The sequence below is a fragment of the Vulpes lagopus genome, chromosome 4 (assembly GCF_018345385.1).
Source record: "Vulpes lagopus strain Blue_001 chromosome 4, ASM1834538v1, whole genome shotgun sequence".
Classification (NCBI taxonomy): domain Eukaryota; kingdom Metazoa; phylum Chordata; class Mammalia; order Carnivora; family Canidae; genus Vulpes; species Vulpes lagopus.
In genome coordinates, this window is record NC_054827.1 from 45,610,614 (window position 1) to 45,682,702 (window position 72,089).

Here is a 72,089-nt window from a genome sequence, read left to right on the forward strand (position 1 = left end):
CCACTCTGCTTTGTCTAAGCCACTCCTTACCCTGCAGCTGCTCCACGAGAGAAGACAGAGAGCCTCATGCTTCATCAGAACCTGGGAAGAGTTGAAAAACTGCATTTCAGCCTCTTTGGTAGATAGAGGAGTGATTGACAAGTGGTCTTATTCCTCACAAGCCTCTATGCACTAATGTTTTGGGAGGATCCAGGATGTTCATCCAAGACTCGGATCAGCTGTGGTTCAAGCTTTGTCTCTGTGGCTCATGTGGATCCACGCAAGGTCAATAGGTATCAGTATGGGGCTGTTCTTTTATATTACGTAAAAAATCTGTCTTCAGGGACTTATCCAGAGGGATATATGAAGTATTCCAAAGGGATCTTCTAACAGGTCCACATGCAGTTTCCTGTTAAAAATGCCTGGGAATAGGGGTGGAAATTGATGGTGCTAATAATAGTTGGATGCAGCTGTGTTACTTATGCATAAAGGCAGACCTTTTCATGCCACACACCTCTGAAGAATGCTCCTAGAATGCTGGATGTCAGGCAGCCCAGGTGGCTCAGCGGTTTAGCGCCATCTTCAGCCCAGGGCCAGATCCTGGAGTCTCGGGATCAAGTCCCACATCGGGCTCCCTGCATGGTGCCTGCTTCTCCCTCTGCCTGTGTCTCTGCCTCTCTCTCTGTCTGTGTCTCTCATGAGTAAATAAATAAAATTAAAAAAAAAAAAAAGAATTCTCGATGTCATCTGTGCATTTGGAGCCTCTATTCATTTGGTTCTACCTCCTAGACTCTTAACCACCCAAGGCCATTGTAGGCAAAACCCTGTTGCTGTCTTCCTTGCAGTTGGCTGGTATAATCTATGTTCTGTTCTTGTTTTTTTAGCCTTTTATAGTCAGTCCTGGTGTTTAAATTTCCTTTCGGAGGCTCCTTGCCCAGAAAGTTCAGAGTTGGCAAGAGATATGGTTTATGGTTTCGATGATGATATTCATGTATTTGCTTCTTTCCTTCTCCAGGGAGATGTTAGAGGATAATAGTAGTTTATACATGACATAGTCATGTATGGGAAGAAAAATCTCTTCCTCTACCCACCTTAGATTCTCTGGCCAGGGCATCCAAATTGGACTGGCGAAGGACAGAATAACAAGGAAAAAATGAACAAAAGTTGACTCATGTGTATTGTGCATGTAACACATGGGACTACGCAGAGATAAGTAACAAAAAGGCTTGGTTAGAATTTGGGCTTATATTGCTTCCTTGCAACAAAGGAAAAATAAATTTTGAGAGAAATGACAAGGACAAGAATCTTGAGTCTCTTGGGGCAGCAAGTTGTGGAATGGCAAATATATGGGAGACTAGTGGAAGGTAAAGGGTGGCTAGTAAGGTGAGTAAGGTGTTATGTGGATTCCTCTGGTGCCATCTCCAGGGTGACAATGATCTAAAGTTGTCTCCAGTGATTAATTTTGGTCTTCCTTGGTAGAAAGGGAGGACATCTTTGTAAGTTTATGTCACCCTTTAGGGAGAGGGAGGGCAGAGAGTTTTCCTTGTATCTGTTTCTTCTCAGTTGCCTTCAGCTCAAAATAATTATTAATCAAATTGTCATATTTTGGAGTAACGAATTCTGGTGTTCTTCAGGCATAATATCCTGGTCCTTATAAAACCATGGGACCCCTTTAATCTTGATATGTTCTCCTGTTTTCTCTTACTGTCTCTTCTCCCCTGCCTCACTCCATTGTTTTATCCTGGAAGTAAATGACAGAATAAGCTTTATGCTTTCTTTTCTTTTTTCTTTCTTTCTTTCTTTCTTTCTTTCTTTCTTTCTTTCTTTCTTTCTTTCTTTTCTTTTCTTTTCTTTTCTTTTATTTCTTTCTTTCTTTCTTTCTTCTTTCTTTCTCTTTCTTCTTCTTCTTCTTTTTTTTTTTTTAATCCCATCTGTTGTGTGGTTCCAGGCTGTGATCTGTATCTCTCTCCAGTCTCAATATTGTGTTTCTACCTGCCGTTTTCTGGAATAGTATTCACTTTGATTAGAAAGAAGTGGGTATCAGCTTGAAGAACAAACATAGCTATTGTCAGCCCCCTCAGAACCATGTGTATGGAAGGAAAGGCTGTGATGGAATGTGAGGTCATTGGAACCAATAAATATATATATAAACATATATTTATTGACTTTTTATGTTTGAAACATATCTGAAATTGCTGTTATTTTTTGGAGCAGTTGCTTTGTGCAAGTACTTTGGGCTACAGTTTTCTATTCTTATTTCTTTGTCAATTCAATTACTTTTGTTTTCTATCCTTAAGGATTTTTCATTCACTGATGGTACGCTGTCTTTAGAGATGCTGTGGATTTGGTCTGCCTAACTGGCTCTCTGCGTGGTTATTTCAAGAAATGTGGGGCAGGAAGGAAATTAGATTACTGGCTTAATCTAATCTTTCAGATTGCTTCTATTTCTTAATAGCAGTCTGTTATTTATCAGAGCAAATTTCTCTTGACTTATGCTGTGGAAATAATTTAAAATTTCTGTTTCCTGCATTAACTCATTTTCATTGGGACTCATTTCCCCATGTGTTTTAAAATCAAATACGTAAAGCACGAAAACTGTCATAGTTTAACAATCAGAGGAAAGGTAAAATGCAAAAGAAAAAAATATGGGTAAACTATAAAGGATAGGTGGTTTACTTTAAGTGCTGTAAAAACATGAGCCTAACTAGATTAGTTTTAATTTCTGTACAATGAGCTGAAATTATGGCTTTAGGAAGAAGCATATCTTAACGTCTAGCAAGAAAGACTCTTGTATTAGTGGGGTTCCTCAACTTTGGCGCTACTGACATTTTAGCCCAGGTAACTCTTTGTTGTGGGGGGGCTGTTCTATGCACTGTAGGATGCTTACTTAGCAGCATCCTTAGCTTCCACCTACTAAACAGTTATCACCTCTCCTCACCTCTTACTGGTTGTGACAACCATAAATGTCTCCAGATGTTTCCTTGGGGTAGGATGGGATGAAACTGCCTCCAGTTATGAACTGCTATGTTAAAAGAAAGAACCACTACTCGAAATAGCTTTTCTAATACTGGATGATAAAAATGTGTAACACAGGATTGTGTGTCAATTAAGTCCGACTCAGTACTTTAAAATAGAATGTATCTTGTCACAATTCCATGAAATATTTAAAACATTGATTGATATCTGAGTTCAGCATGATTAAACGTGAAATATAAAAGCTAGGGAAAAACCCCTCTAAAACTAGAAATTAAAATAAGATAGGAACTCTTATAAACAATGATAAATCAAAGAAGAAAGCAAAACCAAAATTCAGAATGTCTAGAAAAATAGCAAATTGATTTATGAAAGCTTAACTAAGGCAGTTGCTAAGAGTAAAATCTATTACATTTAATGTTTATATTACTAAAAGATGAACTAAAAAAAAATTAACAAAATCAGTGAAGTAGGTATTCAACCTAAGAAGTTAGAAGTCTATGTAAGAAGTAAGAAAAACAGACAAGAGCTCAGTAAAAGAAAGTAAGAGATTAATGAATTAGGAAGCAGAAAAACAGCAGAACTAATTACATTTCTTTTTTTCTTTTGGGGAATTTGCTTTAAGTGAAATCCAGAAGAAAGGAATAACTTGATAGACTACTAATTAGGTAGTGGGAAAAATCAAAGACACACAAAATAAGAATGGAAAGGGGGAAGTAAGCACAGGCTTCAGAAAATTAAAGGGATCAGAAGAGTTCAAGAGTGTAAGAGCAGAGTTCAGGGACTTTTGTTTTGTTTGCTGATGTATCCCAACTGCCTGGGAGAGAGCCCAGCAGAGTGGCACACAAAAACCTTTGTTAACTGAATGAACAAATATATTTACATTTACTAAATCATGTGACATTGATAAATTTTGACTGGATGAATTTGCAAAATGGATCCTAGAAGTAGAAAATGGACAGGATCCCTATAGACAGAGCTGAAATTCTTAGGTAAATTACATCAACACTTGAGGAACAAATAATTTTTGTATTTTTATTTTTTATTTATTAAAAAAAGTTTTATTTAAATTCTGGTTAGTTAACATAGTGTTATCTTAGTTGCAGTTGTACAATAGAGTGATTCAACACTTCCTTACAACACCCGGTGCTCATCACACCAAGTGCGCTCCTTCATCCTCATCATCTATTTCAGCCTTCCCCCCCCACCTCCCCTCTGGTAACCATCGGGTTGTTCTGTGTGGTTAAGTCTATTTCTTGGTTTCCCTCTCTCTCTCTCTCTCTCTCTATCCCTTTGCTCATTTGTTTTGCTTCTTAAATTCCACATGAGTCAAATCACATGATATTTGTCTTTCTCAGGCTGACTTATTTTTGCTTAGCATAATCCTCTATAGCTCCATCTATGTTTTTGCAAATGATAAGATTTCATTCTTTGTCATGGCCAAATAATAGTCCATCGTATTCATATACCAATTTGACCAATTCAGACCAATTTGTCTGCTCATCAATTGATGGACATTACAGCTGCTTCTATATCTTGGCTATTGTAAATAATTCTGCTATAAACATAGAGGTGCATGCATCCCATTGAATTAGTATTTTTGTGTTCTTTGGGTAAATACCCAGTAGTGCAATTGCTGGATTGTAGGATAGTTTTATTTCTAACTTTCTGGGGAATGTCCATACTGTTTTCCACAGTGGCTTCACCAATTTGCATTCCCACTAACTGTGTGCAAGTGTTCCTTTTTTTCCACATCCTTCCCAACACCTGTTATTTTTAAGTTTTTGAGTTTAGCCATTCTTATAGGTGTCAGGTGATACCTCAATGTATTCTTGATTTGCATTTCCCTCATGGAAAGTGATGCTGAGCATCTTTTTCTGTGTCCCTTGGCAATCTGTGTGTCTTCCCTTTTTTTTTTCCCAAGTTTTTATTTAAATTCCAATTAGTTAACATACTATGTAACATTATTTTAGGTGTTTGGTGATTCATCACTTACATAAAACACTCAGTGCTCATCACAACAAGTACCTTCCTTAATACCCATCACTGATTTAATCCATTCCCTCCCTCCATTAACCCTGTTTGTTCTCTATAGTTGAGTGTGTTTCCTGGTTTGCCTTTCTTTCTCCTAACCTGCCACATTCAGCTGTTTCGTTTCTTAAATTCCACAAATGAGTGAAATCATATATATTTTCCTTATTCTGACTGACTTATTTCACTTAGAATGCTTTCTAGCTCAATCTGTGTTTTTGAAAATGGCAAGATTTCATTCTTCTTTCATGGCTGTATACACACACACACACACACACACACACCACATCTTCTTTCATTCATCAGTTGATGGATGTTTGGGCTCTTTCCATAATTTGGTTATTGCTTTTTTGGGAGAGGGGGATTGGCTATTGATAATGCTGCAATAAATATGGCCTTTATGATATTGAGGTATGTTCCCTCAGTCCCTACTTTGTTGAGGGTTTTTTTTTTAATAATGTTACAATTCTTTTTTTTTTTTTTTTAAGATTTTATTTATTTATTCTTGAGAGACAGAGAGAGAGAGAAAGAAGCAGAGACACAGGCAGAGGGAGAAGCAGGCTCCATGCAGGGATCCCGATGTGGGACTCGATCCAGGTGTCCAGGATCCCACCCTGGGCCGAAGGCAGGTGCCAAACCACTGAGCCACCCGGGTTGCCCTTTGTTGAGGGTTTTTATCAAAAATGGATGCTGTACTTTGTCAAATGCTTTTTATGCATCTATTGGGAGAATCATATGGTTCTTATCCTTTCTCTTATTAATGAGGTGTGTCATGTAATTGATTTATGAATATTGAACTACCTTGCAGCCCAGGAATAAATCCCACTCAGTTATGGTGAATTATTCTTTTAATGTACTATTGGATTTGATTTGCTAATATATTTTTTAGTATTTTGTTTATTTGAGAGAGAGAATGAGCAAGAGTAAGCGAGAGCAGAAGCCTCCCTGCTGAGCAGGGAGTGTGACATGGCTCTGGATCCTGGGGCTCTGGGATTATGACCCAAGCCAAAAGCAGATGCTTAACTGACTGAGCCACCCAGGCACCCCATCAATTTGCTAATACTTCACTGAGAATTTTTGCATCCATGTTCATTAGAGATATTGGCCTGTAGTTCTTTTTTTTTTTTTTTTTAAGATTTTATTTATTTATTCTGGATAGTCACAGAGAGAGAGAGAGAGAGAGAGAGAGAGAGAGAGAGAGAGAGGCAGAGACACAGGCAGAGGGAGAAGCAGGCTCCATGCAGGGAGCCTGACGTGGGATTTGATCCTGGGTCTCCAGGATCGTGCCCCAGGCCAAAGGCAGGCGCTAAACCGCTGCATCACCCAGGGATCCCTGTAGTTCTCTTTTTTAGTGGAGTCTTTGTCTGGTTTTGGAATCAGGATAATGCTGGCCACATAGAATGAGTTTGGAAGTTTTCCTTACATTTCTATTTTTTTGGAATGGTTTGAAGAGAGAATAGGTATTAACTCTTTAAATGTTTAGTAGAATCCTCCTGTGAAGCCATCTGGTCCTGGACTTTTTTTTGGGAGATGTTTGATTACTGATTCAGTTTCTTTGCTGGTTATCAGTCTGTTCAAGTTTTCTATTTGCTCCTGTTTCAGTTTTGGTAGTTTATATGTTTCTAGGAATTTATCCATGTTTTTCCAGGTTGTCTAATTTGTTAGCATATAGTTTTCATAATATTTTCTTGTTATTGTTTGTACTTCTGTGGTGTTGGTTGTTACTTCTCCTTTCTCATTTGTGATTTTATTTATTTAGGTCCTTTCTCTTTTCTTATTGATTAGTCTGGCTAGGAGTTTACAAATTTTACTAATTTTTTCAAAGAACCAGCTCTTGATTTCATTGATCTGTTCTACTTTTGTTTTTTTCTATATCATTTATTTATGCTCAAAACTTTATTATTTCCCTTCTGCTGGTTGGTTGTTCTTTTTCCTAGATCCTTTAGGTGTAAAGTTAGGTTGTTTATCTGAGGTTTTTCTTGCTTCCTGAGGTAGGCCTGTATTGCTATGCACTTGCCTCTTAGGACATCTTTTGCTGCATTCCAAAGTTTTTGGACCATGATGTTCCTGTTTTTGTTTGCTTCCATGTATTTTTTTTTTAAAATTTCTTCTTTAATTTCCCAGTTGATGCATTCATTCTTTAGTAGGATGTTCTTTAACCTCCATATATTTGTGGTCTTTACAGATTTTTTCTGTGATTGACTTCAAGTTTGATAGTGTTGTGGTCAGAAAATATGCATGGTATGATCTCAATCTTTTTGTACTTGTTGAGACCTGATTTGTGACCTAGTATGTGATCTATTCTGGAGAATGTCCTATGTGCACTTTGAAAGTATGTGTATTTTGCTGCTTTAGGACGGAATGCTCTCAACATATCTGTTAAGTCCATCTGGTCCAGTATGTCATTCAAAGCCCTTGTTTCCTTGTTGATTGTCTGCTTAGATGATCTGTCCATTGATGTAGGTTGATTGTCTGCTTAGATGATCTGTTCAATAATGCCTGTGTAGATCTACTATCATTGTATTATTATCAAAGAGTTCCTTTCTGTTTGTTATTGTTTTATATAATGAACAAATTATATTTTTAAAAGATTTTATTTATTTATTCATCAGACACACATACATACACACATACAGAGGCAGAGACATAGGCAGAGAGAGAAGCAGGTTCCCTGCAGGGAGCCCAATGTGGGACTTGATCCCAGGACTTCGGGATCATGACCTGAGCCAAAGGCAGATGCTCAACTAGTAAGCCACCCAGGTACCCCAGGAACAAATAATTTAAAGCATCACTCTGATCTCTGTCTCGTTATGTACATGGTGTTCTCCCTGTATGTTATCTGTGTCCAAATTTCCCCTCTATAAGGTACCAGTCTTATTGCATCAGGGGTCACCCTTTTCCATTATGGCCTCATCTTAACGAATTACATATGCAATGACCATATTTCCAAATAAGGTCACATTCTGAGGTGCTAGGGGCTAGGACTCTAAGTTTTGAATTTGGGGAGGTGGGAAGACAATGTATCCCAAAATAGATGGGAAGCTTGCGAGGGGTGAGAGTGGAGGGAGAGGTGACATGCAGAAGCTCATATCAGATTGTCACTATTTCCTGACCTTCCCGTTTTCTGTCTTCAACCCTTTCTCCTCATCTCTGTGTAACTAAGGTAGAGTTCTCCTCCTCTAACCTTCGGAAATATTTTTCCCCCTGTGAAGTGGTAAAACTCTTTCCCAATACCTGTCTTTTAAATGTGGTTTCAACAATATGAACTCTCCTTCACACCAGCCTCCCCCCAAATATTTTGAAGACATTTGATAACAGGGAACAGGGCTTAAGTTTCTGTCCTTGCACTATGATACTCTTTTTTCCTGCCATTTCCCAGTGCTAAATGTAGAGTAAGAACTTCAAAGTCTTTCAACTGAATTGAATTCAGATGATTTCTCCCCTCCCTCTGTCATTAGCAACAAAGTGGAGATTTGTGTGGTTCAATAAATCATCACATTTTATTATTTGTTGTAAGGCAAAATATTTTCCAGAGAACAGCATTACATTAGAATCAGTAGATACAGAGAGTAGAGATCAAATTTTCTTCAAGTGCTGATTTCTCAGAAGTGTGTTTTCAGGTCACTGAAGATCATCTGTAAGCAATTGGTCTTGAAAAAACATAATTTTTGAAAAACTCTCTTACCCTATGAGAGTGACTTAATATGAATGAAAAAATACAATGCTCTAGTTGAATTGAAAATTGGTACAGCTCTATTACAGAATTCTAATAATCTTCATACTCAAAAATTAAAAATTTACATGCAGTAAAATTACCAATGTTTGGGCAGCCCCTGTGGCGCAGCGGTCTAGCGCCACCTGCAGCCTAGGGCGTGATCCTGGAGACCCTGGATCGAGTCCCACGTCGGGCTCCCTGCATGGAGCCTGCTTCTCCCTCTGCCTGTGTCTCTGCCTCTCTCTCTCTCTCTCTGTCTCTATGAATGAATAAATAAATAATCTTTAAAAAAATTACCAATGTTCTTTTGAGAACTTGCTACTTCTTGAAATTCACATAGTTATTCTAATAATACTTTCAAAGTCCTAAGTATAATAATTTTTTTTAAAGATTTATTTATTCATGAGAGACGCTGAGAGAGAGAGAGTTGTGGAGATATAGACAGAGGGAGAAGCAGGCTCTTCACAGGGAGCCCGATGTGGGACTTGATCCCAGGACTCCAGGATCACGCCCTGGGCCGAAGGCAGTGGCCCAACTGCTGAGCCACCCAGGCATCCCCTAAGTATAATATCTTATGAAGCCTCCTTTTTATTTTTATTTTATTTTTTTAAAAGATTTTATTTTTAAGTAATCTATGTACCCAGCATGGGGCTTGAACTCACAACCCTGAGATTAAAAGTCACATGTTCCACCAAGTGAGCCAGCCAGGCACCCCTAATGCCTCCTTTTAAAATTCCTTTAAAATAGTTATCTTTGGGGGCACCTGGGTGCCTCAGTCAGTTAAATGTCTGACTCTTGATGTCAGCTCAGGTCTTGACCTTAGAGTTGTGAGTTCAAGCCCTGTATTGGGCTCCACACTGACCATGGAGCCTACTTAAAAAAATAGTCATCTTTGGATTATTTTATGATTCAGAGTTTTATTTGTGTATGTTGATTGTCTCAAGCTACTTCATATAATAGTGGTTGTATGATGAGGAAGGCAAGAGTGATAGGCAGTGTAAGTATGGATCACCAGTTATGTTTATGCTCAGGCCCTTGAAAGCATGCAAGAGAGAGCCAGCCATTAACCTTCCCTTAGAACGGACAAAAGCTAAATGAACACACATGGGATGGAAACAAACAACAACCAAGTCATTATGTCCTTGCTGACCACTGTGATTGTTGAATTAGCTCTATTTTAAGACTTTTCTATGCTTAGCTCTTTCTCATTACACAAGGTGCAGGAAATCATGTCCTTGTTAATAATGCAAGTGTGGATCTTATCTTGGCTGTGTCTGTGTTACAGTCAGTGGTCCGAATCATCAAGGTCACTGCTAGCACAGGCGTGCACTACTTCACCACCCTCTTTGTTGCCCAGTTTACTGCTTAAAGTAAGGAACTCAGACTACCAATGGCAGTGCTCACATTCAAGAGTTATTTATCTTCACACATTGCCTCTAAAGTCTTTTCTAAAGCCTAATATTTTTCTATCTGGAACCCAGAAGGCCTTGATCCAAGCTTATAGTTTCCAAATAATTATTTCAACAGATTTAAACATATTTTTTTCTTCACATACATAAGCCAAAGTCATTTACGTGGCACAAAACTTAAGCATGTTAACGTCATCATTTTATCTAAAGAGAGTAAAACTTTTTAAATTTCTCCATCTGGAGGAACCACCCAACCCAAGGTTCTGGCATGCATGGGAGGGAAAAATCAATTCAGGAGCGTTCTGAAGTCAGTATTCCTCATGAAATGGGTACTCAGGATGATCACACCACCTGTCAAAACAAATTCCCGAAAGGGAAACAGTTCACTTGCAAACATGGCACAGCTGTGTGCGTGACCAGCCCCTTTGACAATTTCACTGGCCCTTCCCTTTCTCCCCTGGTCCTCCCTCTCTGTTTCTCACCCAGTCTCCTCTGTTTTCCCACAAGCCAACATGTTTTACTGAAGCTCTGGACAGTAGTGTGTGTGTACTTGAGTAAGTGTGTGTGTGTGATGGAAGGCGGGCTGCCTCCACATCAACATTTTGCTCAGAACAAAAGCACAGGAAGTGAGAAATGACTGCCCACAGGTTTTTTGTGCCCCTTCTCAATTCCTTCCTTTCCTCTGCTGTTTTGATACAGGCTGCCTTCCATGTCAATGATCCACATATGTGTTTCTCTTCAAAATTCTATTACCATCAGTATCACTTTCTTTCCAGAGTTTTTACCTGTCCTTCTCACTGGACCTCTTGAGAATAGAAAGTTTGAAATCTAGAAATGTGAATTTAAGTTTCCATGATAATGATGATGATCAAGAACCTATCAAATAACAGTGATGGAATAGTCAATAAAAAAGGAGTAGTGTGTGTTGTGCCTTCCATGGACCATGTTTAAAATTCAGTTCTCTGCAAGTACTATGAGCTTTAATGAAAATAGAAAACAAATTAAGGTTCTTCAGTGTTAGAGATCAACTGGATGAAAAACAGAGAAGAATCATAGCCTAACATCCCTAAGTGGTACATTTTCTTTGATCAATGAGGCCTAATGTTTGTTTCTCCTTGCTGGTTTATCTAGTTATTTCTTATGAGTTATTTTCCCATTGTTGTGGGAATTAGGTATTAAATATGTCAAATGTCAAACTAAATAATTCACCAATTAACCATAAAAAAAATCAGTACATTGGTAGCTTGTCTCTTACTATCTCTTTTGAATTTAATGATATTTATTCAATTGAAATAATTTATCTTCAAGAGCTATTAATTAACCATTAAGTGTTGGTGTGTTTGTGTTTGTGTTTACCTTTCAGTTCCCGAGGCTTAGTGGTACCTTTTAATGTTGAATAATGTTTTACTCTAGAAAATTAACATTAGGAGGCTGTTGTATTAATTCAGAAATTGATTCAGAAATTTGGTATTAGCACTGTCAGTGTGCTTTCTGACTCATGAGAAATAGTGGGACCAATAAGGTAAGTGTTCAAGCTGTATGAATTAACCTAATGAGCATTTTCCAAATGCTCACTTAAAGAGGAGATTACAAACAGATTACTGTCCAGGTGATTTCAAAAACTGGATATACTAATGAATAAAGAGAAAGAAAAGTGTATACACCAATATATGTATGTATGTATGTATCTATATATATCTATGAGAACCGTATTATTTTAAAGGCCCTATACTATTTAGAGAATAAAGGGCTAATTCAGTTGATTAGCTGAATTTACAACATTTTGAAGGAGCGTAAGGAATTTTGCTTGTGGGAAGTCAGCTAATAGGTGGAATTAGAAGCTCCACATCTTACAGGCAGGCATTTGCCTAAAACCCTAGGTTCTTCACTTCTAATGTGGCACTCTTTCTACTCTACTCCCATGTCTCTTTCATTTTTGTTGATAACTTTGCTCTAAATTGTGCATCACTTTGATTTTTAGGAAAAAATAAATAGGTTCGAGTATTCGTGTTGCTGTTATATTAAAATATATACACTATGACTTAATTCTCATCAAGGTACCTGCCATGCCTTAACCTAAGTCAAGGGATGTCATGAATACCAGAAATCTTTTTTTTTTTTAATACCAGAAATCTTTTAAATAAAACTGTGGCATGTAGGAAATTCCTAGAGTAAAAGTAATTTACCCAGACCTGTTTAATATTCAAAACATGCTGCCCACTGGCTTTACCCTTGTGATTTCTATGGGCCTATCCAGTACCACTGGGTAGTATTTGATGAATGGTCCCCTGAACTCACATGAGCATCTCCACAAAGCGAACATTTTTATTCAAGGCCTCAATGTCCTTCATTTCTTCTTCAGTGAGAGAAAAGTCAAAGATCTGAAATAACAGAAATAAGACATTTTTGAAGGTAGGAAATGGGTCAAGCTTGGGATCAGGGAATGAGGCCAGTAGTAAGATCCCCTCAAAAATTTATGAGCATCTTTTTTTTTCTTATGAACATGTTTAAAATAATTATTCACCATGACCAAGTGGGGATTTATTCTTAGGCTACAAGAGTAATTCAATATTCACAAGTCAATCGATGTGATACACCACATTGATAAAAGAAAGGATAAGAACCTTATGAACTTCTCAATAGATGCAGAAAAAGCATTTGACAAAGTACAGCATCCATTCAGGATAAAAACCCTCAACAAAGTAGAGATTGAGAGAACATACATCGATATCATAAAGGCCATAAACAAAAACCCACAGCTAATATCATCCTCAGTGGGAAAAACTGAGAGCTTTCCTTCTATAGTCAGGAACAAAACCTATGTCCACTCTCACTATTGTTATTTAACATAGTAGTGGAAGTTTTAGCTTCAGCCATCAGTCAATAAAAGAAATAGAAGGCATCGAAACTGGCAAGGAAGATGTTAAACTTTCACTGTTTGCAGACAACATTATACTCTGTAGAAAAACCAAAAGACTCCACTAAAAAATTGTTAGAATTGATACATGAAAAAAGTGGGAGGAGCAGAGGAAGAGAGACAAGCAAACTCTGCATTGGGCGAGGAGCCCAATGCAGGGCTCAGTCTCAGAACCCTCAGGTCACAACCTGAGCTAAAACCAAGAATTAGACACTTAACCAATTGAGCCATCCAGGTGCCCCAGAAATCTGTTGCATTTCTATACACCAATAATGAAGCAGTAGAAAGAGAAATAAAGGAACCGATCCCATTTACAATTGCACCAAAAACCGTCAGATACCTAGGAATAAACCTAACCAAAGTGAGGGACAATCTGTATTCTGAGAACCAGAGAACACTTAGGAAAGAAATTAAAGATGACACAAAGAAATGGGAAAACATTCCATGCTCATAGATTGGAAGAAAAGTATTGTCAAAATGTTTAATACACCCAAAGCAATCTATATATTCAATGTAATCCCTATCAGCAAAAGATTTTCCACAGAGCTAGAACAAATAATCCTTAAATTTGTATGGAAGCACAAAAGACCCCAAATTAAAAGAAAGACCCTGAGTAACCAAAGCAATCTTGAAAAAGCAAAGCAGAGCTGGGGGCATCATAATTCCAGACTTCAAGCTATATTACAAAGCTGTACTCATCAAGACAATATGGTACTGGCACAAAAACAAGCACATAGATCAATGGAACAGAAGAGAAAAACCCAGAAATAAACCCAAAACTATACGGTCAATTATTCTTCAACAAAGCAGGAAAGAATATCCAATGGAAAAAAAATTGTCTCTTCAACAAATGGTATTTTGTTGGACTACTTTCTTACACCATATATAAAAATAAATTCAAAATGGGGGAAAGACCTGGGGCACCTGGGTAGCTCAGTGGTTAAGCATCCACCTTTGGCTCAAGTTGTGATCCTGGGGTCCTGGGATCAAGTCCTGCATCAGGCTCCCTGTGCCTATGTCTCTGCCTCTTTCTATGTGTCTCTCATGAATAAATAAATAAAATCTTTATAAAAAATGGATGAAAGACCTAAGTGTGAGACAGGAAACCATCAAAACCATAGAACACAGGCAGTAACCTTTCTGATATTGGCCATAGCAACTTCTTACTAGACACATTGCCAGAGGCAAGGGAAACAAAAGCAAAAGATGAACTATTGTGACTTTATCAAGATAAAAAGCTTCTGCACATCAAAGGAAACAATCACTGAAACTAAAAGGCAGCCTATGAAATGGGAGAAGGTATTTTCAAATGACGTGTCTGGTAAAGGGTTAGTATCTAAAATATATAAAGAACTTGTAAGACCTGATACCTAAAAAAAAAAAAAAAAAAAAAAATCCAGTTAAAAAGTGGGCAGAAGACGTGAGTAGACATTTATCCAAAGAAGACACACAGATGGCCAACAGACACATGAAAAAATGCTCAACATCACTTATCATCAGGGAAATACAAATCAAAACCACGATGAGATACTACTTCATACCTGTCAGAATGGCTAAAATTAACGACACAGGAAACAACAGGTGTAGGTGAAAATGTGGAGAAGGAACCTTGTTACATTGTTGGTGGGATTGCAAACTGGTGCAGCCACTCAACCCAGCCACTGGAAGGCAGTATGGAGGTTCCTCACAAAGTTAAAAATAGAATTATCCTATGATCCAGCATTGCTGGATATTTACCCAAAGGATAAAAACATACTGACTTGAAGGGATACGTGCACTTTGATATTTACTGCAGCATTATCAACAATAGCCAAATTATGGAAAGTGCCCAAATGCTCCTAAGTGACGAATGGAAAAAGACGATGTGGTATCTGTATATTGGAATATTACCCAACCATAAAAAGAATAAAATCTCTCCATTTGCAATAATGTGGATAGAGCTAGAGTGCATTATGCTAAGTGAAACAAGTCAGTCAGAGAAATACAAATACCATACGACTTTACTCATATGTGGAATTTAAGAAACAAAATGAACAAGGGCATGGAAAAGAAAAAGAGGGAGACAGTGAACCATAAGAGACTCTTAACCAGGGCAGCCCGGGTGGCTCAGTGGTTTAGTGCCGCCTTCAGCCCAGGGCATGATCCTGGAGACACGGGATCGAGTCCCACGTTGGGCTCCCTGCCTGGAGGCTGCTTCTTTCTCTACCTGTCTCTGCCTCTCTCTCTGTGTGTCTCTCATGAATAAAATATAAATAAAATCTTAAAAAAAAAAGAGAGACTCTTAATGATAGAGGACAAACTGAGGGTTGCTGGAGGGGAGGTGGGTGGAAGATGGGCTAAATGGGTGATGGGCATTAAGGAGGGCACCTGTTGTAATGAACACTGGGTGTTATATGAATCGCTAAATTCTACTCTTGAAACCAAAATTATACTATGTGTTAACTAACTGGAATGTAAATAAAATTGATACAAAAATAATTGTTAATATCTTTGTTTCAGTTCTGTCAGGTATTTCCTTTTAGTCCTTCATATATGTTGAAGCTCTGTTATTAGTGACATACACATAAAAGATTACTTAAAAAATTTATGTCAAAAATTTACATCAAAAATTTATGACTATCTGCAAATGTGAAAGAAGTTGGGCTGGTGCTGGGGGGCCACATCCTCATGCAGAGCTGGGGATGGTCTTTGTCTTTGAGACGCTTCTGCTGGGGCCATCTTGCAGGACATTCCAAATACTCTGCAATAACATATATTCAGGACATCTAAAATTTCAAGAGTGAAGAACTTTTTATTGTTTCTGGATGAGATGCTGAACTTCTGATTCTGGACTATGGCTTTTGTGCACTTGTTTTTAAAAATATTCCCTAGTCTCTAAATTTACTTATGTATTTTTAACTTTTAATTTGCTTTATCTTCTTTTTTAATATTTTATTTATTTATTCATGATAGACATAGAAAGAGAGAGAGGGGGGCAGAGACACAGGCAGAAGGAGAAGCAGGCTCCATGCCGGGAGCCCAACACGGAACTCGATCCCGGGGCTCCAGGATCACACCCTGGGCCGAAGGCAGGCACTAAACTGCTGAGCCACCCAGGGATCCCCCTTGCTTTATCTTCTTAATCATTTTCCCTATCATTTTTAATAGGTCTTCTACTTTTTAAATCTATTACATTTTCATTGATTTATTTTTTCTTAGCTTGTAAATTTTATACTCTTGTTCTTTATTAACATTTTAATATTTTATTTTAGCTTATTTATGTTTTTAATATTTGCTTTGTTAATAATTATCTCCTCTTTATTGCCTTATCTTGTTATCCCTTCATTTTTATTTTAGTAATTTATATTGATAAATTTTAATTATATAAGTAATACATAAATATATGCCTTTTTAATGAGAAATTACTACAGAAGTATATTGGCATGCATGGAATAATAAATGAAATGTCCTCTTGTTACCCACCAACCCTAGTCCTATTCTTCCTAAAAATTCCTTCCAAACATTCAACATACAAGTAATATGCAATAATTTATTCCGCAACTTTTTTTCATGCATATAATGTGACCTTTTCTGTCAAAATAGATAGACTGATTTAATTTAATCACTGCATCCTAACACAATTTACCTAATCATTCCCCCATGGATTGCTTCCAAGTGCTCTTTTCAGGGAATGATTTTCTTTGATTATTATCCAAATATTGAGTTTATGAGATTATATAGGGAATCAAAAGTTTGCATTACATAGAAACAGTCATGAATGAACTAATCAATTATAAAATAAATCCTTACTCAAACCTTCTTTTTCAGTGTTGGTGAGTCATTTTCTGATTTCAATGAATATATAATGTAGAATGAAATTGAAAATCTTGCCAAAGATGCAGGATTTCATGAAGTCAATGAAAGTGATCTTGGTTTAGGGATGCCTGGGTGGCTCAGCGGTTGAGCATCTGTCTTTGGCTGAGGGTGTGATCCGAGGGTCCAGTATCAAGTCCCGCAACGGGCTCCCTGTGAAGAACCTGCTTCTCCCTCCGCCTATGTCTCTGCCTCTCTCTGTCTCTCATAAATAAATATAGAAAATCTTAAAAAAAAAAGATCTTGGTTTGCTTTAATTACAGGTAAAATATTTTCAAATAGGAATCTGATGCAGTTAAAATCTACTTTAGTAGATGTATCAGAAGAGTGTGATTTGAAAAAAAAAATCAAAGGATTTACAATATTCAGATGAAGCCCTGTGAAATTTTACCAGAATTATTCTTTTTATGATCACTTAGCAAAAACCTTTGTGAAATAGAGAACATCACATTGTTATTATGTAATTTCATCTAGCATGTTTTTAAGAATGAATACTGATTCATTCAGGTTCTTCTAAGATTTAGGACACATATACAATTGTAACCTAAATTTTGTTGAATCTAAAATAAAATGATTTCATGATTTTCAATTCTAATTTTTTTTAAGTAGGCTCTACACCCAGCATAGAGCCCAATGTGGGGCTTAAAATCCTTGCCCTGAGATCAAGACCTGAGCTGAGATCAAGAGTTGGACGCTCAAGTTACAAGCCAATCAGGCACCCTTTAGTTTTAATTTTAAGGTAAACTTCCAAATTCTTCCTCTCCATTCTTTCTATGCAATGTTTTTCTTTATTTTATATGAATTTTCTTTAAAAAAATATTTTATTTACTTATTCATGAGAGACACAGAGAGAGGCAGAGACACAGGTAGAAGGAGAAGCAGGCTCCATGCAGGGAGCCCGATGTGGGACTCGATCCCAGGATCCTGGGATCACACCCTGAGCCAAAAGCAGATGCTCAACTGCTGAGCCACCCAGGCGTCATTTTATTTTATATGAATTCATTTTATATGAATTTTCATTTTTTTAATGACACAAATTATCCTAAATTATTCACTTATTTAAGATTATATATAACTGAATACCTGATATTCTTTCACGACCCCAATCTACTTCTCTTATAGTAAAGATTTCTAGAAACAAAAAGTATTAACTATATTAAATGCTGTTGAAAAATCTACCAGGAGAAGGACAGAGAAGTGATTATTGGATCTAGCAAGGTGGAGGCCATTGGTGACCTCGACAAGAGCTGTGTCAGGTTTCAATGGGTTTAACAAAAAGTAGGGGAAAGGGACTTGGAGACAGTGAGAATAGAATTCTCTTTTTAAGGGGTTTGCCATAAACAGAAAGAAATGGATAATAGCTGGGGGGGGGGGCAGGAAAGAGTCTATATTGGATTCTACCTTTTAAGACTGGAGGTCACAACATGTTTGTATGTTGATAGGAGTTATGCAGTAGAGAGATAATGCAGGAGAGAGGGGGATTTTTGAGGGGTGTGGAGGAGTTATTAGGTAATAGTAAGGGAAGTTTCAAAGGAATAACAGTGGGAATTAGTGGCTGAAATATATAGGACAAGATCATTGTGGGGGAGGAGGTTAAAGAACTATTAGGCCAGGTTATTGGAAGGATCATCCATATTTATGTTGAATTTACTAAGAATTGTGACAGGAGTAGTTTTGGAGAGAAGGAAAGTGAGTCAAGAGATAAAACCTTCGGGGATCCCTGGGTGGCTCAGCAGTTTAACGCTGCCTTTGGCCCGGGATGTTATCCTGGAGTCCCGGGATCGAGTCCCGGGACTGAGTACCACATTGGGCTCCCTGCGTGGAGCCTGCTTCTCCCTCTGCCTGTCTCTGCCCTCTCTCTATCATGAATGGGTAAATAAAATCTTTTTTTTTTTTTTTTTTAAAGAGAGATTAAACCTTCAAGGAATGGGGGTCAGTGGATGATGGCAACAAGGCAGATAGTGGGTGTTAAAATTTGATTTTTTGTTATTTTAATGTTAACAATATACCATTTTTTAATTTTCTTCATTCTTTTAATTTAATATAGTTTTTTGTTTTTAACTTTTTATTATATAATTTTTATTTGTATGACTTTTTCTTCTCATTGTAAACATATTTAATTTTCTCTTTATCCTTTACATTTTCTGGTTATTTCCCATTATTTTATTTCATTTATTTTATTTTTAAATTTCTCATTATTTTAAAATATTTTTAAAGGTTTACCTCAGTTCTAAAAGAGAATAAATTTCTATTTTGTCAATTTTGGGTTTTAATAACCATCAAAATCTGTGGTTACAGGACAAGTATAAACCCTATAGAGTGGCATTGGCTGTCATTTCCACTGTCATTTTCCTTGTAGATTGGTATCTCCTTCATAGTTTTTTGTGGTATGTGAACCTCTGGACTCAATTTCCGTATTATCAGGGCTATGGAAATATATGGAATAGAACAAATAGTTGCAAAAAATTTTTAAGGAGAATGATAGTATCTCTAGTACAAAATTGTGATTCACTAAATGACATAAAGTGCAAAGGCTTTAGACTTCCATTGCACAGACCACTAGTAACCACTCTCATTTTATTGATTGATTGATTGATTATTTTATTTATTTATTCATGAGAGACACAGAGAAAGAGAGAGGCAGAGACACAGGCAGAGGGAGAAGCAGACTCCATGCAGGGAGCCTGATGTGGGACTCGATCCCGGTACTCCAGGATCATGCCCTGCGCCAAAAGCAGACGCTCAACCACTGAGCCACCCAGGCATCCCACCACTCTCAGTTTCTGAACAGTAAAATTTTGAGTCCATGAAAACATTTGTTGCAGGTGCATTAAACTTGTTTGTTTTAATTTTTGATGAACTAACACATTAGCCATCTAGATAGCTTATTTTTTTAAGATGACTGAAAACAGTGTCAACTACCTTTAGCAAGAAGGATTTTGTTAAGTGTTAAAATACTGTCAGTAGTGGCATAACTGTTTATCATTCTTTCCTCTTTTTGCTAATAACAGTATCCCCTTTTTCCTTTTATGAATTTCTCCTCCACCAGCTAGTAGGGCTATTTGTCATGAATTCATTTCCAGCACAGGAATAGAGGTGTAGCCCAGGGGGCCAATCAAAGTATCTTATTCACTGGATATAGTCATTAATATGGGAGTGGTGCATGACCCAGAAAAGGACAATCAGGGGTTGATAGAGATCCTCACAGAAGCCTTTATCTGGGATCCCTGGGTGGCGCAGCGGTTTGGCGCTTGCCTTTGGCCCAGGGCGCGATCCTGGAGACCCGGGATCGAATCCCACGTCGGGCTCCCGGTGCATGGAGCCTGCTTCTTCCTCTGCCTGTGTCTCTGCCCCTCTCTCTCTCTCTGTGACTGTCATAAATGAATAAAAATTAAAAAAAAAAAAAAAAGAAGCCTTTATCTGTGATCATCTTCACTGAGTATGAGTCATAGATTAGCCTGGAGCTGTCAGGGACTGTTGGTGCCATCATGTAGATACAGAGAAGGTTGGGAGAGGCGTGGGGAGTGTGGAGGGAGGAAAAGAGCTCAGTCCTTTTATAAATCATTTGAATACCTGTGCCTGGTCATGCCCAATTTATCCATGGACTTTCCAGTTATGTGACCCAATAAATCATGTCTCTCTCTTTCTTTGGTAAGTTTGAGTTGCTTTCTGTCATACAGTAGCAAAAAAGCTCTGAAGATAAGTTGTCTAATATCATGAATATCTTCCCACGACAGTACTTACGTTTTCACTCTATTATTTAAAAAAAAGGGTATATAATATTTCATTGTATAATTATAATTTGTTTTATAAGATTCTACTGAAGATTGTTTTCAGTTTTTTAAAGTGATAAATCATGCTGTAGTAAACATCCATATATGTGTGGTTAAATATAGGACCAAGATTGTTTGGGTCAAATAGATATGTGGGTTGGAAAGGTGACATCCTGCTCCTTCAAATCTTATATAAGTTAATGTTTCTAACAGGAGTATATGAAGGTGCCTGTTTTCCTACATATTCAATATTCTGATTATTTTCCTAACTGAGGGGATAAATCTGGTCTTATTTTTATCAACTTACTTTTTGAGATTATTAAACTTATTAAACTACTTATTTTATTTAGTAAAAACTTATTAAACTACTGAGATTATTAAATTTATAAACTACTTATTGAAACAAAAACAACTTAGCTTTTGAGATTATTAACTGATCAGTCACTAATTAATTTTGCATGATATTTTTCTATGGCTGTATTTACCTAGCAGTTTAGTCTTGAGTAGTAGTAAACTAATCATGCCTTTGTCTAGCGGCCTCTTCTCACCTGTAAGTTATGAGGCTGATTCCAAATTATTTATAGAGGAGATAAAGGCAATTAGCATTCATGAAGTCTAATGATCCTCTTCAATAATGTCCAAATTTGTCCCCAGCAAATAAAAAAAGAAGATGGAAAGTTTCCTATTACGAACTTCAAATTTTATACCTTCTATTTCTGCTGTGCTGGTGAAGTGAGTAGGTAGTGCCAAGAGTCAATAGGTTAAGGAAACGGAAGAAAATAAGGGAGCTAGGTAAAGTACAAGCAGTAAAGCAATCCCCAAAGTGCTGGGAACTGTCTCAAATTCACCTAAGGTTAAATTCAGATATAAAGAATGTGGGTTGGAGAGCAGGTGTACAATAAAATACGAAGGCATTACAAGTTTCTTAGTAATCTGACACAAAATTCACCAAACAAAACAAAACAAACAAAACAAAACAACTCTACTTTCTACATTTCCAGAAGCAGTTCTCTTACTTGAAAGTTTTCCTTGATCCTTTCAGGGTTAAAGCTTTTAGGAATAACAACCACTCCTCTCTGGATGTTGAAACGCAAAACGATTTGAGCTGCTGTCTTCTTGTACTTTTTTCCCCAGTGCGTTAAGAAGTTCATCCTTTAGCAAAGGTGGGGAAGATATATTCACCCTTAAAAAAAAAAAAATCAAAACCTGCATCATATTTAGCTCAAGCAATGAGAACAGATGGTTAGTCAATCACCTCCCTCCTCTGGCTCCCTATCCCCCTGGCCACCTACCACTTCAGGTCACCTGTAACCAATTTCTCAGAGAGCAGAGCACTCAGTGAAGAGTTGCTTTTAACATGAAAAGATCAAGAGAGGCAAATTTATAGAGCTGCCTCTTTCGGAGCGTAAATGGTATTTCTTTGATGGGTCTTACAGAGAGAACTGGGTTGGAAGTAGGCATATGGGGAAGGCAGGAAGACCAAAGTGGAAGAAATAGAGGCACAACTATTAGAGTCATCTTCACGTAGAAAAATTTCTACTTAAGCCTATGGAACACATCACAGCAGAAGTGCTATACTGGAATACAGAAATCAAAAAATTCTAAAATTTCAGGATATGGTCATGGAGACTGTCAGATAATACCTAAACATTTGTGGGGGTATCCCATGTTTCAGGCATTGTTAGGTAATTTCATACATACAGTGTAATAAATTCTTACACCACCTTTGTGAGGAAGGTTTTATTAGCTCCAATTTGTGTATATAGAGAATGACTCAAAGACTTTGTTACTTTCTTAAAATCACAGAGCCATATAATCTTGCCAACCAAGTAATTCACATCAGTTTCATACTCTACACCAAAGGAAACACTGCTGAAGAGATATACAGCATCGCTTACCAGGTTGGATTCCTAGAAGTCCCCAAAGGGCTGTATGCAATAATGACAATGTCATGCTGTTGGCAAAATTTCAAGAGTTTTGGCTGGGTGAAATACGGATGGCACTCAACCTACATGGTTGCATTAGAGAGCAGAGCACAAAATTAAAGCCTTGGAGTGAATGCAGTTTTACACAGTTTTTAAAAATTTCTTCAATAAAACCCATTTAAAAGTATTATGGATAATGAGGCAAATGCTAAATATTATTCCTAACAAGGAAGTTGGCATTGTTTATTGGTGAGATTAATTAAAACATGGTTAGTGAGGTCACCATCTGTAGAATAATCCTAAAATCAGTGGGGAGCAAATTCAGTTTTGTCAAGTTAGCATAGTTTAAAACTTGGAAGGAACAGACCTAACTAGTCACCATTCTAGCAAATACATTTTTTTTTCAAATACACTTTTCTGTAACAAAAAAGCAGTCTCAAGGTTCAGATTACAGCCTCGTAAGTAGAAGTGACATGTTGCAAAAGCCCTCTCTCTGTAGCTATCAGGCATCTAAGAATATTTTCACGAGGGGTAGAGCATGTATAAAATGAAATTTAAAGATGAATTTTGTCGTCTTGGCCAAGAGTTCTTTACACTATCCAGTGCAGGCCTGCATTCATCTTCAGTATCTTACTGGCAAGATTCCTGCATTAAAAAGTGCTTGTGTCATAAAGTTCTTCTCAACATGTCTTCTTAACCACTATGGTAATATTTGACCTATGCTTTTCTTTCCTTTTTGGATTAAAATCAACCAACGCTGAATTAAAATAATTGAAGTATATACTTATCTTGATTGTCTGGAATAGTATTTGGTGAGTTTTATTTCTAAGGCACAAGGAGATGCTACTGATGAAGTGGCAAAGGTAAACTGGGCCTCTTTGTAGTGGGTCTTCTTTCTTCTTTCTGTTCTCTAATTTGATACACTTTTTTTTTTTTTCTGACATAATCTTGTTCCTTTATCCTAAGAAACACTTGTGGGCTTTCCACCCCTTGGAACATTTCTTAAATAATTCTAGAAAGTAACACAGACTAAAAAAAGGCAGGAATCACACTCTTTAGTGTTTCCTTCCTTTATCTCTCTGACTTCCAACATCGCTCTCTACTTTTTCATTTCCAATCTTGTCTATTATTGGTAGACCAGTCTCTCCAAGACATGTGTTTTTATCACATCACTCCACTGCTTAGAAACTAAGTATGAATTCCTTAATTTAATGCCCACCTGCTCATTCCAAATACAAAATTTAAGGACTCCTTTCTAATCAGACTGGTGTGCTGTTGCATGTCTCTGGCCTTATTAAATATGTAGAAGTATGTAGGTATACATCCATATGTATATGTGCATGTGTGTGTTCATAAACACATTGAACGTTTTATAACCTACTCTTTGAAAAAGGACTTCATATGGCTTATGCGACATGTGTGCATGATAAGGCTATCACAATTAGAAATAGAACAAATAGATAAGTGCATATCGAATCTATGACTGAACAATCTGTGAACTGAAATCTGGGAGATTAGAGAGAGTTGCATTGGGCAACATACTAGAAACATCTGCTCAATGAGAACTTTTGAGTTAACATATAAACTCAAATAACAGCATAACAATATAATATAAATCTTTGCATAGAGAGTTGTTAGGTAAAAATCCTAGGGCATATCACTAAAGAGACACCCAGTGAGGGAAATTCTGGGGGTGGGAGTAGATAATAAGATCCAAGTGCATACGAACTCACAGAGAACCATATTCCTTCTTTTCAGAGCACTTATCTAAGTTTCTAATTACCAATAACTTTTGTGATTGATTCATATCTGCTCCCCACTAGGTGGCTAGTGCCCTAAGAGGAAGGGCTGTATCTGTCGTTGGTCTCTTATGCATGTCTAAAGCATAGCAAAGTGCCTGGCATAAGGCAGGTGCTCAATGACTGTTGAATGAAAACAGTAACAATACAGAGAGGACCAAGGCAGCATCTTAGGAAGGGGCTTCATGAGGGCTGCAGCTTGGTGGGGTCATTTCAGGCCAGTGGATGATCCTTGTTTGGTATGCTGGCACTGGATGCTCAGTTTCAGGTAGAGGGTAGTGATAGTTTCTGTTGTCACTTGATGTCATCATTGCCCTGAACTAACTCATTTCCAAGGTGAAGCATATCTAAGTACACTTACTTCCGTCTTTCTTAGGGGCTGGTTATAGCCCTTTGTGGATGGGCTAGTGGAGATTCAGTCTTTACTTTTTCTTGTTTATTCTGTAAAATTGAGGTCACTTGTCAGTGTCTTGACATGTCTGGGGCTTTTACAACACTATTTGATAGTGCAGAACTTCAGATATCAAGAATCTCACAAGGTGAAGTTAAGCTGGCTCTTACAACAGGTGAGTTCTTTGACTTGACTTTTTTTTTTTTGTTTTTTTTTTTTTCTTTTTTTTTCTTTTTTTTTTTCTTTTTTTTTTTTGAGTTGACTTTCTTAAAGATGGTGGTGCCAGAAAGTGGACTATTAATTTGCATTACTATTTTTCCCTTTATAGCTTACTTTCTGAAAATTGGAACTGCTGATAATGAATGATGGTTATGACCTGTTCCTCCTACCCTTCTCTCTTAGACAGACCCTGTGAAGGAAGACAGTAACCTCATTCTGTGTCTTTCTTAGAAGAAGTGTGTTGAATTTTCATTTAAGTTACTCAAAAATATATATATAGATTCCGAAGTCAGGACACCTGTGATTTAGGCATAGTGAATAGGGTTAGGAAAAACTGAAGAATTTGGAGATCTTGCCTTTCTCCCCACCTCTCTCCCTTCATTTGTTACTAGAGTTAGGTATGTGAGATTAAATGGCCTGAGGTAGAGCCACAGTCTCCTTTGAATTAGGCTGGGAAAACACTGCATGACAAATGACCCACTAGGAAGGCTTTCAGAGAGATTAAGTGAGGGATGGAGCCTGGAGACACCTTTGTGTAGACAGGCATCAGAGGTAGTACTAAGGAATGCTCAGGCTCTGAGAATGAGTACAGAGTGAGATAATATTCTTTGTGCCCTTGTTCATAAAGTCTTTGAAGAAATATAAACATTTTGCAAATTTGCTTTTGATTTATTCTAATGGGAAAATTAGTTTTTAAATATGTGAATTATGAATTACACAAGGTCTTCAGGTATGTATCCCTTATATATAAGTTTGTGACCACCCTGTATAATGCCCACAATATGTCATCATGTTCCTGGGCTGAAAGCTGCTTGAACTAAACGTGTGTTTCTGGAGTGTAGGTGGTCATACCCCAGGCATAGGGTAATGGCAGGTGGCCAGTAGACCTGCACTTTGATCTGTACCATCTCAAGAGTATTGATATACTCTGCTTTCCATATCATGAAGCAAATGAACAAGCCTGGGATATGATCTTCCCACATGTCTTGTTTCCTTTGCAGGGTACATTTGTGAAGCTATTCATGATTCTTGTGCCAACCTATCAGGGTATTTCTTCCTTGGCATGAGAAGACACACTGTCAAATTCTTACTCCATTTTTCCTTCTGAGGTCAAAAAGCATCATCTTTCTTTGTATATTTGTAAGAAAAAGTGTGTCATTTTGGCCTTTTATAACAAAATATTGTCCTTGGGGGTGCAGGAGGGAGATGAGCTGGTGAGAGTTAGGGTAGGAATAAAGGGAGAGATTGAGATCAATTAGGAAGTCAAGGGTTGTTGCTCTCTGCTCCTTAGAGCATATGGTATAGTGTTGGCTTAGGTGTCAATTAGGAAATGATCCTTCTAAATACAGCAACACTTCTATTTTAGCTGTGGGCTATTGTCATGATAGGTAATAATTCATTCTTTCTGTTATGAACTCAAACAAGACTGTTTTGAGTTACTACATATGATGAATCAAGCAAACAAGTCAACCATAACTCCAATACACGAATCTTTACCCTAAGGGCATTTTTAAATGTAGCCTCTTAGTGTTTTATGAAGTAGAGTGAAGAGAGTATCATTATCCCCATTTAACAATATTTTGTTGTGATTATAAAAATAACATATGCTCCTTACAAAAAATTTGGAAAATATAGAAAAACATAAAGAAGAAAACAGAATTCACTTGTAAAATTCACAGGCAGAGTTAACCAGTTAGTATTTTGATATATTTCTTTCCAATATTTTTCCTATGCATGTCTTAATTTTTATTTTATTTTTATTTTTTTAAAGATTTATTTATTTATTCAGAGAGAGAGAGAGAGAGACAGACAGACAGACAGAAACACAGGCAGAGGGAGAAGCAGGCTCCATGCAGGAAGCCCGATGTGGGACTCGATTCTGGGACTCCAGGATCATGCCCTGGGCCAAAGGCAGACGTCAAACAGCTGAACCACCCAGGGATCCCCGGTTGATAATGTTTAAATCTCTTCTATAGATTTTATGTCTACTTATTATCTCAATTATTGAGATAGAGATTTTGAAATCTTTGACTATAATTGTAGATTATTCTCCTCTTCAGTTCTCTTCATTTAAGATTCATGTATTTTGGAGTTCTGTTATGAGGTGCTGTTACTAAGTTCTGTTATTAGGATAAACACACTTCTTTATCTTTGGTAATACTTTTTGTTCTGAAACCTTTGCTAACATTAAAATAGCTACTCCAACTTTCTTTTGAAGGAAATAAAAAGCCTAGTATATCTTTTTCTATCCTTTTACTTTTTTTCTTAATCTTTTACTTCTAACCTATTTGTGTCTTTTTATTTAAAACGGGTTTCTTCGACAAATACCCACCATTTGCTTCAACGTGGATGGAACTGGAGGGTATTATGCTGAGTGAAGTAAGTCAATCAGAGAAGGACAAACATTGTATGTTCTCATTCATTTGGGGAATATAAATAATAGTGAAAGGAAATAGAAGGGAAGGGAGAAGAAATGTGTGGGAAATATCAGAAAGGGAGACAGAACATAAAGACTCCTAACTGGGAAACGAACTAGGGGTGGTGGAAGGGGAGGAGGGTGGGGGGGTGGGGGTGAATGGGTGACGGGCACTGAGGGGGGCACTTGACGGGATGAGCACTGGGTGTTATTCTGTATGTTGGTAAATTGAACACCAATAAAAAATAAATTTATTATAAAAAAAATAAAATGGGTTTCTTATAAATAATATATACAGTGGGGTTTTGCTTTCTATCTATTCTGAAAACCTCTGCCTTTTAACTGAGTTGTTTAGACCATTTACATATATTGTGATTATTAATATGAGTTTATTTTATTTATTTTTTTATAAGTGAGTTAAGATCTCTCATCTTGCTCTTTGCTTTCTATTTTTTCCATCTATTCATTTTTCCTCTTTTTTTCCTGTCTTCTTGATTTATTATTGTTTCTTCCATTTTTTTTCTTTATTGGCTTGTTTGCTATACTTGGGAACTTTTATCATTTTCTCTGTATATTTGATATTCTGAAATTTCACTGTAATGTACCTAGGTAAGGTTTTTCTTCTCTTTTCTCTTTGGTGATCCACACCTTATCTTTTTTTTTTCTTCAAATATTACCTCCTTTTCTTTTTTCTTTCTTTTTTTCCTGAGACTCCTATTGTATGGATGCTAGAAATTCTAATTTTATCCTTTACAACTCTTGGCCTTTCTTTCATACTTAAAACATTTTCTTGTCCTTTCCTTCTTCACGTTTGGGGGGAGGATAGTTTCCTCATTCTGATCTTTCAATCTCATAATTTTTTCTTTGTTTATATCCATTCTATTTTTAATCCCATTTATTGCATTGTTTTACACTTTACTAAGTATTATTTTCACTTTTTTAAAAAAAGTATATTCTTGTTCTTGTTTCATATTGCTAGCATCTTTTCTTATCTCCTTTGTTATATTAATTGGCTAAAAAAGCTAAAAGTTCTTGGTCATCTGTTTATGTTTGGATCTCTAATTGAGATGTGTGGTTTCTTTATAAAATGAATGCCTTGTAATTGGGAGTTTTAACACATTTTTTTCCTGAGGATACTGGCTATGCTATCAGGCAGTCCTTTGGAAGGGAACACGTGACTCCAAACCTAGCCGTCTACAATGAGGTCAGGAATGAGTGTACGGTCTCTTGGGTGGAGATCCCCAGGCATCAGAAAACCCAATCAATGGCTTCTCACCCCTCAAAATAACTCTGCAATTCAGATAATCATCTATTACCTACGGAGGGTGGAGGGGAAGTCCATTAGAAAGAGGTACATGTTAGGGGCGCCTGGGTGGCATAGTCAGTTGAACTTCTGCCTTTGACTCAGGTCATGATCCCAGGGTCCTGGGATCAAGCCCCATGTTGGGCTCCCAGCTCACTGGGGAGCCTGCTTCTCCCTCTCCCCCCTGTTTGTGCTGGTGTGCTCTCCTTGCTCTCTCTGTCTCTCTCAAATAAATAAATAAAATCTTTAAAAAAAAAAAAAAAGAGGTACTTGTTAGAGTGTAATTTCCCAGTCTTTGGAGTTTTGAATGGGAGAATGAGGGAAATGGTGGCCAGAGGTCTGATAGTAATTTATGTTTTTCTCAGCCTCTCACAAGTGCGGGATTTCAGTGCTATTCTTATTTGATTCCTGAAGACATCTGAACATGAGTCTTAAGTTTCTATATGTGTGGAGCAGATAATATTTGTTCCAAGGCTACAGCAGGAGAGAAGGAAGAGCAAAAAGAACTCTAAGGTCCTTTCCTATGTTATCCTCTTGCAGCTTGTTGGGCTGCCTTCTACTCTAGGTAAAAGCTGCCATATTACCTCATAAACAAACCAGTTGAAAGATCTGCACCCCTCACCCCCAACATGAATCCATATAGGTTTCCTTAATTACTTTCCCCAGTTTTCCTACTCTTATGATTTTGGGGAAGGAGCCATCAACTTGTTCAGAACTGGAACCAGAATTATTTCTCAGTTTTTCATGTATCACTTTACGTTTGTTTCTTTTAAACATCATATTATTGATTTTCATAAATTCAATTTGAGAAATTTCAAAAATTTGTGATTTTATCTCATTGATATAGTCTTATTTATGGTTACATTAGAACTTTACTTTCTTTTTCCTTCTACACTTCTCTCTTCTTTGGCATTCTTCTTTTCCATCAAAACAAAATCAAGAGTTTTTCAGTGTGCAGAAATGGGGATTTTACACATCTTTGCTTATGATTAGAAATACCTGTTCCAATTATTACTATACATTAGGAGTAAAGGCTGCATCTCTCTATAAATTGAACAGAAATAATCAGATCAGTTTAAAAATGTAGTCTTCAAGAAAAGAGGCCCATTTGAACTTACCTCCCAAGTGGCACACAGATTTGACTTGTGATATAACCATTTGCCATTCTCATCTTTAGGGTAGATTTCATCTCCAGGCTATAAAAAAGAATGAGTATAACTTATTTCATTTATATCTGGGAATTAAAATTATGGCATTTGAGTTGTCATTATACCATATACCCTGGGCCTTGGAAAGCAATTCAATTTTAATTATTTATGTATAATAAATATGACATATTAGTCTCATCTCACTCTGGCATTCATTTTCCTTTATTTATTGACAGATTATCATTGTTCTTTCTTTTTTTTTTTTTTTAAAGATTTTATTTATTTATTCATGAGAGAGAGAGAGGCAGGAACACAGGCAGAGGGAGAAGCAGGCTCCATGCAGGGAGCCAAGCGTGGGACTCTTTCCCGGGTCTCCAGGATCACACCCTGGGCTGAAGGTGGCGCTAAACCACTGAGCCACCTGGGCTGCCCCCTTATTATTGTTCTTAAACCATGAAGTTCTCTCATAATAAAAGGAATCTGTTCAACTACCCCCTCCCACCTCACCCCAATGACACAGACAAAACTAACAGGTGTCTGCATTTGGCCCTAACTCTGTTTTTCTAGGGCATGGTGCCCTACATTCTTGAGAAATAAACTTCAACCACAAAATATATTCTTCTCTAGCCTGACCACGATCCACATCTCAGACAACTCCTGGACAGAGCCAGTATACCTGCCATTTCTTGCTCTACCTGGCTAAGAGTTGATCCCCTCTCTACACACCAATTCCCCCATGGGTACAGCTACAATCCTCTCACATCCTTCAAAACTCCTTTAAAGGCCCAGCTTGACATAAACTTGGGGCCAACACTTTTCTAGATGTCTGGTTCCTCTCCTCCCTTGGAGAGTGAATAAACTCTCCTCTTTATTGCTCCACTCTTTGTGCAATTCTTTGCCACCCTCATTACCAGCCACTCTAACACTTAATAACAAAATTACTCATAAATAAAGAGTAGAAGTTGAGAATTAGGATATTTAGGCTCAGCGTTTTGATTTAACCCTAAGCCCAAAGTTGAGAACAGCAAATTCTTTTTAAAGATTTTATTTATTCATGAGAGACACACAGAGAGAGGCAGAGACATAGGCAGAGGGAGAAGCAGCTCCTTGGAGGGAGCCTGATACTGGACTCGATCCCCAGACTGAGGATCATGCCCTGAGCCAAAGGCAGAAACTCAACCACTGAGCCACCCACGCATCCTGAGAACAGCAAATTTTTCACTCTAATAAGAAAACAAGGATCATCCTTAAGGGTGAAAAGAAGTTTTTCAGCTAAGAAAAGTGTAGCTAATGAATGGAACACTCCCTAATCATACGGAAAAACTTAGCACATTACTTCTTGGTTCTGAATAATCTGCCCAGTGGCTCTTTCTTTCCCTTTCCGGGACCTCCAGGAGTTTAGCATCTGTTTTCTACTTCACAAATTATCTCAGTATCAAACCTAGGTTTTTGGTGATCCTTTTCCAACTAAGACTGACTGTTGGCTTTCAGATTTTTCCTCTTTCACTATATCTAAAAATGGAAACCATCTCTTATGGGCTTGGAAATAGGGTAGAGAGAAATAAAAGATGATTTCTAGGCTGCTCGGTTGGCTAGTGGTGATCATTCCCTGAGTTTAGGCTAGCAATCAAGAGTTTTATTTTGGATATTTTGAGTTTGAAATGGCAATTTCCACATTCAGTGGGTATTTGAGGAGGTAATTGAACAGAGAAGTCTGAGAGAGGCTCAGAGAGAAGTCTTGGCTGCAGACAAATTTGGGAGGGATCAGCACATAAAGTGGTATTCAATCCATGGGATCACCTGTAGAGAAAGTGTGGCTCAGTAAGGCAATATTGAGGAGGGAGTACTGGGCATAATGGCGTTTGGACGTTGGCAGGGAAGATGCAGTCAAAGCATCTGGAGAGGGTGATACAATAGAACCATAAGCTGAAAATGTTTAAAGAAAAAGGTAGTAGTCATCTGTATTGAAACAGATCAAATAACATGGGACAAAGTGTCTTTTAGCTGTGGATGATAGCATGGAAGTCTGTAGACGGTGATAATTTTTTTTTTTTTTTGAAAATCAAGCATTTGGACAAAGTCAATTATATTCTTAAATATTTAAAAAATTTTCCTTCTGCCATTTCACCTGAATGAAACTTCCCCCTGGTGATAACATTTTCTTCATTGTCCTCTTTAGTGAAAATAATTTCTTCTCAATTCTGCCTGTCTCAATGAGTGAGAGCGGGAAAAGGGTTCCTCTCCCCTTGATGTCCCATAATCACTCATGTTAATTGCCCTTTCTATCTCTGATTTCTAAGCTTTTTAACCTCTCAACACTTATGACCCACATTTTCACTCCAGTCTTTCTCCATATTTCTTGCCTTTTGCATATCCTAGTTTTACCTCTGTTCAGAAATGGCTTTATGCCTCAATTCTGAACTCTGCTAAATAATTTTTACCTCTCCAGATTTTAATTAAGTCCTTATCAAGCCTGCACCCATATTAAATATTTCCATGATGCCTCCCTTAGGCTTCTGCTGTGTCTACTTTACTAGTCCATTCATCCTGCTAAAACCATTGTCTTTGTCCTCTGTTCTTGCTCTTTAGTGTAGGCCATTGCTGGAATAATCCAACCCTCTAAAAACTCATGATATTGACTCTCATTCCTGCTCAGCAGGATGAACTTCATTCATCTTTCAAAAATGTTTTATTGTGGGGTGCCTGGGTGGTGGAATCAGTCAAGCGTCATGCTCATTTTCAGCTCAGGTTATGATCATAGGATTCTGGAACGGAGGCCTGCGTCTGTCTCTGTGCTCAGCATGGAGTCTGCTTGAAATTTTCTTTCCTTCTCCCTCTGCCCCCCAACGCTTGTGCTTTCTTCTCTAAAATAAAATCTTTAAAAAAAAATCCTTAAAAATGTCTTGTGATTTTCTGGTATTTTGTTGTTCTGAAATTGTGTCTGCTTGTTAAATTGACATTCAAAAAATAATAAAATGCTAAAATGTTTTAGCAAGAAAGGTTTCTTGTTAAAAAAAAAAGATCAGGAGAGGGCAGCCTGGGTGGCTCAGCAGTTGAGTGCCACCTTCAGGCCAGGTTGTGATCCTGAAGACCCCAGGTTGAGTCCCATGTCGGGCTCCCTGCATGGAGCCTGCTTCTCCCTCTGCCTGTGTCTCTGTCTCTCTCTTTCTGTGTGTCTCTCATGAATAAATAAATAAAATATTTTTAAAAAAGCATGTGATATTTTGGCTTTGAAGATTGATTTCTCAATTATTGGAATTACAGGTTCATTTGGGAAGTAATGTCATTATACTGTGTCATTTTTCACTGTTAAAAATTTTACCTTCTCTCTGTATCCTTGAGCCTTGACCCCATCTAAGAATAGGAGTGGAAATTTTCTGTTTACCTTTCCCGAAAAGATTTTACACATCATCGGTCAGCCACAGGAAAGTAAATTTCATTTTCTCACTTTTAGACATAGGCTTTTTCCAAATCTTTAAGAGTTAAGTGTAGAAATCTACTCTTTGAATATGAGTGAAGTTAGTTGTGTGAGGATGAGGTCTGAGGTTATAACTCCCAAGAACGTGAAATTAAAAAATCACTGTAGTCCACAGGGTATTGGGATTGCTAGGTTCATGAGGACAAAACAGAGGGGCAGTGTTATGGGGTTGGCATCAGGGAGCCCACCTTGTGGTCCTGTTCTAATGGACTAAACCTGAGTGAGTTACTTCCTTGTTTGGGGCCTCAACTTTCTCTTCTGTGAAATTAGGTTGTTGGGATATCTTATACTAAGGTTCCCTTCTACCTAAACATTTCAGAATATTATCTATAAAATGTCAGATATTGTGCCTGTAATTTCACATATATAATCTTAATGACTCCTCGCAACATTTGTCAAGTTAGTTGCCATTGTCTCCGTTTTACTGATAATGAAATTGAAGTTCAGAAAGAACCAAAAAAAAAAAAAAGAAAGATCAAAGTGATTATTGCTAGTAGGTAGTAAAGCTGAAAATAAGTCCCTCATCTGTGTGACTCCAAAGCCCATACAGACTTTGTCCACTCTACTATGTTAAGACTATATGGAAAAGATCAGATAACCAAGTCATCTGGCTTGTACGTGACAGAGCTGGGATTCAAACTAGGCAGCCTGCTTCTGGAACCCATGATCTTTTTTTTTTTTTAAGAAATTTATTTTTTTTAAAATTTATTTTATTTATGATAGTCACACAGAGAGAGAGAGGCAGAGACACAGGCAGAGGGAGAAGCAGGCTCCATGCACCGGGAGCCCGACGTGGGATTCGATCCCGGGTCTCCAGGATCGCGCCCTGGGCCAAAGGCAGGCGCCAAACCGCTGCGCCACCCAGGGATCCCCCCTGGAACCCATGATCTTTATCACTATGCTAAGTGGCCTCTAATTAATTACAGTAGAAATCTGTTATTTTGTTTTCTATCATACTTGTGCTGTCTCCTCTGGAGGAGCCCTTTCCATGTTTTTTGGGTGGGTTGACCCAGCTCTTATTCTCGGTCAAAGATGTCAGTCAGTCCCCAGTTTGGCCTTTTGCAAAGGTTAGTCGGTAACAGGTACATGACCTAAGGAAGGTTAGTCAGTATTTCTCTGTGAGGTTTAATGTGTGGTCTCTCTTTCTCTGAATTGTCATGTTGTGTTGACAATGTAGGCTTGGCATGTAAATGGCCATTTTGTCATCAAGCAGAAAAGGATTTTTGAGGACGAAGCCAACCAAACCAGAGATAAAGGGCCAGATACATAGTTTGAATTTCTGGATCCAGCTGTGCCTGAATTAGATATCCCTTGGAATTCCTGGCTCCCTTTTTAGCTAACATCACCTTGAGTTGGATTTCTGCCATTTATAAAAACAAGTTCTGACTAATTCAAAGATTTTGGGGTATGGCAAGTAATGAGAAGTTGGTTAGGTCAACATGGCATAGTGGACAGTGAGAAGTATCCCCCCTCCAGCTAAGAATTGGCAATCCTTGCTCTGTAAGAGCATAGAATCTGTTAAATTGTTGTCTTGAGTCTCAGACAAATAGGCCTACTAATGGTGGAGCTTTAGGGGACGTAGTAGAAAACCACTAGGTATTAGAATTTTCTGGCCATTTTGTAGTCTTCAGGCATGTGTTGAAAGAGGTTTGTTGCTACTGGGCTTGTTAAGACAAGAGGTAAGATGACATTTTATTTTATTTTATTTATTTTTTTTAAAGATTTTATTTATTTATTCACGAGAGACAGAGAGAGAGAGAGAGAGAGGCAGAGACACAGGCAGAAGGAGAAGCAGGCTCCATGCGGGAGTCCGACGTGGGACTCGATCCCGGGTCTCCAGGATCACACCCTGGGCTGCAGGTGGTGCTTAATCACTGCGCCACCGGGGCTGCCCATGACATTTTATTAAAATGGGTACTTCGTACTTCTGGATGTCATCCAAAATGACAGAAGTTCATATCTGAGCCTTCTGGAGATAGATAAATTAGTGACAGCCAAGAAAGGAAGGTAAGAATCCTAGAGGGAAGTAGTATTGGACTTTGTGAGAATGCTGGTTGTCTTTGAAGATAAGATCTCAGGCCACAGATGCCCTACTAGACAAAGGGGCATCCAGTGAATTGCAGACTGGGTATAAGGAACACATTAACTGTGCCTGCCTGTTTTATAGTATTTCTTTCTTTTCTTTTCTTTCTTTCCTTCCTTCCTTTTTCTTTCTCTTTTCTTTCTTTCTTTCTTCTTCTTCTTCTTTTTTTCTTTCTTTCTTTCTTTCTTTCTTTCTTTCTTTCTTTCTTTCTTTCTTTCTTTCTTTTCTTTCTTTCTTTTTCTTAAGATTTTATTTATGTATTTGACAAAGAGAGAAAGAGAACAAGCAGGGGGAGTTGTAGGCAGAGGGAGAGGAAGGAGCAAACTCCTTGCTGAGCAGAGAGCCCAATGTGGGGCTCGATACCAGGACACTGGGATCATGACCTGAGCCAAAGGCAGATGCTTAACCGATTGAGCTACCAGGTGCCCCCGTTTTATAGTATTTCCAATCAGATGGAGGTCAGTAAGCTAAACGTGAGGCAGATGAATAAAACAAGAAGCTTCTTTACTAAGAGACAGAAACCATAGGCCACGGATTAGATATAAGAAATGTGACCCTATTAGATTTTTAGTTTTAATTACTCATTCATGGACCTGACTGAATGTAAATTTACTGAAAGCTTATTACATTTTAAGGGATATTGCCTTGTCCATTAAATCTCAACCTGACCAGTAAAAGCCTATGATTACCAAGGCCATTGTGAAGTCTCCAAACTTCTATCTTCATGAAGTAGGATGCAAAAGGGCAATTTTTCCCAAAGCCCATCTTGGATGTGACTACAGAGGAAAGCCAACAAGGAAAGTATTTCCAGAGAAAGAATAGGGGCAGCCAGGTTGGTCACATAAAGGAATTCTGGCCACTGTAATGGCAGAGTCTTTGTTCTTTCTGACTAGCAGCAGAATCTGATTTACCTTGTGAACAAGTAGCCAATTTCATTGTTCAATTTCTCCTGCCCTCAATGAAATTTTAAAGCAGTGATTGCTCTTTAGCAGTGTATATGTACATATAGGTGTGTTGTTTGTTGCTGGTTAAATAAACAAGTCCACAGATTGAGAAAGTTCAAAGAAGTAGTGAATTTGAACTAGAGGAATAGATATTACATAGATCCCCTGCCCTTGGATCTAGCTCCAAGAACCTGACTATTCTTTGGGTTATTTCTTTTTTGGAGGGGGTGGAGGATGAGTAAGTTTTCGGTTGCATATATTATGTTGCATTATGTTCTGCAGGGACATTTTCATGACTTTGTAAACAGGAAGAAGGATGTGTCTGAATGCCAGGTAACTAAAATGTAGAGTATAGTTGGGGGACTACACATTGGTTTGGTGGGGAGAGTTTAAACTATAGTTAAAGACAAGATATAATAGCAAGTACATTGGATTATGAATCAAAAACTAGGGTTCCAGGTCTGAGTCTGTTATATATAATATCTATAGGCATTTGTTGGGATTCGTCAGTACTACCTGATTTATAATAACAGAACACCTTAACACTCTATGGTGATAGATAATGAACTAGCTTCATAGCTTCACACACAGCTGCTGGCTCATGGTTGCCTAAGAGCAGAAACCTATCTTTAGGCATCTGAGCTCACCTTGAAAGCCATGGGTATTTCAATGATGTAAAGATCCACATAATCTAGCTGGAGGACGCTAAGTGTCTTCTCCAGGGTTGGGCGGACAATCTCTGGGTCATGCTTTGTAGCCCACAGCTGAAAGAATAAAACTATAGTGATAGTTAACTAACATCTGCACTTTTTTTTTTACAATAATACAACCCTTAACAAAGCACTCATATACATTATTCATTCATTTCATTTTACAAAAATATGCTTATGCTGCATGCAGTATCATCTGAGTATAGGATGAGCTCATACAACTCCTGACACCCAGAGTATACTTTATCCAAATATAGTACCAGAGACTGGAAGATCCATCTGAAGTATAGAGTACCTAGTTTGGTGACAAAGTCTTGTCCTGCTCCCTGCTAGTTTCTTTCTTTCTTTCTTTCTTTTTTTTTTTTTTGAAGTTACAACCAAAGACATATTGAATGTATTTTTTCCTTAATGCTTATCCCATTTGTGAAAACAATATTTTCCAAGTCATTACCTTTTGAAGAGGGGGAGAATCTGGTGCAGAAAAATAGTTATGAGGTCGGTAGCATAGGTGGGAAAGCCCCGGGTGCTAAAAAGGCAGCAGAGCTCGGTTTTCAGCATCCAGGGTGACTCTGGCAAAGGAGGGCAGGGGTGGGGGTGGGGGAGCAGTGGCAGGTAGTCTCTGGCAGGGACTCGCACAAAGAGGCTCATCCACTGGTGCCTGCTGGCCCAAGTTGGGGTGTGGACAGCCAGCAAACAGGGCCCTGGAGCAGTACCCCCAAACCAGCCCCTAATGGGAGGAGGAACAGGGTGGCAGAGGCCACTTTGGCTGGCTTCTTGGAGATGAGCTGCTCCCAAGCGGGTTCTGAAGGGTGAACACTGGCCCTCGAGCCCTCCAGGACCCGAACAAGAGGAGCTCTGTGGGGAGTCTCTGGAGTTCCTAGCCAGCGGGTGAGGACATCAGTCATAAAGCCTCTTCACTGCTTTCTCCAGGTTGGTGTAAAAACCGGCCACGCTGCGGGGGAAGAAGGAGTCCACCACACTCTGCGGGAGGTAGCCGCTGAGGTCAGTCTGGAAGAACGTGACCAGCTTGGTCTTGTTGGGCTCCCCTGGCAGAGGCTCACAGAAGCACCCACAAGGGTGGTTAAACCCTCTCACGTAACCTGGCTTCAGAGGACATAACAGGTGTTCCACGTTGACAGCATTGGAACTGAGCGTCCCGTCCTCATACTTCTTGACTAGCACCAAGTCCAAAAGTCTCGGGGGGAAATGAGCTTCATGGCAGCCGAGGGGGTGGCGGTTCTGCTCACGCACAGCATATCAGTGATGCTTTCCATAATTTCAAAGCTGCTCACATTCTCACCCCACTTGTCTCGCAGGGTCCCAGCAAGCGGCTTTATGCAGCCCCACACTTTCTCTGGTGTCGAGTTCACAGTGCCTTCTCCCCGGTACAGGTTCCCTGGAAACTCCATAGATGGCCTCCAGGAAACTGAAAGTCCATTGCCTTCCCGGCAAATCTTCTGAATTGACCCTCAGCACTTTCACTTTTCCTTATTGTGTAGGTGGGAACATTATCTGACTAGCTGGCTTCAGCATTGTGTTTTCATGACAGTCTGATAAAAGGTGTGCTTTAGCGGGACAAGAAATATGGTTAGGTGAGTGACTTCACTGGATCCTTCACCTTGTGACAGGTGGTGCAGAAGCTGGTAAAACTTTAATTATTGCAAATGTTTAGATTTCCTTTTTTTGCTGCTTTGTTCTCATTTGGTCCTACTCAGACCCCAGGGAAACTCTGCCAATTCCTACTAAGAAATTACTGGCTCTCTGGCTAAACTGATAATGTCACCAAAATGGTGGTGTGGGAGACCCCAGCCTCATCTTCTGATAAAGGTCAATAATTAGCTATCCACAGATGAAAATGGGGAGATATTGGTCAAACAGTACCAACTTCCAGTTGAAAGTTGCTAAGGGAATAGATCTTAAATGTCCTCACCACCAAAAGGAAATGGCAATTTTGTGATATGATAGAGACGTTAGCTAATACTATGGTGGTAATCATTTTGCAATACATTAGTGTATCAAGTCAACATGGTGTACACCTTAAGTTTGCAAAATGTCATATGTTGATGATATCTCAATAAAGCTGGAAAAAATAAAAGAAATTTAGCTTAATGAAAAAAAATGAAATTAGTCAATCTCTAAAGTGTTAGGTAATGAAAGATTAAGGTTTACATGGTCAAACTGAAGCACGTGTACCCTTGAAGTCTATTAAGCACAGGGTACTGAGGGATCCTCAGAGCCTTGGGATAAAGTAATACAACTCCTTGGAGCATCAAATTTGTTCAAAGTGTTTTTGGGAAAAAATATTGAATTTCTGTACCCTTTTTGTCACAAGTTAGGGCAAGTAAAATTGATAAAATTTGATTTTTCTGTACATTGGACAATAATTTTTTCTTGCCTTCAATGCATAAAGAAGAGAAAACACAGTGAAAAGAGTAGTGGAAAAATATGTTTTTATCATTACTGTAGGCCCCCTTGGTGAGTTATTGCTGCCATCCCATTCTAGCTGAAAATTGTTTTACACATTTTAATTTATTTTTATTCAACAAACACATACCGTCCTAGCTCTGTGCCAGGTACTGTGTTTAAGTGCTTTGTAAATGTTAACTCATAGCAACTTTATGAACTAGATGACTTAATTTGGTTCAAATTTTCCAACATGATAGATATCACAATAGCTTCAACTGTTTACCAGAGTAAATGAGAAGAAAAGGTTTTCGGTTTATTTTCCTTGGTGGTAACTTAGAATCAATTTTTACACTGAAACAAAATGAAACAAATGAGTTTATATTATGGGGAAAAATATGAAAGTCTAAAGAAATTTTTAGGACAAGACATAAGTCTTCAAAAATACTTCTAACTTTGGGCAGGCTGCTTTGGCCTAAGTTCTCAGGATCTGAGTTCAATATTTTTCTTCCCCAGAAATATTTTGGGAGCAGCAGGTTAAGATTTGGTGTTTACTCTAAGGAGAGACTGTGTAATAATAAAATCATAAGGAATAAGAATTATAAAGCTATAATAAAGGAAAAAGCTTCAGGCTGATATTTTGGGATAGTGGTGATATGTGGCCTCTTGGAATCATAATCCATAAGTGGCTGGGAACTTGGGGAACTACAAACACCCAGGGAGCTTGGCAAGGAGCCTGAATGGGGAGCTGGGAGGAAGGGGGCGGTGTATGGGAAATGGATGAAGTTAGAAGCAGTATCTTGTCCTCTTTTAGACCATTCAGGAGAATTGTATTACACGTTCTCCAAAGTTGTACAGCTTTATTTCTGCAAAGCTGCCTGTAAATATACATCCTATATTCCCACTGGCTTGCATTTTAATCATGATGCTTTATCCTTCTGATTGCACTTCAGTGGATAGTGATTTCTAATATTGGAAATCTCAAATGCTCAAAATGTAGTGATATAAATATCGTATATCCACGCAATAGAGCATTATTTGGCCATAGAAAATAAATGAAATTCTCATACGTGCTATAACATGAATAAACCTAGAAAAATGTTATACTAAGTAAAAGAAGCTAGACACAAAAGGCCACATATTGTATGATTCAATTCATATGAAATGTCCAAAATAGGAAAACTATAAAACAGAAAGTAGATCAGTGGTTGTCAGTGACTGGGGGGGAGAAGGAAAAATGGGGAGTGACTACTGGTGGGTATGGGGCTCCTTTTGGAGTGATGAAAACACTATGGAATAAGAGAGTTGAGATGGTTACGTAACTTTGTGAATACACAAAAAAGCCACTGGTTTAAGTCGGCGAACTTTATGGCACGTGAATTGGAGCTCAATTAAAAAAAATAGCAATCTATGGACAAATAGGCATACAGAAAAGAAAAAGAAGTTTGCCTTTTTAAAGAAAGCTTTGGCAAATGCTTATGTAATATGAACCAACTTCTGTCTTGCCTCTGCTCCTCAATTTTTCTGCTCTGTAGATTTGTTCTTCCCATATTGTCTTAACCTTTTTTTTTTTTTTTTAAAAGATTTTACTTATTTTATTTATTCACGAGAGACATACACAGAGAGGCAGAGACACAGGCAGAGGGAGAAGTGAGCTCCATGTAGGGAGCCTGACATGGGACTCGATCCCATGTTTCCAGGATCACGCCCTGGGCTGAAGGTGGGGCTACACCGCTGAGCCACCCGGGCTGCCCCCCATATTGTTTTAAATCAATACCCATGTATGAAGAAGGAGATTTGCCTTAACCTTCAATGGGCTAATTAATCAGTCCCTAAATTCTGGGCAAGAATGAGAAATTTGGGAGTTGAGAACTCACCCTTTTTTGGAGTTCTTTTTGGAGAAAAGTGATGCCAGATCCACTGTTAATATAAGGAATTGGAGATTGAAGGGAAGATCTTACCTTTCCACAGTAGAAAATATCCTCCCTCCGCACCTTTCCTTCGCCTATCTTCTCCCTGATGGCCTCCCCCACTTCATACTCATTTTGGTAGATGTAGGCCCCATCAATGTGCCGGTATCCTGTGTCAATGGCAATCTTCACTGACTTTGCACAGGTCCCCTTAGGGGTCTGAAATGGCAAGGGGGTTATGGTGGGGAAGAAGAGAAATGGATCTTTCTTTTCATGATTCTTCATCAGGACACTCAGCACACATTGTTTTTACAACAAAAATGACAAATTCCCAATTACATGTTGTGATTGGAAGATGGTGTCTGGAGGCTAAGGACACTGACCTCACAGGGAACTCCCTTCCCACCCCCAGTGGGGGACTCTATCTTCCCAAGTCTGCCCTAGCTTTGTGGCCTCAGGGATGGAATTTGATCAGTTTTACCAGGGACGAGAGATTTCACGACAGCCAAGTTATAAGAGGGCACAAGTTCATTGAAGAAGTCTCCATTATAAATTAAAGTTTGGGATAAACAAACTGAGATATATCCACAGAAGGGAATATCATTCAGTAATAAAAAGGAGTGAAATACTGATAATAGCAACATGAGTGAATATGAAGGCAATTATACTAAGTGAAAGAAGCCAGATGAAAAATAAATAAGGATTCCATTTGTGTAAAATACCAGAAAATGAAAACTAATGTATAGTTCAGATGCAGATCAGTGATTATCTGGGGTGGGAGACAAGGGGTGAATCCCTCCATGGGTGGCAGGGAGGGATTACGAAAGAACACAAGGAAACTGGGGATCCCTGGGTGGATCAGCGGTTTGGCACCTGCCTTTGGCCCAGGGCGCGATCCTGGAGTCCTGGGATCGAGTCCCGCGTCGGGCTCCCGGCATGGAGCCTGCTTCTCCCTCCTCCTGTGTCTCTGCCTCTCTCTCTCTCTCTCTCTGTGTGTGTCTATCATAAATAAATAAATAAAAAAGAACACAAGGAGACTTTTACAGTGCTGGATATGTTTACCATCTTGATTATAGTGATGGCTTCATGGGTGTACATAGGAGTCAAACGCATCAAATTGAATACTTCAAATATGTATAGTTTATTGTATGTCAATTCTTCCTCAATAAAACTGGGAAAGAAGAGTGTTGGGGGGTGTTAGTTTTTTCAAATTTGGTATCCAAATCTTTGTTCATTCTATTAACCTGCATGAAGCATAAGAATATTCTCTCCCCTGAACATTGACAGAACCTAAAAACCTGACAAACTCTTGACACTGGAAACATAAGTTATCCATTCTTCAGATTGCACATAAATTGCTGTTCTTTAGGTCTGATGACATTTTAAATATACATGAATATGTCTCATTTTAGTTACATTTTTTTCTTAAGGAGAAATGGAAGCCGTGATGGATATTTCCATCAAAGATAAGCATCTAGTCTCGCTGAATAAAATATTCAAATCATCTTTTAGGTTGTGTGTGGAGGAGAGGGTTAATCCTATTTATAGATTTTTAATGACCTCATATTCAGATGGTGATCATTCCAATCTTGTTCACAAATACTGAGAACTCCTTGTGCTTGCTTCTATATCTTCAGTGTTCTGACCAAATTCTTGACAAATCTCAACAGACCTGTGAATTCTGGCCCACAGAAGTCGATTTATTGAGAATGAGTGAGAAAAGAAATCTCTTGCATTTCTAGTGACTTTGTAGTCCTGGCCTGGAAATAAAAAGCACTGGAAGCATAAATTGTATTTTCTTTCCCTACTTCAGTTGAAAGTCATCACTACTGAGAAGATAAGAGGATATGAAAAATGAAAAAATTGGCTACACAGATGGTATTAGGAAATAGGATTCATAGTCGCAAATAGCTGGGAAAAGAGACACATTTTCCAGGAATGTCAGAAATATCTCTTTGCTTTATTAATTGACAACATGATTAATAGAGCTTGAATAGAAATTGAGGCAACACCCCCTCCCCCCAAACACCCTGGAAAATGAGATGTTATGGATGACAGCAAGCGTGATAACAAAACACACTGGAAGAGGAGACTTGGGGTAGATTCCAAAAATTCAACGGTCAAAATAAAAATACTACTTCCATTATCGGGTATATACATAGTATTAATGAAAAGAATGAAGCTTCATATGAGATGGTAAATACAATCTCAGAAACAGCACTGAGATTTTGTGGCTGGAACTGATAAATGGAAGTACCGAACTCAAAACAGATTTAATACAAGGGGAAAACCCTCTAACAATGCATACTAAAGTATATGCTTATTTTTTCAAAGATCAACCCAAGACAAGAGGCACAGGGGAGAGCATTTAGGATAAAGAAAACAAGAAAGACAAAGGCTAAGTTAGGAGTGCGGTACTGAAGCAATATACGAACGATGCTTTACTTCACGAGGGCACAGAAGCAAGTTATAGTAGTTAGAGTCTTCAATTATTCAGCTACCATTAAAGAGCCTTTTCTAAAAGCTGAATATCTGGTACAGTCTTTGCTTGCTAAAAATATTTTCCTTCAGATGGCGGAAGCAGCAATGAGGTGAATTACTATTTTGGACTTAATTTTAATCAATATGGAAGAACTAGTTGGAAATGTGGATGTGAGAAAAATGCTTCTTTTTAATTCTTAAATGTAGCATAAGAGAACTTGTATGTAGATTCTGACAGATTCTTTAAGAAAATTCACTTTAAGGAAAACTCAGAAAGATCAAATAGAATACTATATTTGGAGACTCAAATAAATGACACGACAGTAGAATCTTAAATGCAAAATTTTGACTCCACGCATTAAGGATGGTATCAGTGAAATAAAGATTTCAGTTTCCTAAAATGGTCAACAGCACCCTTCCTTCACTCAAGAAAGGGGAGAGTCCTATAAGGATGCAGTGCCACCTTCCAGGAGGGAACATATATCCTAGGTCAACATCCATTATATAGTCCTGTGTCTCCATTAAGTGGAATACACAAATCTGAAAATGCAGCAGGAGTGGTTCAGCTTAGCATTATTCCCTTTGACTCACTTAGAAAATGTGTGCTTCTCATCCCTGAATTTGAGGCTCTGGGGATTCTAGGTCCTAGTTCCCAGGGGAACCCAGGGTGCTTATTTCAAGAGTTCAGTATTTGAGGAAAGATGTTGCCATACTGGCAGGGGTAAGTGACCTTCTCACAGGAGGAGATAGGGCTTCTCCGCTGTTACATGATGAGCCAAGGAGGAAAATGTTGGGTACCTAGGGCATCCAATGATACACCCCTTCCCAATTTTGATAGTTAACAGCTAAGAGCAGCACCATAATCTGAGAAGGACTGGTTGACCAGGAACTCTTACAACTCAGAGATGAGCATCTAGCTTCATAAGCCACCTAGACCAGAAGAGATGTTGGATAAGGATGCAAGAAACCTAGAATGGGTAGTTCAGGAAGGAGATTAAGTTGTAACTTGAAGGCAGCTTTCGTGGCAGGAGCCATTCCCCCCCCCCCCTTTTTTTTGCATGGCACAAATAAATCAAATAATCTTTAATTTCAATAAATAGCTCCCCATTCCGCCAGACAATAGGCTGTGGGAACAATATAGAAGCATCCAACAGGGAAAGATCTATTCTAACTACACTAATTCCTTAGCACGAGAAAAATGACTTTGGGTCACACACAAACACAGAGAGATGCTCAGAGTATGACAAAGGAAGGAGTCATCTTGGATGGGAGTGTGGTGGCCATTTTAATCCATGCAGCTGTCCTTTGCAGGTCTTCTGGGTGCCACAATCACCACGAATCGGTCAAATAAGGTTACTTTTGCTCTATCATATTCTGTTTACTTGATATACGCACAGGCTGTTCCTGAAGGTGGGGTCTTGACAGACAGGAGGACACTGGGTGAGATTTCACTGGGAGAGGCAGAGAGAAGGGAGGGCTGAGGACTGAGGTCCCGCCGAGCGCCTTGCTCACCAGGAGGACACACAAGGACACACGCGTGTTCACCTGCGAGGGCACACACCTGAGAACGTTCACATACTACCCACAGGGGGTCCTTAGGAGTAGGATAACATGAGGACAAGTTCAGTTAGGCCAGGGGAGTTTCTTACACCGGCATAGTTTTGGATGCCACTTGGTTTCTCCAGAGTCTAATCTATCACGTCTACTAAAGAGAAGACAAAGTGCTTACATTTTGGGAGAAAGGTATCAGGTTTGAAGAACCCCAGGGAACAGCAGGCTGTTCAGAAGCCACGCAGTCAGCAGCTGTGCATTCTGGGTGTGGGGGTCGGGCCTCCCGCACACTGGCCAAGCCCTTAGAGAATTTCATCTCAGTGGAGGCTGGCACCTTTGGGGAGGCCCTTTCTCTGGCCTGAGGGTTGAAAGTGCATTTGGGGGTAGGGGTGTCAACAGGAGCAAGCAGTGCCAGTAAGTCTCACAGCAGAGTCCACTCCGCTCGGGACATACAGATGGGGTTTCCAGAAAGTTCTCAGGCTTTGCTCATTGAGGGCAACCATTTTGGGTTCAATAGTCATCCTCCTCTCAGTTCTGAGAGGATTTGTGTATGTGTGTTTGCGTTGTGGCTATGATAGGCACGTGACACATTTTTTTCTGTCTTAATTTTCTTCCTTTTTTTTTTTTTTTTTTTCCTCCAGCAAATGAAAGCTGCTTTCCCTGCAGCCCTCAGGTCACCTCCAGCGAGGCGGGAGACACACGGTCACACTCAGCCGGGGACCTCGGGCTGTGCCACTGCTCCACGGTGGTGCGGTGAGTGTTGAGCACCCGCTGCCAGTGGTTGGATTCAGAGGGGCCCGAGGGGTACTGGCCCATGACAATTCTTCCGACGAAGTCATTGCTGCTTGGCAGGCTGTGGCCAAACACTGTAAACACTGAGCTGACATTTTCAAGTTCTTCTTGGGGAACTTTGAAGCTGAAGGATTCATTGTAAAAAGGATCGAGTGTGCCTCTTAAGAAGGATGTCTTCTTTGATTCCACAAGCTTGAGTCCATGTACCCCCTGGATTGTCACAAAGGTCTGAACCTTGGGTCACATCGGTTTGAAGAAGCTGCTTGGCTCGAATGACATCCACACTCAGGGTCCCAGCACCGGGGAGATGATCCAGTGCCAGAGCAGCTCCCCCCGCTCCACTTCATTCTGAGAGCTGGGCCCAGCGCCTTCCACCACTGCCCGCCTTGCATCAGGTCAGCCTGGCACAGAGGCACGACACCTTCCCAGTGACACAGTGGCGGGAAAACTTCTCAAAACCCCCCACTGCCGGCAGCAGGGTCCTCCTCTGAGCTTGGGGGGGGGATCTCGAAGGTGTAAGGCTCCTCACAGGCTTCTGGGTCTTGCGTTTGACCCCGTGTGCCCAGAGCTCCTCCGGCCTGGCAGGGGACGGGTCTGGGCACAGGGGCTCGGCGGGCCATGTCCTGGCGGAGCGTCCGGGGATGGGGGATGGGCGGGGGCGGGTCCCTGGCCTCGGTGGCCGTCAGGGCGCTGTGGCTGGTCCTACCGGAGCTGTCCTGGGCCGGGACCTCCTGGCCTGTCCCCGGCCGCCTGGAGTGCGGGGAGTGAGCTGGGGCTGAGCGTGCGGAGGTCGTCGGGGGCCTGGGCCGCCTGAGCACCGGGGCTGGACGGGCTCCTTTTTGGCAGTGAGAGCACCAGACTCGGTGGGTTCATGCCAGTAAGTGGGGAGCCGGGTCGTCCGGATTGGAGACTTGGAGTCCTCCGGGTCAGGCTGTGTAGACGGAGATGTGTCTGAGCACGAGCATCCGCGTGCGATCTGGCAGCTGGTCCGAGGGGTCCGAGGGGCTTTCCCGGCTGTGTGGACGGGGTCCCCGTCCCTGCCCCGCCCCCGCTGGCCTCCTGGAGGTCCGCCCGCCACCGCTCGGCTCACTCCGCCCGCAGGGGCCGGGCCGGGGAGCCCAGGGGGAAGGAAGCACGAGGCAGCCCGGCGGCCCCAGACGGCAGCGGCGTGGCTCGGAGCGGCGCCCGCCCCTCCGCCGCCCCGGGTCCGGGCCCTTCCCCGCGCTCCGGCTCCCAGGTTCGGCGCTCGGAGCCCCCGGGGGCGCGGGGCTGGAGGCGGCGGGGGCGGGGCTGGAGGCGGCGGGGGCGGGGCCGGGGCGGGGCTGGAGGCGGCGAGGGCGGGGCCGAGGCCGGGGGCGTGGCTGGAGGCGGGGCTGCGGCACCCACCGAGCAGGAGCTATTTCCTTTTAACCTACGTCTTTTTTTTTTTTAAATTTTTTTTTAATTTTTTATTTATTTATGATAGCCACAGAGAGATAGAGAGAGGCAGAGACACAGGCAGAGGGAGAAGCAGGCTCCATGCACCGGGAGCCCGACGTGGGATTCGATCCCGGGTCTCCAGGATCGCGCCCTGGGCCAAAGGCAGGCGCCAAACCGCTGCGCCACCCAGGGATCCCCCTGGGAAACTGTTGTAGTCTCACCTGAAGCTAGCCCTAAGATTGAAGCTTTCAAAAATATGAACCAATAAATGTCCTTTATAATTTAAGAGAATTTGAGACTGGCCTGTTATTTGGCAATGAAAGCATCCTCACTGGTAGAAACCAACTAGACTTTTTTTTTTTTTACTTCTTTTTTTGTTTTGTTTTCCCTCTTTTCTTTGTAGAGAAGTAAGAATCAACTCTCAATGGGTTATGTTATTTACATGCCTCTGATAAAGTTCAAAGGACAAGCTCAGGATTTTCAAACAACCTAAAAAAAAACCAGATTGAGAAATACATCTGCTAATATCTCTTCCCTCCCACTTCTCCTCCCTCTGGCTCTCCTTTAATTAACTAGGTCCTAGAACATCTTTTCTTTTTTTTTTTTAATAAGTTAATTTTTATTGGTGTTCAATTTACCAGCATACAGAATAACACCCACTGCTCATCCTGTCAAGTGTCCCCCTCAGTGCCCGTCACCCATTCTCCCCCACCCCCCTCTCTCCTCCCCTTCCACCATCCCTAGTTCATTTCCCAGAGTTAGGAGTCTTTATGTTCTGTCTCCCTTTCTGATATTTCCCACACATTTCTTCTCCCTTCCCCTCTATTCCCTTTCACTATTATTTATATTCCCCAAATGAATGAGGACATACACTGTTTGTCCTTCTCCAATTGACTTACTTCACTCAGCATAATACCCTCCAGGTCCATCCACGTTGAAGCAAATGGTGGGTATTTGTCGTTTCTAATGGCTGAGTAATATTCCAATCGGAATTCCAATTTGGAATTCCAATATTCCAAATCCCCGGAGACCCAGGATCGAATCCCACATCGGGCTCCCGGTGCATGGAGCCTGCTTCTCCCTCTGCCTGTGTCTCTGCCTCTCTCTCTCTCTCTGTGACTATCATAAATAAATAAAAATTAAAAAAAAAAACAGTTTCCCAGGATTTGCCTTTTTTGCCATTAACCCCCCCCCCCCCCCCAGTGTTAAGTTTGGGAAACACTGGGCCAGAGAAATAAGTAATATGGCCAAGAACCAGTTTCTCATCCTCCAGTCCATGTCTCTGTTTCCTTCCCCCTCAGCCGACTTCCCCCTTATTGTTATAAGATGATGACTGGCCGATGGAGTGATGTGATTCCAGATACAGACTCCAGAAAAAAAGAGATTTTTATTTACCTCATTGGTCACACAGCAACCTAGGCATGGTTTTTTTGGTCTGCACTGCCAATCATGATGGTCAAAGGAAATAAAAGATTAATCACCTGCAGATAATTAGAAGCCATTTCTAAGTTTAGAGTTAGGGTTAATCTTATCTGGGTAGAATTTGGAGATTGTTAAGGAAAAGGAAAGAAGTAACAAGTAGAGAAACAACTAACCAATGTTTATTATGCCCTTTCTCCAAAGGATTGTGCTGTGTGTAAAATGTGAGCTTTGGACTCTGTGACTTCAAAGATAACCGTGTTCAGGATGGTGAGAAAGTGCTGAAGTTTGCCTATAATTCACTTGCTCTCTGGGACCATCATCCTTGCTTACAGATACATAAGCAGCCAGGGGATATAACGATTTCAAGTAGGTTGGGGAGCATGGAACATGGGCCATAGTGGTCTTCAACATTGCAAATTGATCCAACAAATACTTATTGTACACCTTTGTGTGCTAAGATGCTGGCTAGTATATGTTTCTCTATTTTTATTACTTTTGACTTTTTTGGTATGTAGCTAAATGAACTTGGATATTTAGATTCATGATTTTCATCCAATTTGGGAAGTTTAGGGTATTATTTCTTCAAACATTCTTTTGGTTTCTTCCTCTCCTCTCCTTCTGGGACTCTTGTTTTATATATGTTGGTGTATCAATGATGTCTCTCATAGGTGTCTTGAGTTTGGTTATTTATTTATTTATTTATTTTCATTCTTTTCTTGAACTGGATGATCTCAACAGATCTATCTTCAAGTTCCTGGATTCTTCTGCAGGCTCAAATCTACAGTTGAAACCCTCCAGTTATTTTTTCATTTCAATGATTATATTTTTAATCTCCAGAATTTCAGTGTGATTCATTTTTATAATTTCTATCTCTTTAGTAATGTTCTGTATCTGGTGAGATGGTGTTTTCCTGGTTCCTTTAGTTCTTTCCCTGTGACTTTATTTAGCTCTTTGAGCATATTTAAGAGAGTTGATTTCATATCTTTGTCTAGTAAGTCCAATGCCCTGGTGTCCTCATGGACATTCATAATTTCCTTTTTTCCTCCCTGTGAATGAGCCATATTTTCTTGTTTCTTTGCACATTCTGTAATTTTTTGATTGAAAACTGGAGATTTTGAATATTACAGTGTGACTGTTCTAGAAATCAGATATTTCCTCTTCCTTGGGGTTTGTTTCTGCTGCTTGTTTGTGAGTTTTTATTGTTTGCTTTTTTTATTGACTTCTCTAAACTCTTTTTGGCAAGTCAATACTGTTTGTCATGTGAAAGCTGTGTTTGGCTATCTTAGTGATCATGGTCACTTGGTGTTTTGACAGTTTCCTTTAATGCTTGCCTCAAAAAACCCTACAAATTCTCTTAGTGTTGCAGATTGGCTCCTTTGGGGGCACCACTTTGCTTTCCCACACTGCTTACCATGTTGCCTTAGTCTTTGCTTCCAGCTTGCATAGAGCCTGAAGGCCAGTCAGAGATGAAAGCTGAGGGTGTTCTCAGGCCTTTCTGACCTTTTTCACCAGCCCTGAGAATATGTGTGGCTTTCATGATTAAAGTGTCCCCACCCCCACCGTCACGTATCCCCTTTCCCAATTTTTTCTTTCTCAGGCTTTTCAGTCTTTTGGTTGTTCCAAATAACTTCAGATGCCAGAGGCAAAATTTCTTTTTTTTTCTTTTTTTTTTAAATTAATTTTTATTGGTGTTCAATTTACCAACATACAGAAAAACACCCAGTGCTCATCCCGTCAAGTGTCCGCCTCAGTGCCCGTCACCCATTCCCCTCCAACACCCGCCCTCCACCCCTTCCACCACCCCTAGTTCGTTTCCCCGAGTTAGGAGTCTTTATGTTCTGTCTCCCTTCCTGATATTTCCCAACATTTCTTTTCCCTTCCTTTATATTCCCTTTCACTATTATTCATATTCCCCAAATGAATGAGAACATACACTGTTTGTCCTTCTCCGATTGACTTATTTCACTCAGCATAATACCCTCCAGTTCCATCCACGTTGAAGCAAATGGTGGGTATTTGTCGTTTCTAATGGCTGAGTAATATTCCATTGTATACATAAACCACATCTTCTTTATCCATTCATCTTTCGATGGACACCGAGGCTCCTTCCACAGTTTGGCTGTTGTGGCCATTGCTGCTAGAAACATTGGGGTGCAGGTGTCCCGGCGTTTCATTGCATCTGAATCTTTGGGGTAAATCCCCAACAGTGCAATTGCTGGGTCGTAGGGCAGGTCTATTTTTAACTCTTTGAGGAACCTCCACACAGTTTTCCAGAGTGGCTGCACCAGTTCACATTCCCACCAACAGTGTAAGAGGGTTCCCTTTTCTCCACATCCTCTCCAACATTTGTGGTTTCCTGCCTTGTTAACTTTTCCCATTCTCACTGGTGTGAGGTGGTATCTCATTGTGGTTTTGATTTGTATTTCCCTGATGGCAAGTGATGCAGAGCATTTTCTCATGTGCACGTTTGCCATGTCCATGTCTTCCTCTGAAGATTTCTCTTCATGTCTTTTGGCCATTTCATGATTGGTTTGTTTGTTTCTTTGGTGTTGAGATTAAGAAGTTCTTTATAGATCTTGGAATCTAGCCCTTCATCTGATACATCATTTGCAAATATCTTCTCCCATTCTGTAGGTTGTCTTTTAGTTTTGTTGACTGTATCCTTTGCTGTGCAAAAGCTTCTTATCTTGATGAAGTCCCAATAGTTCATTTTTGCTTTTGTTTCTTTTGCCTTTGTGGATGTATCTTGCAAGAAGTTACTGTGGCTGAGTTCAAAAAGGGTGTTGCCTGTGTTCTCTTCTATGATTTTGATGGACTCTTGTCTCACATTTAGATCTCTCATCCATTTTGAGTTTATCTTTGTGTATGGTGAAAGAGAGTGGTCTAGTTTCATTCTTCTGCATGTGGATGTCCAATGTTCCCAGCACCATTTATTGAAGAGACTGTCTTTCTTCCAATGGATAGTCTTTCCTCCTTTATCAAATATTAGATGACCATACATTTCAGGGTCCACTTCTGGGTTCTCTATTCTGTTCCATTGATCTATGTGTCTGTTTTTGTGCCAGTACCACACTGTCTTGATGACCACAGTTTTGTAGTACAACCTGAAATCTGGCATTGTGATGCCCCCAGATATGGTTTTCTTTTTTAAAATTCCCCTGGCTATTCGGGGTATTTTCTGATTCCACACAAATCTTAAAATAATTTGTTCTAACTCTCTGAAGAAAGTCCATGGTATTTTGATAGGGATTGCATTAAACGTGTAAATTGCCCTGGGTAACATTGACATTTTTACAATATTAATTCTGCCAATCCATGAGCATGGAATATTTTTCCATCTCTTTGTGTCTTCCTCAATTTCTTTCAGAAGTGTTCTATAGTTTTTAGGGTATAGATCTTTTACCTCTTTCGTTAGGTTTATTCCTAGGTATCTTATGCTTTTGGGTGCAATTGTAAATGGGATTGACTCCTTAATTTCTCTTTCTTCAGTCTCATTGTTAGTGTATAGAAATGCCATTGATTTCTGGGCATTGATTTTGTATCCTGCCACGCTACCAAATTGCTGTATGAGTTCTAGCAATCTTGGGGTGGAGGCTTTTGGGTTTTCTATGTAGAGTATCATGTCATCGGCGAATAGGGAGAGTTTGACTTCTTCTTTGCCAATTTGAATGCCTTTAATGTCTTTTTGTTGTCTGATTGCTGAGGCGAGGACTTCCAGAACTATGTTGAACAGCAGTGGTGAGAGTGGACATCCCTGTCTTGTTCCTGATCTTAGGGGAAAGGCTCCCAGTGCTTCCCCATTGAGAATGATATTTGCTGTGGGCTTTTCGTAGGTGGCTTTTAAGATGTCGAGGAAAGTTCCCTCTATCCCAACACTCTGAAGGGTTTTGATCAGGAATGGATGCTGTATTTTGTCAAATGCTTTTTCTGCATCTAATGAGAGTATCATATGGTTCTTGGTTTTTCTCTTGCTGATATGATGAATCACATTGATGGTTTTACGAGTGTTGAACCAGCCTTGTGTCCCAGGGATAAATCCTACTTGGTCATGGTGAATAATTTTCTTAATGTGTTGTTGGATCCTATTGGCTAGTATCTTGTTGAGAATTTTTGCATCCATGTTCATCAGGGATATTGGTCTGTAATTCTCCTTTTTGGTGGGGTCTTTGTCTGGTTTTGGAATTAAGGTGATGCTGGCCTCATAGAACGAATTTGGAAGTATTCCATCTCTTTCTATCTTTCCAAACAGCTTTAGTAGAATAGGTATGATTTCTTCTTTAAACGTTTGATAGAATTCCCCTGGGAAGCCATCTGGCCCTGGACTCTTGTGTCTCGGGAGGTTTTTGATGACTGCTTCAATTTCCTCCCTGGTTATTGGCCTGTTCAGGTTTTCTCTTTCTTCCTGCTCCAGTTTTGGTAGCTTGTGGCTTTCCAGGAATGCGCCATTTCTTCCAGATTGCCTAATTTATTGGCGTACAGCTGTTCATAATATGTTTTTAAAATCGTTTGTATTTCCTTGGTGTTGGTAGTGATTTCTCCTTTCTCATTCATGATTTTATTAATTTGAGTCTTCTCTCTCTTCTTTTTAATAAGGTTGGCTAATGGTTTATCTATCTTATTAATTCTTTCAAAGAACCAACTCCTGGTTCTGTTGATCTGTTCCACAGTTCTTCTGGTCTCGATTTCATTTAGTTCTGCTCGAATTTTAATTAACTCTCTTCTTCTGCTGGGGGTGAGGTCTATTTGTTGCTTTTTCTCTAGTTCCTTTATGTGTAAGGTGAGCTTTTGAATTTGAGTTCTTTCCAGTTTTTGAATGGATGCTTGTATTGTGATGTATTTCCCCCTCAGGACTGCTTTTGCTGCATCCCAAAGATTTTGAACGGTTGTATCTTCATTCTCATTAGTTTCCATGAATCTTTTTAATTCTTCCTTAATTTCCTGGTTGACCTTTTCATCTTTTAGCAGGATGGTCCTTAATCTCCACGTGTTCGTGGTCCTTTCAAACTTCTTGTTGTGATGAAATTCTAATTTCAAGGCATTATGGTCTGAGAATATACAGGGGACTATCCCGATCTTTTGGTATCGGTTCAGACCCGATTTGTGACCCAGTATGTGGTCTATTCTGGAGAAAGTTTCATGTGCACTTGAGAAGAATGTGTATTCAGTTGCGTTTGGATGTAAAGTTCTGTAGATATCTGTGAAATCCATCTGGTCCAGTGTATCATTTAAAGCTCTCGTTTCTTTGGAGATGTTGTGCTTAGAAGACCTATCTAGTATAGAGAGAGCTAGATTGAAGTCACCAAGTATAAGTGTATTATTATCAAAGTATTTCTTCACTTTTGTTATTAATTGGTTTAAATATTTGGCAGCTCCCACATTCGGGGCATATATATTGAGGATTGTTAAGTCCTCTTGTTGGATAGATCCTTTGAGTATGAGATAGTGTCCCTCTTCATCTCTCACTACAGTCTTTGGGGTAAATTTTAGTTTATCTGATATAAGGATGGCTACCCCTGCTTTCTTTTGAGGACCATTTGAATGGTAAATGGTTCTCCAACCTTTTATTTTCAGGTTGTAGGTGTCCTTCTGTCTAAAATGAGTCTCTTGTAGACAGCAAATAGATGGGTCCTGCTTTTTTATCCAGTCTGAAACCCTGCGCCTTTTGATGGGGTCATTAAGCCCATTCACGTTCAGAGTTACTATTGACAGATATGAGTTTAGTGTCATCGTATCTATTCAGTCCTTGTTTTTGTGGATTGTTCCACTGAACTTCTTCTTAAAGGGGAATTTTAAGAGTCCCCCTTAAAATTTCTTGCAGAGCTGGTTTGGAGGTTACATATTCTTTCAGTTCCTGCCTGTCTTGGAAGCTCTTTATCTCTCCTTCCATTTTGAATGAGAGCCTTGCTGGATAAAGTATTCTTGGTTGCATGTTCTTTTCATTTAGGACCCTGAATATATCCTGCCAGCCCTTTCTGGCCTGCCAGGTCTCTGTGGAGAGGTCTGCTGTTACCCTAATATTCCTCCCCATAAAAGTCAGGGACTTTTTTTCTCTTGCTGCTTTAAGGATCTTCTCCTTATCTTTGGAATTTGCAAGCTTCACTATTAAATGTCGAGGTGTTGAACGGTTTTTGTTGATTTTAGGGGGGGATCTCTCTATTTCCTGGATCTGAATGCCTGTTTCCTTTCCCAGATTAGGAAAGTTTTCAGCTAGGATTTGTTCAAATACATATTCTGGCCCTCTGGCCCTTTCAGCACCCTCGGGAACCCCAATTAAACGTAGGTTTTTCTTCCTCAGGCTGTCATTTATTTCCCTTAATCTATCCTCATGGTCTTTTAATTGCCTGTCTCTTTTTTCCTCAGTTTCCCTCTTTGCCATCAACTTGTCTTCTATGTCACTCACTCGTTCTTCCACCTCGTTAAGCCTCGTCGTTAGGACTTCTAGCTTGGATTGCATCTCATTTAATTGATTTTTAATTTCTGCCTGATTGGATCTAAATTCTGCAGTCATGAGGTCTCTTGAGTCCTTTATGTTTTTTTCTAGAGCCACCAGTAGCTGTATAATAGTGCTTCTGAATTGGCTTTCTGACATTGAATTGTAATCCAGATTTTGTAACTCTGTGGGAGAGAGGACTGTTTCTGATTCTTTTTTTTGAGGTGAGGTTTTTCTTCTAGTCATTTTGCTCAGTGCAGAGTGGCCAAAAACAAGTTGTATTGGGAAAAGGAGAAAAAGAGAGAGAAGGAAAGAAAAGAGAAAAAGAAAAAAGAGAAAGAAGAAAAAAAAGGGGGGAAAGAGAAGAAAAAGAGAAAGAAAAAGAAAGAAAGGAGAAAAAAAAGGGGGTGGGGTGGGGGAAGCAATCAGAAATCAAGAAGAAAGAAAGAAAAAAAAGCACAAAACAAAACAAAAACAAAAAAAATACAAAACAAAAAAACACGGGGGCGTATCTTCTGATTCTGTACACTTTAAGTCCCTTGACTTCCCCTGGAACTGGTCCGTGTCGCTGGTCTTCTGGGGGAGGGGCCTGCTGTGCTGATTCTCAGGTGTTAGCACTTGGGGGAGCTGCTCTGCCCCCTGCCGGGTGCAGGGCTCAGTGGGGGTTGTTTACCCCGTGAGGCCCCGGGAGGAACAACCCCAGTGGCGGGGCCAGCTCTGCAGCCCTGGAGTCAGCTCCCGCAGTAGCTCCAGGGCTCTCCGTCTGCAGGGCCTGGGGGCTCCCGGGCGGGGCCGCTGATCTGCTCAGCTCGGGGCCGGAGCGTCCTTGCTGTCCCTGGGCCCTCCCGGCCTCTGCCTGTCCCGGGGGAGGCCGGATCCTGGGCTGTGTCCCGGCGCCCTGTGCTCCAGGGCCTGCACTGTTGGATTCGCTCCCGCCCCGCAGCCCCCTCCGTGGAGCCGCCGCCCGAGCCCCTCCGAGCTGCTCCGGGCCCCGCCGAGCGCTGCAGCCCTTAGGGAGCTCGGCGCATCTCCCGGGGCGCAGGTGCCTGTTAGTGTCCCCGGGAGCCCGAGGGCATCCCTGCCCTCCTGGGTCCTGCTCCAACTCCCTGCGGGCGCCTTTCCGCCCGGGAAGGTTGGTGCAGCTCCTGCTCCTCCGGGACGGGGCTCTCCTGTCCTGGGGACACTCGCCCCGGCCTCAGCCCGGCTCCTCGCGGGGCCCCTCCCCCTCGGAGGCGTTTTGTTTCTTTATTTCTTTTTCCCCGTCTTCCTACCTTGATAGAAGCACGAACTCTTCTCACTGTAGCATTCCAGCTGTTCTCTCTTTAAATCTCAGGCCGAATTCGTAGATTTTCAGGATGATTTGAAGGTTATCTAGGTAATTTGTTGGGGACAGGTGACTTGGGGACCCTACTCTTCCGCCATCTTGCCCCTCCCCAGAGGCAAAATTTCTATCTTTTTTCTTCAAGTTTATTTATTTAAATACTCTCTACGCCCAACACGGGGCTCAAACTCATGACCAAGATCAAGATCCGCATGCTCCATGGACTGAGCCAGCCAGGTACCCCTACAATTTCTGTCTTTAAGTACACACAGCAAAAGCCTCCTAGGCAGCTGCCTTTGTCCCACAGGAATGCTTGAGTTAGGCAAAATAAAAGCAAGCCCTTTCATGTTCCTTCACGGTGCCACCAGACAGGCTGGGACCTACAATGATGATTCTTTGAGAGTAACATCTCCATTGGTTCCTATGGTCCTAGCATCCTGTACCAGGAGTATGGGCTTAGTCCTCATGGCTGCCACAGATCAGGGTTATGGGGGATGGTCAGCAGGTCATTGGAACCACCACAGCCCTCTCTCTTAATGCAAAGCAGCAGCTTCTTTCTTCACTCTGCTTATTCCTGGTTGTTTTAGACTCTTGACTATACTCCACAGTTCTGCAAAAAATGAGGCTGACAGCTTTACCAACTCATTTTTTTTTTAAATAAAGGGACAGAGCCATAGAGCTCCCTTCTCTGCTACTTTCCTCTTTTCCTTTTTAAAAAAGATTTATTTATTTAAGAAGTGGGGGAGGGGCAGGGAGAGAGAGAAAATCTTAAGCAGACTCCACTCCCAGCATGGAGTCCAACAGGAGGCTCCATCTCATGACCTTAAGATCACCACCTGAGTTGAAACCAAGAATCGGACACTCAGCCCACTGTGCCTCCCAGGTGCCCCTTCTCATTTTTAAAAAATATGTTTAATTTCTGTTTTGAGATTGGATTACTTACTACTGACATCTATTCAGGTTCACTAACTCTTTCCTCTGTCTTCTTTCCTCCATTCTGCTACTGAGACTATCCAATGAGTTCTTTTTTCTTAGACTTTATTTTTTAGGGAAGTTTTAGATTCACAGCAAATTTGAATAGTAAGTACAGAGGGTTCCCATCTGCTGCCCTCACACATGCTCTGATTTCTCCCACTACCAATATCCCCCACCAGAGTGGTACATTTGTTACAACTGAGGTAGTTGTTTGAGATATTACTATCCACCAAAGTCCATAGTTTACTTTAGGATTCACTGTTAACATTGTACATCTATGGATTTTGAAAGATGTATAATGTCAGGTATCTACCGTACTAGTATCATACAGAATAGTTTGATTGCCCTAAAAATCCTCTGTGTTCTGCTTTATTCATCCCTCTCTCCTTCCTAATCCCTGGCAGCCACGGATCTTATTACTGTCTCCAAAGTGTTTTTTTCAGAATGCCATACAGATCTCCAAATTGGCTTCTTTCACTTAGTAATATGCACATAGGCTTGCTCCATGTCTTTTCATGGCTTGGTAGCTTGTTTGCTTTTAGTGGTGAATTATATTCTATTGTCTGGATGTACCACAGTTCTGTCTGCCACTCTCTTGCTCACTTTCTGATTGGTGGGAGGGATACTGAGAGACTCCAGTGCTACATGAGTTCTGCTGTCTCTTTCCACATCTACCCGCTACTATTTATTTTTCAGATTCCTGAAATAACTTTCACATATATATTTCACATTTTGTCACTGTATTCAGTGGGAGAGCCATCTTACCTGGAACTAGAACCCTCACATATTTCTTAAAATAATTTTTTTAAAAGATTTTATTTATTTAGTCATGACACAGGGAGGCAGAGACACAGGCAGAGGCAGAAGCAGGCTCCCCGCGGGGAGCTCCATGTGAGGCTTGATCCTGGAATTCCAGGATCACACCCTGAGCTGAAGGCAGATGCTCAACCATTCAGCCACCCATGTGTCCCCTTAAAATAATTTTTAATTTATTACACATCTTGATTAAATTGAGGTGAATTTAAATATTGAATTGTTTTTTGAGTGTGAGAAATGGCTGAAATTACTCTTTATATATTGATATTGTCAAAATAAATTGACTTAACCTATTTTTATTCAATAAAAGAATTGCTTGTAGATTATTACTCTCTTTTCTGCTCTAAATTCACAAATGATTTTAATAATGGAGATTATTTTTGAGTATCTACTATGTCTCTTACATGTAATTTCTCATTTAATTTTCACAACAAATTTATGTGGTATTGGAGCTGTGTAGCATCCTCCTAAAGCTCATGTTCACCCCAAATCTCAGCATGTGACCTTATTTGGAAATGGGGTCATTGAAGATGTAATTAGTTAAAATGAGGCCAGCATGGATTAGGGTGGACTCTAATCCAGTGACTGATGACTTGAGAAAACAGAGATATGGATACATAAGGAAGAGTCTTTTGTGATGACAGAGGTAGAGATTGGAGCGATGTATCTACAAACTGAAGAATGCCAAGTATAGCTCTCACATAAGATAGGAAGAGGCAAAGAAACATTCTTTGCTAGAGCCTTTAGAAGGAGTATGGCCCTACTGATACCTTGATTATGGACGTAGAGCTTCCAGAGCTGTGAGAGAATAACTTTCTTTTGTTTTAAGCAACTCAGTTTGTGGTAATTTGTTATCACAGCCTATGAAAATGAACACAGTGAGAAATATACTATTATTGAGAGGGCGTTGATGTCAAGAGAAGTTACTTACCAAAAATTGCACGATCACTGGCAGGATCATTAGTCTGTCTGACCACAGAGTCATTTTAACTACTCCCCTCTAGTACCCTTAATGGAACTCTAGCAGAGTTGACATCAATGAGCCACAAAAACTATTTTTAAGGAATTTATGCAAGTGACTAACTCAAACAAGTCATAATTACATGAGAATAAATCAAGACCTCCATATATAATGTGCTCACAATGCCAACTAGATACTATTATCTCTGTAGATCTGATAATAGAAAAATCCTTACTTTTGACTGTATCAGAGATAACGGCTGATTTCATCTGTTTCCTGGATAGCTGTTAATGATAATTATAACAACTAGTAAAAATGTATCAGGTATATCCTACGTCAGGTACTTTACTTGGCCCCATTTCATCAATCACTTGGTGGTGCTAACCAGTCAAGGACCAGTAGGAACATACTATTAACAAATGGAGTTAGTTTTATAAGCTCCCTGCAGCAAGAAGACTTGCAGTCTGTGGGGAAGCATTGGATGCCTTGTTAAGAGAAAGAGAGAGACGGCATATGGTAGAAATTATGCTTACATTAGGTGATTTGGGGGGAAGGTTTGAGGATGCAGGTGTGTGTGTGTACACTTCATAAAGTAGGAACAATACTATGATTGGGGTATTACAGTAACTTTTACCTAGGAGATAGAAGGAACAGAGTGTGATTACAGTTGCCATTAGAGAAAAAGTAGCAGTCCTTCTGTTAGCTGAAGATGGAGTAGTTAGTCATTTTTGAGGTGGCATAGTGTCTCCACTCAGACATAATTATGGAGTAGACTTAGTTCTTATCCCATCATGGTTACAAAGAGTCCTCTGGATTCTGATATTCTGTGAAATTATTTATGGTTAACAGGGGAACACTATAGTTTACTAGCAGAAACTAGGCCAGCTACTAGGTAATGGGTCCAAAGGTCGCTTTTTTCCTTTCTAATCCCCATATTTGGCCAAGGACAGACAAATCAGGCCATGGGATACTAGTCTTTGACAAGATTTTTCCCATTGTCTGGATTATTCTGGTTAGATTATTTGGGGGATATTGCATCTAAGTCAGATAAAAGTTAGTCCTTTCTGATCCTTCTCTTGTAGAATGAATTGTTCAATCATCTGATGTGAAAGTGGCTATACAGTAGCAGAATGCACTGAGCCACCAAAATATAGGCAATTACCAGAAAAAAATATTGTTAGTTTTGTAAAAATATGTTCATTAAGAGGACTGGATAACTAACCCCAGGTGTCAAACATGTGCTTAACAACCAGCTGGGTCTATTCTAGTATTTATGTATTTGCACCAAGGTGTGTTCTCTTAGTTAAGAAGAACGCAAAGTCTGTGTGATTGTCCATGAATACTCTGGCTGATATATATAAGCTGGTAAAATGGGCCTCTAGAGGTAATATCCACACAAGAAATGGTACTTTAGGGGGGCACAGACTCTATGGAGAGTCCTAACAGGAGTGTACTAATCATTGGATCCTACGGGCAGACATATTTTCTAAGTGACGTAAAACAATTCCTGCTGCAAATCAGGAGACAGTAACTCTGAAGACAGCAAACTGACCATTGCAATGGCAGGTGGTTCCTGCTCTACAATAAACTGACTTTAGTTGGCAGGACTTAACCATCTCACAAGAAGCATTTTGTTGATGTGGAGGCAAAATCTAATTTTTTAAATAAATTTATTTTTTATTGGTGTTCAATTTGTCAACATACAGTGCTCATCCCTGTCAAGTGCCCACCTCAGTGCCCGCCACCCAGTCACCCCCACCCCCCACCCACCTCCCCTTCTACCACCCCTAGTTCGTTCCCCAGAGTTAGAAGTCTTTCATGTTCTGTCTCCCTTTCTGATATTTCCCACTTAGCAAAATCTAATTTTTACAAGGTTGAAGATTGGGATTCATAATATGAGAGAAATTTTAGTACTGGAAGAAATCTGTACAAGGAAATCTATCTTGAAGATACTTAAAAAAAAAAACTATTAATTTTTTTCAGCGGGTCAGGTGGGGTGTTAATCCACCAGTCAGATTTTAGCAGTGACTATGTCTGAGAAAAATGCACAAGAATGTTTGTCTCTCCTTAATTGACATATAATGACTGTCCTGTAAAATTCTTATGACTAATCTAAACATAATTACTAAGAACAAGTAAATTAGATGTAATAGATGTAAGTGAAATTTTAAAAATTTAGGTGAACTTTTAAAAGTCTTCCGAAATCTTTTTGGTAACTTAAAACCTTAGAGTTTTGCTAAGTTAAATAATGACATTTCAGTAAAGACTTAGGTCATTTTCTAAACAGGACAAAAATACTACAACATTAAGTACTAAACATACATTTATCTACTTTTGGCTTATTATTACAGAGAAACTAAAATATATTTGGATGTGTTAGTCTACGTTGGAAAATTTAAAAAGGCAATGCTTCTAGAAATTATAAAGTTTATTCATAAGTTTGCAATGCTAAAGAATAATGATATAAAGACAGTTATAGACAGATCACAATTGCTTCTTAGTTTTCACTAGAGACTAAGGTTTCTAAGATTAAAGATTCTAATTAATATATGTAATCAAAGCTACTAGAAATAATAAGGAAACATCTCTGTATGCCAGGAAAGTAGGATGTGTTTTTAGGAAGGGAAGTTATGAGAAATGGAGATAACATTTTTTTTTGTTGAAAATATTGTCCTAAAGTGAGGCTGGTTGTTTAAAGAGGAAAAACATAGGATAAAATAGTAATGTAAAAAGAGAAAGTTGGGGGTGCCAGGGTGTCTCAGATGGTTAAGACTCTGCCTTCAGCTCAGGTCATGATCTTTGGGTCCTGAGATTGAGCCCTGCATGGGGCTTCTGGCTCAGCATGGAGTCTCCTCTTTCTCTCCTTCTTTTTCTCCCTCTGCTTCTCTCCCAGCCTTGTGCCCTTTCTCTCTCTCAAATGAATAAATAAGATCTTAAGAAAAAAGTTGTAGGAGGAGTTGTGGAAAAGGAAAGAAATTTTATATGTTATCAAACTGGCTAAGATTAAAATAAATTGAAAAATGAGTTTTAATATAAAAACTATACTGATCCAACTAGTTTGGTTTTTTTCTCTATTAAAACAAATTTTCTTAGATAATAGATCTACTCTTAGATAATAGATCTATTCTTAACAAGAAATTATAAACAGTTTCTTTACTGTCAGTGCAATCTAAGAAAGATTCTGCATTTTTGTCTTTATTACATTTTGACTACTCAGAAAAACTAAATCTTTAATCAAAAAGAGCTAAGGATTGGGGTGCCTGGGTAGCTTAGCTGGGCATCTGACTCTTGATCTTAGCTCAGGTCTTAATCTCAGGGTTGGGTTAGAGTCCCACATTGGGTTCCATGCTGGATATGAAGCCTACTTTAAGAAAAAGCTAAGGTTTTTGCAGGTGTGATCTTCTATAATTGTCCTTAAAACCTTGTCACTTAGGTTAATAGATAATTAAGTATTCTTTTAGTTTTTTGTGATCTTATTTTTTTTGGGGGGGGGGTAGTAAAACAGTCTTACTTTAATCAAGTTCCAGCAAGAGGGCACACTGCTTTGGAAAGCATTGGTCTCAGCAGAAAACACAAGGGTATGTGTAAAAGAATGTTTCTAGAAAATACCAAAGGCACGAAACAGAACCTTAACTTTGCCTTCCAATTCCCCTCGATGCCACCGCTTACCCTGGATGGGGAGGCTACTTCGTCCAGCTGTCTTTAGGAATGTCATAGTGCTCTGTAAGGGTGTCCAAGTGTCTGTTGAAGTCCTCTACTCTCTGCTTGTGGGTTTTGGATGCTTTCTTTAGGATCCTTTCCATTTGCTGTTTCTCCTGCATCTTCTCGAAGGCTGCCTGGGCCAGGGGTTCGCTTGTCCAGGCCGTGCCGCTTCTCCTCCTCGTTCTTTTTGCTCGTTCCCATCGCTTCCAGGAGTTCAGCCTTGTCCTTGTCCTTCTTTATCTTCCTCCGCTTGGTCACACCGAGCTCTGCGACGCCTTTTAGTTTCAGGAGCCCCTTCTGAACCTGCTCGTAGGCCGCCTTGATGCTGCTTGCTTTTTCTTGTGATCTTATTTTAACCAAATATCCAGACCTTCTATATTTATGACAAACTTCCCCAAATTGAATTCAAAATGAAGTATTTTTTACCTGGGATATTTTAAAGGATTGGTTAAATTAATCAGGCTTATTTGATATATAAATTACATGGGAGGCATTGTCAAATAAGTAAAATTTTGCCTTCTTTCTATTGTCTTTGCAATATAAAGATGCATGGCACATGTGGGTGAAGTCCAAATTCTGCTTCTGTAAAAAATGGCCCCTTGTTGCCAGACTTTTGCCATCCTTATGTCCTTGTAACTTGGCAACAGTCTGCTCCTGAATAAGAAGTTAAGATGAATAAACAGTGGCTGTAAAGTGAAGAACAGCTGGGGTGATGAGAAACCCAAGATAGCCACTTGGGTCTTTGTGGCTCACTGACAAACCCCATTTTTCAGTTTTTGCATTCCTTCACCTGCAAGATGACTCAGACTATAAATAAACATTGATGGGGAGACTTTTATAATATTGCAGGAACAGTGTACCAGCAGTCAGGTCATAATCTTGGAATCCTGTATTCTATAATTCTGGAAAAGCTATTTTTGTTCCCACAAGCCTCAGACCTCCTTCTTCTGAACCCTTTGAACCCCTTGCAGCTGGACTTCAACTATCTCTTTGTGTGTGTGTGTGTGTGTTTAAAGACTTTATTTATTCATTTGAGAGAGAGAGAGAGGGAGAGAGAGAGAGAGAGAGGCAGAGAGAGAACACCTAAGCAGGGCCGTAGGGGCAGAGGGAGAAGGAGAAGCAGACTCAATGCTGAGCAGGGAGCCCAGGACCCTGAGATCATGACCTGAGCCAAAGGCAGATGCTTAACTGACTGAACCACCCAGAGACCCCCTCTTAGTGTGCATTATCGTGATGTTCTTGTTATGGTTTGTATGTTTTCTGGATGGGTTGAAGCTTTCCCCTGCTGATGTCCTTCCATGGTTTAGAGAATGTGTATCTCACCTGGGATACAGTTTCCACAATCTCCAGTCATGGAGGCTCACTCCCACTTCACTGGACAAATCATACAAATCATAACAAAACCTTGCAAACCCCTTGGAGTTCTCTCAGCTACAATCTTCTACATACAGGAAGAGAAGTAGGGGACATTGAGGTAGACTGCGTCTGCTCAAGATGATACATCATGACTTCACACTTTAACTAAACATGAAAGCCTTTCTTCTTGCTTTCCTTTACTCTGACATTGGCCTGCGAAGATAACACCCTCATCTTTATCTCCTAGGTCATTCCTAAGCAGTGGTGACCTCTGGAATTTAGAACAACCTTTTATCTCAGGCTAGGAGAAAAAAAAATCTAATTTTGCCCCTAACTTTCAAAAGCAAAATAAGAGATCTAATTGGTAAACTTCCTTCCCTGAATTTATACTGTCAGGTTAGAAAGATCGAGCAGGAGGTTTTCATGATTCAGGGCTTGCTCCTTTGGCAAGTCCCTACTTCCCTGGTTAGGTATAAATGTAATTGAGGTTATAATGTCATCTTCTCCTTATTTCTTGAAATTATTGCGGAATCTGTCGCTAAAGCAATAGCAGCCCAACAAAGACCCTTAGACTCTCTGGCCAAAGTTGTGCTTGGTAATTAGATAGTCCCTGATTATCTTCTAGCTGAGAAGATGGAGTATTCATCTGCCCTACACTCTGACAATAGAAAATGGCACTTCAATTGATGTAGCTCAAACCCTCTTTCCCTTAAAGGTCTACTTGTCACTCAAATGTAGTCTTAGACTTAAAGATAGATGAGGATATAAGACTCCCCACTCTGAGGGACATGATAGACCCAGAGCAGGTACTAATCACTCTGGCAATGTAATGGAACTGAAACCAAAAGATTGATCATTGATGCTTTCTTGTCAAGAAAGATCTAGATCGAAGGGAGAAAATGTAAAAGGAGATATCACAATGGAACAAGCAAATTTGGTTACAAGAGTCTCTTTTAAAATAGAGTCAGGTGACGATAAGGGAGGAGGAGCTTATGCATGGCCTTATCAGAAGAACCATGAACTATTTGCCAACTGCAAGCCCTCAGCCTGGACTTAACTCCTTCCTCACCATGATACCTGAATTGTCCCATGCTTCGATTGCAAGGAGCCAACACAATTTGACAAATTTCAATCTATTCACGTATCACCTCAACCGACCCAATTAACCTAGTTTTAATTCCTCTTTTGTATAATGACCGAGAACTACTCTTATCACCTATCACTTTTATAACCCTGCCCTCTCTTTGTCTTCTTAGTCACAAAATTTAGGTTTCTACCTGAATCCATGTTTTCCGAATTGCAATTCTATTTGCCCAAATAAAATTGTCTGCTTTAATTTTTCGTTCTTACTTGGTTGACAACATTTTGCTCAAGATTTTATGAGAGACTCCTAGAAAAAGAAGATGGTGATGGCAGTATAGTGTTTAAAACTTTCTCAAAGCCCTCAGACTGGAGAGAGAGCAACTAGGAGAGAAAAAGAAAAAAGACAACAGACACCTTCAGTAAAATTGGTGACAATGGAAACTCCATGAAACCCTAGAACACCAGTGGGTGGGGCTTTATGCCCTAAAAAAAGTAGGATTCTGTGTAACTCAGATTTAGTCTATACAGAAGTTGTATATGAAACAGTCAGAGAAGTACTGATAGCTAAAGAATGTCCCCAGAAATTCTCCCAAAACTCTTGAGTCATCAAAGAGAGCACCTACATCTGAGTGGAAGCCTCAGAAAGCAAATCTGAAAATAATCACTGTAACTGACAAATGGAGCATCTAATATGTGGGTAAACACAAAAAGCCCATGAGTACTCCCTAAGGGCTGCAGGAAAATCAGCAAGTCTTGTAGTGTAATTCTTTAAAGACCTCAGCAATATCCAGGAAAAATTCACTGCAATAAAAACAGAAACATATTTTGAGGAAAAGACTGCTGGGAGTAGAGTAAAAGACTGAGAACAAGGGACAAAAGTGCTCCAGCTGCTGGCAGAATGGACCAAGAGAAAGAAGATCTCAAAATCATGGACATAGCTTCATGGGGAGGTCATACTTTTGGATTTTAATTTATTCATGAGAGACACACACAGAGAGAGGCAGAGACATAGGCAGAGGGAGAAGCAGGCTCCATGCGAGGAGCCTGATGTGTGACTCGATCCTGGGTCTCCAGGATCAGGCCCTGGGCTGAAGTTGGCGCTAAACCACTGAGCCACCCAGGCTGCCCCATACTTTTGGATTCTTGATGGTAACAACAGCGGCCTCCCCCAGTAGTGAGGATAGGAAAACTACTCTGGTTTACTCCCATCTCTACAAAAATACTAAATACAGAGTCCTTCTAAGACAAAAAATTCAAGAAAACACATCTTACTTAAATATGCACGACAGAAAAGGGTTGCAATCAAACCACATAGAGAGATGTTGAAAGGAAAACATGATGAAAATGAAGTGCCCAATATCAACATACACAATAAAATCACACCAGAAAAAAAAATATGATCATTCAACATTTGAAAACTGCAAACTAATATTATAAAACATGCTAGAAATTACATCTTTTTTACCCTAAGTTATCTTATATGTTTAGTATACTCATAACAAAAATGTATTTTTTTTCCTGTAGCTGGACAAATTGATTATAAAAACCATATAGAAAAATATCTGAGTAGCTAAGGAAACCACTGCAAGAGCAGAAATGAGGGGAGCTAGTCTTAAAAGGTTAAAAAAAAGTGAATGACTTACAAATTTAGAAGAAAACTCTCCTATATCCAAACTCTAAAGACAATAATAATAAAAATATGTTTACACACACATTTAGGACATTTAAATTGGATCAGTATTCCTAATTAATGAACAGTGTTTAAAAACTGGAGAAGAGTAGCAACATAATAAGTTACTTAAAAAACTGAATGTTCATATTAAAAGAAATTAAAATGGCCCTTAAACATGTTAAAGGTTATTCATCCTCTCTCATAAGGGAAATGAAAATTAAAACTAAACTGGGACATTATTTTTCACATTTTAGACTGTAAAAAAAATCTGTCCTATTGGAGATACGAGGAAGCAGAGATTTCCATGCTTTGATGATGGGAATGCAAGATGGTAAACGCCTGTAGAGGGAAATTTGGCACTACCTAGTGAAATCAAATATGCACTTACCTCATTGATCCAGAAATCCCTGTTCCAGGAATCTATCCATAGTTAAATTGGCATTGCAAAAGCATAAGATTATGTGTTCACTGTATAAATTATTCATATTTGCAAAATACTAGGAAAAATCCAAAAGAACCGCTTGACAAAGACTATCTTGCTGTCCCCAGAGCTGAGTCTTCAGTAGTCCGTTCCATAGTTTATGAAGCCAGCTGCTTCTGGTTGATGGTTAGACCATGACTTGTGTGGACACGAGCCTACTGCCATACTTAATTCGCCAATAAATGTGATCTCTGGACAGAGGTATTGTTGTTTGGTAAATAACTGCAATAGATAAAGTCTTCTGTAAATCTTCATTTTCCAGGAGAAGTGTTGTGAGCAAGGAAGGCAAACTTGTGTCATAAATGTCCATTTCTTTTTTTTTTTAAGATTTTATTTATTTATTCATGAGAGGCACAGAGAGAGAGAGAGAGGCAGAGACATGGGCAGAGGGAGGAACAGGCGTCCCATAAATGTCCATTTCATGGTCAGTTTTGATATCTGGAAGTATGAGTCTTCCTTATTTGTTCTTCTTTTCCAAGATGGTTTTGGCTATTCAATGTCCCTTGCGATTCCAAACAACTGGTGTCCAGTTGTATCATTTGTTGCAAAGATTTTCCTTTGGCCACTGATTTGCCTTTGCTCCTTTGTCAAGGATCAGCTGACCCTGTCTGTGCAAGTGTTATTTCTGGGCTATCGATTCTGTCCTACTGACCTGTTGTTTCATCAATATCACACCGTTTAGTTACCCATAGGTTAATTGATTACCTATAGATTTTTTTTATATGTAGCACTCTTTTCATTTGTGGGTTATGTAGTATTGGGACCAAAGGATTTTTATTCTTGTTTGCAAGCTTGGACTTTATTAACTATAGCTCAGGAAAGAATTGAGCATCAGAATAAACCTGGATTAACTCTACCTTAGATTTTTATAACATATAGGTAGTTTAGAAAAATCAGATAAAAGTTGTATTGTGAATTAATAAGATTTTATAAACACTTGGAAATATGCAGATTAAGTGGCTAAAACTTTTTTCAATTGACAGGTTGATTTTTAGAGCATTTTTATGTTTACAGAAAAATGAGCATAAAGTACAGATTTCCCATATACCCCCTTAAGCTTCTGCCCTGGTGTTCCCAATGCACTTGTTTTAACTGCTCCAATATTGATACATTATTAACTAAGTCCATCGTTTATGTGAAGGTTCACTGTGAGTTGTATATTCTATAGACTTTGACAAATGCATGATGATATGTATCCACCAATGCAGTATCCCACAGATTACTTCAGTGCCCTAAAAATCCTCTATGCTCCAACTGTATTCATTCCTTCTTCAATGCTCTGTGCGAACTCCCAGTAACCACTGATCTTTCACCGACTTTTTACTATCACTGGTTTTCCCATTTCCAAAATTCTATATTGTTGGAATCATATATAGTCCAATTGACTTCTTTAGCAATGTGCTTATTTTTTCACGGCTTGATGACTCATTTCTCTTTCAGTCATTGGATAATATGCCACTATATACCACTTTGTTTATCCATTCCCTTATTGAACATCTTGGTTGTTTCTGAGTTTTACTGAGTAAGAATAACACTATTATAAACATTCATGTGCAGGATTTTGTGTGGCTATAAGCCTTGTCAGCATGTAGTACTGGTGTTTTGCATGTTAGCCATTCTAACGTGTAATGTTATCTCATTGGTCTGTTAATGTGAAATTCCCTAAGGACGTTGGGCATCTTTGTGCATGTTTATGTGCCATCTGTGTACTTTCTTTTTTTTTTTTAATTTTTTAAATTTATTTATGACAGTCACAGAGAGAGAGAGAGAGAGAGAGAGGCAGAGACACAGGCAGAGGGAGAAGCAGGCCCCATGCACCGGGAGCCCGACGTGGGATTCGATCCCGGGTCTCCAGGATCGCGCCCTGGGCCAAAGGCAGGCGCCAAACCGCTGCGCCACCCAGGGATCCCCCCATCTGTGTACTTTCTTTGATAAGGTGTCTGTTCAGATATTTTGCTCAGTTTTAAATTGCGTTAGTTTATTGACGAATTTGAGTTCTTTGTATTATTTTAGATTGGATACCAGTTCTTTATCAGATATGCATTGTGCAAAAATTTTCTCCCAGTCTGTGGTTTGTCTTTTCTTTCTCTTAACTGTGTCCCTTTCTTGCAGCAGAAGTTTTTAAATTTTCATGAAGTCCCCCTTAATCCATTTTTTCATTCATGCGTCGTACTTTTGGTGTTGTTTGAAAAAAGTCATCACCAAACCCAGGGCCATCTAAGCTTTCCCTTATGCCGTAACCTAGAAATCTTATAGTTGTGCAGTTACATTTAGGTCTATGACCCATTTTGAGTTCATTTTTGTGAATGGTGTAAGACCTGTGTTTATATTTATTTATACATAGCTGTCTAGTTCCAGCACCATTTGTTGACAAAAGTATCCTTTATTGATTGCCTTTGTTCCTTATCAAAGGTCAGAGATTAGTTCCGTTGATCTATTTGTTTATTCTTTTGTGATTATCTCACCATCATGATTACTGTCACTTTAGAATAACTTTTGAAGTCAGGTAGTATCAATCTTCTGACTTTGCTTTTCTTCAATATTATGTTGGCTATTCTGGGTCTTTTGCTTAGCATATAAACTCTATAATTAGTTTGTTCATATCCACAACATAACTTGCTGGGATTTTGATTAGGATTGTGTTGAATCTACAGATCAAGTAGGGAAGAATTCGTATCTTGATAATTTTGAGTTTTCCTGTCTATGTACATGGAATACTCTTTATTTATATCTTTGACTTCATTCATCAGTTTTGTAATTTTCCTTATATAGATCTTGTACATATTATTCTTGTATATATGTATATTTAAATATTTCAATTTTATGTGCTAATGTAAATATTACTGTTTTAAAAATCAAATTCCAAGTGTTCATTGCTGGTATATAGGAAAGCATTTGACTTCTGTGTCTTAACATTCTGTCCTACAACCTTGTCATAATTGCTTATTAGTTCTGGGATGCTTTTATTTGATTCTTTGGGATTTTCTATATAGATAGTTATGTCATTTGCAAACAAAGTTTCCTTCACAATTGTATATCTATTATTTCCTTTTCTTGTTCTTATTGTATGACCAAGGAGTTCCAGTAAGATGTTGGAAAGGAGTCATAAAAGACATTCTTGACTGATTCTGGATTGAATTAGGGAAGCCTCTAGTTTCTTACCATTAAGTGTTTGTTAGCTGTAGGCTTTTGAAGAGGAGCTTCCTCTACTCCTACTTTACTGAGGGTTTTTACCATTAATGGGTGTCATAAATGCTTTCTCTGTATCTATATTATACTTTTTCCTCTCTGGCCTGTTTATGTGATAAATTACATTAATTGATTTTTGAATTTTGAACAAGTCTCACATACCTGGAATAAATTCCACTTGGTCATCGTATATAATTTCTTACACATCGTTGAATTCAACCTGTTAATATTTTTGCATTAAAATTTGTGAGATATATTGATCTGTCTTTTTCCTTTCCTTTATTTTTTAATAGATTTTATTTATTCATGAGAGACACAGAGAGAGAGGCAGAGACATAGGCAGAGGGAGAAGTAGGCTCCATTCAAGAAGCCTAATGAGGGCCTCAATCCCAGGACCCTGGGATCACAATCTGAGCCAAAGGCAGTCGCTCAACTGCTGAGCCCCCCCAGGCGTCCCTGTATTTTTTCTTTCTTGTAATGGCTTTGCTTTTGGTATTACGGTAATGCTGATCTCCTGGAATTTATTAGGAAGTATTTGTTCTGCTTCTATCTTCTGTAAGAGATTGTAGAGAATCGGTACAATTTCTTCAATAAATGTTTGGTAGAATTCACAACTGAAATCATCTAGGTCTAGTGTACCTACTCCAAAGGCATCAGCAGTGATGGTCCCTCTTCTGAGATTGGCAATTTGTGTCTTCTCTCTTTTTTGTCTGTGTAAACCAGGCTAGGGGTTTATCACTTTCACTGACTTTATTTTAAAGAATCAGCATTTGGTTTCATTGTTTTTCTCTACTGATTTCTTGTCTTCAATTTCATTGATTTCTGCTGTAATTTTTATTATTTCTTTTATTCTATTGATTTTGAATTTAGTTTGCTCTTCTTAAAATTTATTTATTCTATTATTATTATTATTATTAGTTAATATAACCTCCACTCCCCAACATGAGCCTCAAACTCATGACCCCAAGATCAAGAGCTGCATCCTCCACCAACTGGGCCACCCAGGTGCCCCAAATCTAATTTGTTCCTTATTCTCTAGTTTCCTAAAGTGGAAGCTTAG

General features: G+C 39.5%; 1 protein-coding gene and 3 pseudogenes across 1 annotated transcript; all 4 read right to left on the minus strand.

Moving 5' to 3' along the window:
- Positions 1 to 10,098: 10,098 nt before the first annotated feature.
- On the minus strand, positions 10,099 to 45,913 carry AKR1D1 (aldo-keto reductase family 1 member D1). Its single transcript, XM_041751051.1, is given in 10 exon segments — positions 10,099 to 10,458; positions 12,406 to 12,488; positions 21,666 to 21,779; positions 21,781 to 21,832; positions 22,548 to 22,657; positions 29,821 to 29,898; positions 37,003 to 37,119; positions 41,430 to 41,597; positions 45,589 to 45,768; positions 45,836 to 45,913. Coding segments are annotated over 10 exon segments (1,023 nt in total). The 3' UTR covers positions 10,099 to 10,415.
- LOC121489416 lies at positions 37,131 to 40,392 on the minus strand (annotated as a pseudogene).
- Positions 44,935 to 49,439, minus strand: LOC121488717 (annotated as a pseudogene).
- Positions 49,440 to 62,618: 13,179 nt separating this feature from the next.
- Positions 62,619 to 63,653, minus strand: LOC121488718 (annotated as a pseudogene).
- Between the last annotated feature and the right edge of the window lie 8,436 nt (positions 63,654 to 72,089).